The sequence below is a fragment of the Pipistrellus hanaki genome (assembly GCF_964339955.1).
Source record: "Pipistrellus hanaki genome assembly, chromosome: 5".
NCBI classification, from domain to species: Eukaryota; Metazoa; Chordata; class Mammalia; order Chiroptera; family Vespertilionidae; genus Pipistrellus; species Pipistrellus hanaki.
The window spans coordinates 18,956,374-19,025,554 of record NC_140507.1 but is presented as its reverse complement, the minus strand read 5'-3'; the positions used below and the strand labels follow the sequence as shown (position 1 = coordinate 19,025,554).

Below are 69,181 nucleotides of genomic sequence, written 5' to 3'. Positions count from 1 at the left end.
CATCCGAGGAGTTCGCTTCGGTCTGGGCGCCCAGAGAAAGGGGCCGTTGGGTGTGTGGTCGGAGGGAACGGCGGCCCACCCCACCCCTGCCAGAGGCCCCTTCTCCCGGCGGTGTGAAGAAGGACTGGGACCCGGATGGGCCACGCGTGGGGCCAGGAGCTAGGGAGCCATTCTAAAAGTTGGGTGCAGTACCCAGAGGTGCCAGGTCAGAGCAGCAGCATCACTGGACCTTCCCAAATGGCCCAGCCTGCGCCATACCTTGTAGCCCCAGTTTTCAGGGCAGTGCGCCCCTGGCCAGGGCAATCCCAGGTACATGGAGACCTGAAGCTGGGGCGTCGGGGTCTTTTCCGACAGGGTGATGGATCCCTTTCCCTTCGTCATTTCAACAGCTCTCAAGACCTGGTCTTGACAAATGTCTTGTCCCCACCGGGAGTCTCCAAGATTCCCCAGGGATGGAGCCTGACTCTCTTTACCCATAAGACCCTGGGGGACGGGAAGAGCATTGGTTAGGTTCCCAACTATTGAACGTTCCTGACTATTGAACAGGACAAGAAGCTGGGGCCCCAGAGAAAAATGAAGAGTTAGAATCACAAAATGGAGTTTCCCTTGGAGGACTCTGGCAGCATGCTGGCTTTGCAGGTGGGACCCTGCAGCTTCCCCTCCCTCCGCAGATGTCCCCGCAGCTCCTGGCAGTGGCTGGGCCTGGGCCAGGGGAGCCTCCAGGGCCTCGTCATAGCAGAGGGTGGGGTGGGGGGTGGGTGCCAAGAAAGCAACAGCTGCAGGGACGGGAGTCAAGAAAGCTGGTTTTGGTCCCAGTTCTCTCCTGGAAAACCCCGTAACTTCGGGGCAGGGGGCCCTTTTACAAATACCCTTACTATTTGAAGAACACATTGCATTTTATAAGGCTCTTTCACGTGTTATTTCATTCTATCCTTCGTCTCTTGGAGCCTCGGTTTCCCCACATCAAAATGAGGGGATTGAACAGGCAGATGGCTCCACGGTTTTCCCACCACATGCTAATATTTTCCGAGAGACGATGTTTCATAGCTTCTCACATGTCACATGACTCGTTTTAAGATTGATGGTGCTAAGATTCCGTTCTGGGATTCTAGAATCCTGGGCATCCAAAAACGCACTGGTGTCTGATTCTGAGACTACGTGACTTTTTTGTTCCACGGCTGCATATATCAGTGTTTCCCACATTTCAGGAGTCACTGAACCACCTTGGCTATGTCTGCCTGCCACCTGTATCATTATTCATTTAGTATTTCTCTTTAAATAGACTCTTTTTAACCTAAATAAATGTCTTTAGAATGGAAACTTTATATCACTCCCGCAAATGGAAAACCAGTCTCACCTGCCATAAATAGGAGCTAAAAGTAAAAATAAATACAATAAAAACAATGTTATTAAATTCTAACTAGATACTGTTGCCTGCCAAAGGCTCCAAGCCCAAGGCTTGCTTTAAAAAAAAAAAAATACACACACAACAAAACACACATCTTTTTTTAATACGCACACACAAGCAAGGCTTAGAATGGTATTAGAGACACGCTGGCAGCAAATTAAAATGATATGGTGTGAAGGCCTGAAACTATAACTGGGCTTTTCGTCTCTTTCTCATTAAGGGATTCTGTATTCGGTGCCATCCCTGGACATCACCCACGTTCCTCTCAGGAGCACTGGGGACTTCACTGGTCCCGGGGCCACCAGCGGGACTCAGCCAGGCAGAGATGCACTGGCTGCAGCGCAGGTCCGGTGACATCCAGGCCTGAGGATGCCACCTTGGCCTGTGGGGCAGAGCGCACATGCACAGCCCTGGGGGTGCTGCACCCCTGGAGTCAGAGAGGGTGGAGGCTGTGGGGAGAGCCTTGCGTGGCCCAGCACACCCCTGGAGGCTCAAGTCTGTGCCCTCTTTGGGGCTGGCTCCAGAGCCAAGGGGAAGGCCCTGGACTGTGGGCAGGAGGAACCAAGTCCTAATCCACCCACTGCCAGCCCGCTGAGGGGCCTGGAGCACATCCCTTCTCCGTGGAACCACTTCCTCACCGGAGAGCCGGGATGCATAGACTGGCTCAGGCGATCATGTCTGGTTGCTTTGCTGGCTTCACAACTCTGTCTTCAGCACACGTTCACACGCAAATAAATGCAAATAAATGGCTGCTGCTATTATTGGTATAGCAATAATAATTATTATTTGATCCTCACAGTTCTTTGAGAAAGGCCAGTAGCAATTCTCTCATTGACAGGGTCAACACATATACATGTTTTGGTACACAGAAGAACTTTGTAAATTTGATAAAAATTCTTTTTTTTTTTTTTTCCTTCTGCCAGGCCTCTGGTGCCTGAAGGCAGCATTGATCCCTGGCCTGGGCCAGGAGACAGCTTCTCCGTGATAGGGACTGACCTTGGCCCCACACCCAAGGCAGCTCCTGTGACTCCAGAGCAATCTATGGAAAGCTAGGGCAGCCTTCCTCCCTGTTCCCTCCTCCCAAGGGGCCCTCTGCTCCTCCCCTTGTTGGACCCAGCCCTTAGGACCAACTTCTAGAATCCACGTGATGGTCCTGGTTGGGCCCCTGATTCTCTAATTGCCTGGGGTAAGTCCCAGCCTGGCTGCTCTGGAGCTCAGTTTCCCCATGTGAAACAAAGCCCTGAACTGCATGACCCCAGTTCCCTGCAGTCCTGGCACTGGGAATGGCAGAGAGAGTAGTGCCCACCACAGGAAGGAAGTGATCCTGCCACTTGGATTTCCTGGGCTCAGGGAAGACCTGTCAGATCCGCAGTCAGGAGGGTGGAGCCATCGGTACTATGGGCTGCAAAGGTTTGTAGCCATCGCCTCATAGACTGTAGGCAACCAGGAGACAGGGCCATGCTCAGACTTACTGACCCTCACATCCTCAGCACAGTGCTTAACACATAAAAGGTGCTCAGCCGGGACCGGTTTGGCTCAGTGGATAGAGCGTCAGCCTGTGGACTGAAAGGTCCTGGGTTCTATTCCGGGCAAGGGCATGTACCTTGGTTGCGGGCACATCCCCAGTAGGGGGTGTGCAAGAGGCAGCTGGTCGATGTTTCTCTCTCATCGATATTTCTAACTCTCTATCCCTCTCTCTCCCTCTCTGTAAAAAATCAATAAAATATATATTTTTTAAATAAATAAATAAATAAATAAAAGGTGCTCAATAAATAATGGATAAATTAATCCATGTAAACTGAGGTTGGAGTTAAACAAAGGCAAGTTAGGGCTTCTTAACATTAAGTTCCAGAGAAATAAGTTCCCTCAAACCCCCCCCAGTCCTTCACTCCCTCATCCCTCTCAACTCCCTCTATCTTTCCCTACAGTCTCAAACTGCTACATCAGCCCAGTTTAGGGGTATATGTGTGTGTGAGTGTGTGTGTATGTGTGTGTGTGTGTGTGTGTGTGTGTGTGTGTGTGAGAGAGAGAGAGAGAGAGAGAGAGAAACAAGACTATCCACTTATTTTAACTAACTAGAGAAAACTTCAACTCTTCAGGCAACCTTACCCTGCCCAATACTCATTCATTTATCTCACAAATATTTCTTGAAAACATCTGTGTGGCTAAAATGAGAGAGGGTGTGGGTGTCAGCAGTGGAATCGGGCAGTCAGCAGGCTTGGTTCCCAGCCCCGGCTGGGACAGACGCTCTGTGTATGCCCTCAGGCAAGTCCCTCCTCTTCTTCGTGGCTGTGGCGTCCTCGTCTGTAAAATGGGGGCATTGGACTTGACAATATCTGGGGACTTTTCATTTCTTTTCTTTTTTTTTAATATATTTTTATTGATTTTTTACAGAGAGGAAGAGAGAGGGATAGAGAGTTAAAAACATCGATGAGAGAGTCATCGATCAGCTGCCTCTTGCACACCCCCTACTGGGGATATGCTGGCAACCAAGGTACATGCCCTTGACCGGAATCGAACCCAGTACCTTTTAGTCCGCAGGCCGATGCTCTATCCACTGAGCCAAACCAGTTTCGGTGACTTTTCATTTCTTATTGTCCATGATCAGTCTCACCCTGTGAGCTAGACATTCCTGGAGAGGGGCAGGTTTTTAAGGGGTCTGGGAAGCTGTGGGTGCATCAAGCATTAACTGTAAACTAGCACATAATTACAACCCCTCTCCTGTGAGTTGGAGCGAGGAGGCTATTGCACTTTGCAAAGGGGTCTTGTACTTCAGAATGCAGACCCTCTGGCGTGAACGGCATGGCATGGAGCGTCCAGGTTTGCAAAGAAGACAGGATCCTAGTAACTGAAATATGAGAGACAAATGTGGGTCTTGAAAGTTCAGAGGCAGGAGAAACCAGTGACCTTTTCGAGGTCACAGACCCCACTGACAATCTGAGAAAATGGCTGACTCTCCCCCGTAAAAATGCACACATGAACCAAACTTCACATACAATTTCTTGGTGACCACAGGCCCCTAGTTCGTCACACACACCCCAGGTTAAGAACTGTTGATTCAGCCTGGCCAGAATGGCCCAGTGGTTGAGCGTCGACCTATGAACCAGGAGGTCATGGTTTGATTCCCAGTCAGGGCACTTGCCAGAGTTGCAGGCTTGATCCCCAGTGTGGGGCTTTCAGGAGGCAGCCAATCAATGATTCTCTCTCAGCACTCGTGTTTCTATCTCTTTCTCCCTCTCCCTTCCTCTCTGAAATCAATTAAAAATATATATTTTTTTGAAAAAAGAACTGTTGATTTAGATAAACCCATAAACAAATCAGATGGGTCTGGAACAAACCCCTCACTTGACATCTTGAGCAAGAGGTTTTAGGAGAGGCCAGGGACACGTGGGGTCGATGGCCTAGGGACCCAGGGAGCCTCTCTCAGAGAGAAGGGGGATGGGGAAACTTGGGAGAAATAAAACATGAGCCATCTTCTGTGCTCCTTCTGCTAGACAAAGCAATTCTTTAAGCTATTTCGAAAGACCAAACTCATAAGCTTCAAGACATAAACAAGCAGAGCCTCTTCCATCATTGGGGAATTGTTTGTGAATATAATTATTGGATTAAATTGTCTGTACATAATAAACAGGCTGAGCCGAGAGTCCACAACCTCTGTGATTGGATGCAGAAAGAGCAGAGACCCAGAAGGGCCCCGGCTGGGATGAGGCCCATCCAGATGCTCCTGTGCAACGGCAAGACCACCCGTTAGATAACTGACTGTCTCCGGTCTCATGACCATGTCCTTGGCGGCGCTGGAACCCTGCTGGACATGCAAGATTTAAAAGGCGAAAATATGCTTCTGGTCCTAAGGTGGCAATAATTTTAAGTCACAGCCAAAGCTGCCAGCACTACAATTACACCCAGCAGTCTCATAGCAAAGGACAAAGGACCCGAAGGCCAAGTGCACTTTGATTGAGGCTGATTGTCAGCCAAGGGCAGAGACCCCCTGAGTGGCTGTGGGGGTGGACTTGTGGGGGAGGAAGTGTGTGCCATGGAAAACCAGCTTCTCACATTTTTTTTAAAGTTTATTATAAAGTTTTATTTTTTAACATATTGTATTGATTTTTTTTTTTTTTTTTTTTTTTTTTTTTTTTTTTTTTACAGAGAGGAAGGGAGAGGGATAGAGAGTTAGAAACATCTTTGAGAGAGAAACATCGATCAGCTGCCTCCTGCCCACCTCCTATTGGGGATGTGTCTGCAACCAAGGTACTTGCCCTTGACGGGAATCTAACCCGGGACCCTTCAGTCCGCAGGCCAATGCTCTATCCACTGAGCCAAACCGGTTAGGGCAGCTTCTGATATTTTAATGCACCGTATCTGAACCCCTGGGGCATCTTGTTATAACTCAGATCCTGACTCGATAGTTTTGGAGTGCAGCTGAGATTCTGGATTTCCAACGAGCTCCCAGGTGATACTGACAACACTGGTTCTCAGGCCACCCTCAGACAGGGAGCTCAGGGATGATGGCCATGACAGCAGAGCATGGGCAAGCCTGAGACCTTGGGAGTCAGACAGACCTGGGTTCGAATCCTAGCTTCCCTATCCCACTAGTTAAATAACTTGGTTATTTTGAGACCGCTTCTTATCTCAGCAGGATTATGGGTCCATTCAACAAATACGCATTTGCACCCTCTCTGAGTCAGACTGTTGGTAGGCCCTGGGGATGCAATGGTGAGTGGGAGCAGGCCCTGCTCCTGCTCTCATGGGCCTGACATCTTAGGGATGATGGAAGGGAAGTGTTCGCACAGTGCCTGGTACATGGTCAAGGCTCCACAAATGACACCTATTTTTATTAGAAGGAGTACCATCGCTTTCAAGTGCCCAGGAGAGAGAAGGCTTCCCTTAAATGCTGACTGCACGAACGGACGTGGGGTTCATTCTGTAATCCACGGACACAGATATGGAAAGCACACAGTCCCTCTCCTCAAGGGGCTCCGGATTCAGTGGGGAGATGCATATTTAGTCTGAGTGGCCCCTAGGAGCCGCCCAGCTCCCCCCAGCAGCACAAATTAGACAGGGGTTCACTCTCTTCACACACTTGGTGACTGCCCTCTGCTCCCTCCTCAAGCTGACCTGGGTCCTCTCTTGATTATCTCACCCTCAACGTTCTCTGACTCCTCCCATTAGTCTGCCCCCTCCCCACCCCCCACCTCCTGCACTATGACTTGAAAGGTGCTGCCCCACCCCCCACCCCCAACTGAAGCGATTCTCATCTCACTCCTGCCAGCCACAGGGCCTTAGGCCTCCCACTAGGAGCTGGGCACCGCCCCTGGCCTCCCTACCTTCCTGCCCATCAGGCCCCCACGGATCCATCAGTGCAGACACTGATATCTTGGGGCTCTGGGGGAAATCGTACAAATCTGCATACTATCCCCAGGCAAGGCCCTGGGAGCGAGGATAGGCCTAATCAAGAGGCTGGAGCTCCCGGTGTGATGACAGCTTGTCTCCAGGTGGGCTCGGCTTCAGGGCCTGGGTCTGGCCTCCCTGCGCTTCCTTCCTGGTCCAGACTTCGCTGCAGCGGGCTTCTGCGTCAAGGCCAGTGAGGAGAAGCGGGGCGCCTTCAAGGAACAGCCAGTGACTAGAGACCGGGAAGCGGCCTTAACCTTCAAATGCAGGTAAAGGGCCGAGGCTTATTAACAAGCTGTGCTGTGCAGTGCTGGGCCCTGGACACACGGAGGAGCGGGATGAGTCCTGGCCCTCACGGAGCTCACAGTCTGGCTCAGGGAGCCAACAAGTGGGCAGGGCACTTCAGTACAACCTGGTGGGTGCTGTCAGGGAGGACGCACGGAACCAGCGTGAGCGACAGGCAGGACCTTCCCAGGAAGAGGAGCTTCCACGGAGACTGGAAGAAAGGAAGGGCAGGTGGGGAAAGAGTGCTCCAAGGTGAAGAAACAGCACACGGGAAGGCTGATGGAGAGGGCGGGTCTGTATAGTCAATGTGACCAATGTGGGAAATGGCCTGGGGCAGGCTCCGGAAGGCTGACCATCCTGAGGAGCGTGGACACTCTCCTGAGGGTGACGGGCAGTCCCTGGGGAGAGCTCTGCGGTGTAATCCAGCCGGACAACTGCACAGACCGCTGGGGAGTGGCCGGTGACTGTCCCGAGGTCACACCACCAGGAAGTCGGGGGCGGGGATGGCAGGACTCAGTCCGGGCCGTCTGAGGCCAGAGCCTGCACTCTCACGCAGGTACATGCACAGATACAAACACACACACGTATGTTGACATTTTATAAAAAAAAAAAAAAAAAAGAAAAGAAAAGAAAGAAAGAAACTGCACTAGAGTGCAGGGCTCAGCCAGAGGCTGCACAGGCAAAACTCTATTTAAACCCATTTAACAAGGAGCCTCTTAATGATCTCATTAGCCCCGACAGGGCCCGTAGGAAACTTGAGGCGAGGCCGTGCTGTAAATGGGGCTCCTTTGAAGTGGCCACCACCTGAAGCAGCCACCTGAGAGGGCGGGAACAAAGCCGGCCTTGAGCCCCGCGCCCGCTTGGGCAGGCGCCACGGGCCTTGCAGCACGCAGGGCTCGGCCTCGCGCTGGCCCAGGGCGCCCGGCAGGTTTCCATTAGCTCGCTCCCAGCCGTCTTCTCCGCGGGCTGGTTCGGATGGGCGAGCTGGCTGGCCGCAGATGAGATCATCCATCGAGACGGCGGTGGCCAGGAGGAGCCCGTGGCCTTCTCTCGCCTCCCTCGCTCCCTCAGGCCTGAATTTCCAGGCTCCCCTCAGCCTCGGCCTGGCTCAGGACCGGAAATGCCCCGTGCATGGGGTCTCCCTTACCCCCAGGCTCAACCTCCACCCTCTCCGTCCCCCAGTTCTCTTCATCAGTCCTGTTGCTAGACTGACCCCCATTCCTTTCCAGGCACCAGCTTCTTTTGTTTCTATATAAAGTTTTTTTTAAATATATTTTATTGATTTTTTTTTTTTTACAGAGAGGAAGAGAAAGGGATAGAGAGTTAGAAACATAGATGAGAATGTGCCTGCAACCAAGGTACATGCCCTTGACCGGAATCAAACCCAGGACCTTTCAGTCCGCAGGCTGACGCTGTGTCCACTGGGCCAAACCGGTTTTGGCCAGGCACCAGCTTCGGATCTCGCTGTGAGCCCTGTACAGGCGGGTGCCTCTCTGCCGTGAGAACAGCTGTGGAGATTCCAACCAGACATCTCCCACCCACACGGAGGTGTGCTTCTCTGGCCAGCTGGGGGTGCTCCGGGCTCCCTCTCCCTCTGGCCGGGTCCCCGTGAAGTGGGAGAGCCGGCATCCAGAAGGGCCATGCCACACACCTTCCTAACTGCCCCCACGAAGGCTCGGGGCTGCCGAGCGTCTGAGAAGTAAGCACCCAGCCAGTTGCCCCTCCACGGGGTACAGGATGCAGCCAGGCAGAGGAACCGAGTCACCTTCCCAGAGCGGCACACCGAGGCCCTCCCAGCCGGCTGTGGCTGAGGCCCTGCCTATTAATAGTCAAGCAGCTGTTTGCCTCCCTGAATGAGACTCTTCATTGCAAGCGGCATTGACAAAACAGATCCCGCTCCTTCCTGCCTGAAACGTTTGGGGGTGGAGGGAGATGTTCCTTCCTTCCAGGGAAGTTGAGAAGGTCAGCGCCAGACAAGACATTGGGGGGGGGCCAAAGCCAAGTTCATGGTCACCATCCCCTCTGCCCTGTCCCTCACTCCTCCTCCCACGTTCCCAGCAATAGCCAACAGCCCACTGTTCCCCTGTGCTTCCTCAACATTCTCACCCCTCCTTTGTCCCAGCCCCAGTGCAGGAGCCTCAAAGTCAAGGCCCTGGGTGACTGCCCTCTGCTGATGTCCTGGCCTCATTTCCTGGCCTCTCCCGATTCAGTCCATGTGTATGTGACTCTACGTGTGCTCCCTTTGCTCCTGGACCTTGCACATCTTATTCCCTCTGCCTGGGGCTCCCTTTGCCTGCCCTCTTCCCATGTGGTAAGAAGCCAGTGAGATAATGCCTGTAAAATGCCTAGCCTAGCCCAGTGCCTGGCACATTGAGCAAATGTCAGCTGCAAAAATCGTTTAACTCAATGTTTCATTCACCCCAGCACCTTTCCTCCCCTCAATAAGCACCATCCATGATGGTTAACGCTCCACAGCACATGCTTTGAGAAAGGCTCATCTAGGCCAGTGGTCGGCAAACTGAGGCTCGCAAGCCGCAGTTTGCTGCTCTGTTGAGTAATGAGTTTGCCGACCACTGACCTAGACTCTTGATTCCAATAATTACAGGTTGTGGTTGTTCCTTGTGATTAAGCCCCTATTTCTTGTGATTAAGCCCCTATCCCAAACTCATTAGTCAACAGAGCGGCAAACTGAGGCTCGAAAGGCGAGCCACATGTGGCTCACGATCCGCAGTTTACCAACCACTGACCAAGGCTAACCCTCCTATCGAACAGGTGAGGAATGTGAGCCCAGAAGGAAGAGAGGAAAGAGCCAAGAGCCCAAGGGTTAGGCACTGTCACGTGGCCACATCTCTGTGTCTTGGCCTGAGCAGCTAAGTCCATGGCCACCTGCTGGCCCAGTAGCCCCAAAGGGCAGGTTACTCAGGGAAGGACCAGGCCTGAGAGGGCCAGCCAGCTTCACCTTAGAACAGCCTGGACATGAGTTTTGGTTCCCAAAGCCCTGAGGGTATCTAAGGCCAGGAGTTAAGGTTAGAGTAGGAGGTAAGGGTAGGAGGAAGGAAGGAGACTTCCATTCAAGCCTTAGAGCTGGTGCTCTCTGCATGCAGGAGGTTGGCTGGCTGTTCTTGTTCCTCTGGCTTCAAACCTTTAAAATTGTCTTCAAGCCTGGCTGGTGTGGCTCAATGGTTGAGCGTTGACCCATGCACTAAGAGGTCACCTGTTGGATTCCCAGTCAGGGCCAAAACATGAATTTTAGGCTTGATCCCCAGCAGTGGGTGTACAGGCCCCTCCAGCGAACATGGCACTCCAAGGCAGCCTGAGCACCGCAAGGGCCGCCCGCTCCGGCCTGCTGGCCGCGGCCCTGAGGACAGTCGCCATCTGACCCTGTACACCTGCCCCAATCTGGTGTTGGTGGGTAAATTCGCTGAGAATCATGAATGGATAACAACAGAAAATGGTATTGGAACCATGGGAATCAGCAATTTTGCACAGGAAGCTTTGGGAGATATTGTTTACTGTAGTCTGCCTGAAATTGGGACAAAAATGAAGCAAGATGAGTTTGGTGCTTTGGAAAGTGTGAAAGCTTGCTAGTGAACTCTATTCTCCTCTGTCAGGAGAAGTAAATGAAATTAATACAGCTCTTGTAGAAAATCCAGGACTTGTCAACAAATCTTATAAAGATGGTTGACTGATCAAGATGACACTGAGTAACCCTTCAGAACTAGATGAACTAATGCATGATGAAGCATATGAGAAATACATAAAATCTAGTGAGGAGTGAAAAATGGAAACCCCCTAAATAAAGTAGTATGAAAAAAATAATTGTCTCCAAGGAGGGGACTACTCATCCCTGCCGGTACACAAAGCACATTTACTTTCATGATCTCATTTGATCTCTTAGCTTCTCTCCTGTAAGCCAAGTAAGGCTCTCCCCAACTTGACTGCTGGTCAAACTGAGGTGCAATAAAGGCAGATGACTTGCCTAAGGTCACAGAGTGAGGGTGTCACTGATCCCAGGTCTCCTAGCTCCCTTCCCACTCAGCCTGGCTGTTGTTTGAGGCAGGTAGTAGTACAATGTTCTCTATCGTGTCAAGCCTCATCCCTTAAGCAAATACGTAGCTCTCGGCCCATAAGCATGAAAAGATGTTCATCCTCATTAGGACTCAGAAATGCAAATTAAGACCATTTTGAGATATCATTTTTTAATCTACTAGATTGGCAAAAAAAAAATAAGGAACCTGTACTACCAAGTGTTGACAAGGATGTGGATCAACTGGATGCTTACTGCTAGAGGGAATGTCTCTGGGGATAAGTGATTTGGAGAACAAGCTAGTGTTGTTTTATAAAGTTGATCATTCACTTTCCCTACAACCTAGCAATTCCACTCCTGGAAATACATACTCCAGGGCACATGTACACCTGTGCTTACCATGTTGACCACACTGACGGCTAAAATTTTGAAATAATTCCACAACAGTTGGCAAATAGCTACTACTCTGGGTTTCTCCCCACTATCCCTTTGCCACGTGACCTCCTGTGCTCTGGCTGCCCCCTCTGCTCCCCTGGGGACCTTCCCAACATTCCCCAGTATCCAGGGCCTTTCAGAATACCTCGAGCACCTGGCTCCAGCAATCATTCTGATTGCTCAGTGTTCTTACTTTTCCAGTTCGTTGTTATTATGTATACCCTAGAGAAACTCTTCTCTCGTGCCCTGGGAAGAAGTGTACAAGTATATTCATAGCATCAGTGTTCTCCTTGAAAACAACAACAACCACACCAACAACCACAATAACAAATAAACTATAAATAACTGGATGTGTGTGAAAGGGTGATGCCCATCCTCTTGGGTCAGAGAAGCTACTCAGGGCTCAGGGCAGATGGAGGAAGCGGGCCTGTCTTCTAGCAGGGCCCAGGCCCAGGCAGATGGTCATGCAGGATAGCAGGTCCTAAGCACTCACGCTGGGCTGGGTGCTGGATACCTTAGTATTGCATCTGATTTGCCAGCCGGAGAGGCAGTCATTACTCCTCATCCCATTTTCCAGGAAAGGAAACAGAAAGGTAGAGAAGTCAACAGCTCACCCAAGGTCACATACTGTGCCGCTGGGGTTTCAGCTCTCACCTGTCTGAGTCCAAAGACCAAACTCTTCTTCACCACCGTGAACTCATTACCATAGATGGGAGACTCCTGGGGTACGGGACTTTCTCCACTCAGGATCCCCAGCATCCAGCCCAGAGCCTGACGTAGGAAAGTCACCTGGACTCTTCTGTCTCTTCGGCTTTTAATTTCCTCATCAATAAAATAGGGATCAAAGTGCCTTCCTCACAGGATATTGTGAAGGCAACATGAGATAGTGACTGTGGAAGCTCTGTCCATAAGCGTGTTCTACCCTCTCATTTTGCAAGTAGGGCAACGAGGCCTTGGAGAGGTCTGGATACAAGCAATCGATCAAGCTGTTGTATCTGACCTCCGCCTCTGGACCAGGCATCACTCCCTGCTTATCTGCCGCCTGGTCCCTGAAGTCCTGGCCAGAAAGCCACCTCTGCCCTGCGGTCCCTTGCTTTCAGGTCTCCTGATTTTGAACCCAGATTTGTGAGGCATCTTCTCGGAGAAGCCCCTCCAAATCTTTAAACATACAAAGACATGACTCTCGTCACTCATCTCTTCATTCTCTCTAAATGCTGATTGAGCACCTGTTATGTGCAAGACCTTGAGCAAGCTTAGGACAAGCATCAGTGACCACATTTGGTCCCTGCTCTCTGGAGCTCACAGCTGGCCCTATAACCCCCAATCCTGAAACCATGTCCCCCCAGAGCAGCAGCTGCTGAAATGAAGCCCAGGGACCAGGCAAAGGGGTACGTCAAAGTGTCAAGCACTGGCTGCAGCCGTTGGTTGGATGTCCTGTCCCCACATGCCTCCTCTCTGACCTGTTGCCTGAGGAAGAATTTATTTTTGCTCCAGGAAGAGAGGTATAGCTGTGGGCAGTTCAGTGTGCTCGTTTGTTTGGTTGGTTTCCTTAATTTAATCTCTTTAACAAATAAAAATAAAGGTAGTATGTTTGCCCAAACAGTGACAGGCCCCACCTGAGATGTTATTATTATGCTTTCCAGAATTAGAATCACACCACCCCGGCCCATGGCCTGGGTGACCCCCACCCGTGGAGGAAGTGCCAGGTGGAGTTTGGAGCTTGACTTCCAGCCCAGCTCTGCCAATAGCCCACGTGGAAAAGCCGTGTCACCTCTCCAAGGCCTCGTTGCCCTACCTTGAGAAATGAGAGGGCGGAACACGCTTATGGACAGAGCTTCCACAGTCACTAGCTCACGTTGCCTTCACAATATCCTGCAAGGAAGGCACTTTGATCCCTATTTTATTGATGAGGAAATTAAAGCAGAAGAGACAGAAGAGTCCAGGTGACTGAGCCAGTAAGAGGCAGAGATGAGACCTAAATCCAGGTTCCCAGTCCTGACCCGGTACCCTTTTGTCCTTGCTGGGGTTTCTCATACTTGAATTACATACAGATGCCTTTAAAATATTCTCACCGATCCTGAGAATGCATCCAGGGATCTTAGGGGCCTGCAGACACAAAATATAAGAAGCTTCCCAGTTCGGTCTACATGACAATCTTGGTGATTTCAGGGGGCTGTGGAGTATTGATTATCCCAGGGCCAATGGGATCACAAACACACACTCCAACACGGGTGTGGTCACATGGTGTGCCGTGCTATCAGGCAGACATCCAGATGATCCCAAAACACAGCTTTACATTATCATTGAAATGAACATTAAAAAATTAAAGTCTTGCCCTGATCGGTTTGGCTCAGTGGATAGAGTGTCGGCCAGCAGACTGAAGGGTCCCAGATTCAATTCCAGTCAAAGGCATGTACCTTGGTTGCGGGCACATCCCCAGTAGGGAGTGTGCAGGAGGCAGCTCATCAATGTTTCTAACTCTCTATCCTTCTCCCTTCCTCTCTGTAAAAAACAAACACATTAATAAAAATATATATATATTTTTAATTAAAGTCTTAAAGAACATGTAGAACACCACCATTCCCCCGCCCTCCCCTATCTGAGATTATGTCAGGCTGCCTCCACTTTGCCTGAAAACATTCTTTGGGTTTCCCTGGTAACCATCTGCTGGTGGAAATGACAATTAAGTTGTTCAGCTGCCTGGTTCACTTAGTTCCCCCATACGGCTCTGTGCCAGGGTCAGGAAGGCCCGAATGTGCCCACCTGCAGTGACATGCCAACGGAGGAGGGACCCTCCTGCGGTCAGGGATGCTCTCGAAATACAGAGTGGGGAATTCCTAAGCCTGGATGAGCATCGCTCATTCACCCACCGCCCCATTTGCTAATCTGTCCATCCGTCAGCATTTGCTTCTGCCTGTTATATCTGAGGCCCTAAATTTGGGAAAGAGAAGATGGGGTTACAAAAATAATAAGCAAGGTTTACGGTAGCTGGCCTAATGTAAATATGATCACTGTTCTATACATACGTATAATTACTCTCCGATAACATGGCCTCCTCCTGGGAAGATGGGGGGCTCACTTTTCTCTGTGTCCTCTTTGTACCTCTGTGATTTGCATCTGGAATATATAATCACCTATTCCAGAAATAAGTTTCCATCGTAAACAGTATCCCTGCCTGCCATCCAGTGCTTGGGCCATGTGAGCAGCCTGACCCTTCTGTGGTCATGAATGTAGGGGGATTGGGGGGGGGGGGGTCAGTAAATGGTGCGAATCAGGAGGCAGCTTTTGGCCCTGCTGATCATGGGCTCTGTGGCCTTGTCCAAAAGGCTGCCCATCCCACCCCACCATGCCCCAACAGGGTGCTGTGACTGGGACAAATTGCTTGAGGATAAAAGGGTAGACCCCCTGCTGTGGCCTTAGGAGACCTGTCGGGGGAGCGGGGAGCCACAGATGAGTGAAAGTGACTGGGCACGTGCATCCTTTTCTTTCCCCAAATATTTTCCTTGGAGCCTTCCAGTGCTCTCCCCAGCCTGCTGCCATGGGTGAATGGTGCAGCTTTCAACGGCCAGGCTGTATGCCTTCCCTTCCCTGAAAGACCAGGAGGGCCATTGCACATGTGTCCCTGCCTCTGGAGTCCCCAGACAGTGACCTCAGCTTACTGCAGACCTGACTGCAGAGGAAGAGAAGGCCACTATTGGTCACACTAAAATGTCAAACCCTTGTTGTGCCTCAAAAGACTCCATGATGAATAAGGTGAAAAGACAGGCCACCAACTGGCAGAAGACAGTAGCGGCAGATCCAGGAACAGAATTTCCAGGAATGGATAAGAACCACGCCAAAACAAAACAAAAACAAGGAAATACAGCAGGAGAAGAAATCCAAATGACCAATCAAATGAAGACACGTTTCAGCCCCACTGATCAGAGACACACAAATTAAAAACTCAAATGAGAGACACTCGGTGGTCCCCATCAGAGTGGCATGAATCCCAAAGTCTGACAATTGCCGGCGAGACTCTGGATGGCCAGCCCCTCAGGTGCGGCCTGGCGATGGTGGCGATGGTGGGCAAGGTGAGCCATCCCGCACCACAGGGACCCCCTCCCTGGGCGCACACGGTGTCACGTGCCAGGATGTTCACAGCTGGGCCATTGGTGTGGTGGGAAACTGGAAGTAACTCAAATGCCCATCCATAGGAAGTGGATCCATACATTGTGGTACATCTAGTACGTAATGAAGTAATTAGGAGAGTGGCAACATACTGTATATGCAGAGCTCTGCCCACCAACACAGATAAATTTCAAAAAATTGTTGAACAAAAACAAGCAAATTGCTTGCATAGGAAGCTATGTACAATATTAGATCATTTACAAAAGCTTTAAAAATCTGCAAAACATTGCTTTAGTATGTGTTTTACATATGCGGCATAAATACGAAAACATGTACAGGAATGAATCACACCAACCTCAGGATTCTCTAGGCTGGAGGGAGGGGCTTGGGCCAACAAGCATCTATTTATTTGTTTCACAGTCCAGGTTCCGGGAGCATGGGAGTTGTATGTATTTGTCCCCATATTTTTCTTTTTTAAAAACAAATATTTCTCTTTATTGATTTCCAGAGAGAAAGGGAAAGGGAGAGAGAGACAGAAACATCAATGATGAGAGAGAATCATTGATTAGCTGCCTCCTGCATGCCCCCTAGTGAGGATTGAGCCCACACCCAGGCATGTGCCCTTGACCGGAATCAAACCAGGAACCCTTCAGTTTGCAGGCCGACGCTCTATCCACTGAGCCAAACCGACTAGGGCCGTCCCCATATTTGCCATGTGTTAAATATTTTAGAATTTAAAAACAGCAGGGAGCCAGGCAACTGCTCCAAAGTCAATTGTGTCCCAGGTCACTGATCACTGTTAGAAAATGCCATCTGGAGGTTTCCTCCTAGTCCTTCCTCCTGGTCCTCTTCCCCAAGGATCCTGCCTGAAAACACAGCTACTGGTGGCCTACACTCTGAACTGGCCCCTGCCCTCAGCAAGCTAATGTGCAGGCTGGCAACTGCCGGGAGGAGGCGGCGTCTCCCAGCTATGCCCTCCCTGGCCACCTACTCCCACCCCTCACCACCTTTTCTGGCTTCTTGGCACGTGGCTGGCTGCTCACTCAGCAGGTTCCCTTCTGTGGGAAATCCTTGACAGGCCCAGAGACCAAGGAGGTTCAAAGAAACCCCACCCATTTGTCTGTGGAGTTCTCTGCTAACCACAGACGAGGCTCAACAAGGGATGCTCAGTGGGGAGAAGTGAGCTGGGAGTCAAGACATATCTGATCATTTGCTGACTTACTCTGGGTCAGTGACACAACCTCTCTGAGCCTCAGTGTCTCCACAGATACACCAAGAGGATCTACGGTCTAATGCGATGGTTCCAAGCCCAGAAGCATCAGAGTCAAGGTTGAGGGGCTGGGGAGGCTTTTAAAAACATAAATCACCCGATCCCCTTAATTAGAATTGCCTGGAATTGCGGGCCCTGGAATTGTGTTTCTATTGAATCGCTAGGCGATTCCAATGCATGGCCAAGTTTGGGCACCATGTGCCGGTCATTCCAAGTTGGACATCCATGTGTGTGCGCACACTCAGTCCACACGGTCTTATTTTCTCTTCCCACCCCCAGTGCCTTCCTGAGTCCTTGTTAATCATCACCCTGAATAGTTTATGCCAAGTGGGGTGCTGGGTGAGAATGAGGGAGCAGATGAGCTTCCAGAATGCAGCCCCTTTCCGCCTCCCACTCCTTAGTAACCGCAGGGAAGCCGAGGAAGAGGGGAGGGGGCAAGCACTCCCCCCTCCACAGGTGGAGGAGGGCCAGGTGGTAGGGACAGGCCCATATGCTGAATGCCTGCCCCTTTGCCCCGAGGCCCAGGGCTCCCTTCCTCCCTGCTCTCCCCCCAGCAAGGGCAGGAGTCATCACAAATCACAGAGTCCTGGGAAATCAAAGGCAGACAAGGTTTCCTCCATCACAGCCATTCACCACCGTCTTACCACCCATACTGTTGCTTAATTGGCACTTTCTTTTATATTGATTCACTGTCTTTTTTTACTTGAAAGCCTGCTTTCGCCTCATTCTAAGCAATAATATTTGTGAAATAACAGGTTTCATGTGCTGGTTATTTTTTTGTTAATACACATTAAAGATATACACAAAATTATTTCCATTTTTAGGGTCCATCTATTTATCTCCTGATGTTACTTTGTGCGTCACCACACTTCCAGAAACACGGAGCTGGTCCAACCCTCTGATTGTACAGTGATGCCAAGGAGGCACAGGGAGGGGGGCCTGCCAAGGTGGGACCCCGTATTCCCACAGACAGACTCACTGGAGGGGTGCACAGTGCACACCTACGGGCCTGTGATGGGCTGCAGGCACCCTGGTGACCTTGACCTTTGGGAGACCTTTCTTTGGTTGTGTACTGCCCCCTCCTGGCAGGTCCTTCTGCAATATGGCTCTTCCTAGAAAGAGCGCAAGAGGAGGGGCCTCGTAATGGAACAGAGAGGACCCTGCCTGAGGTGAGAAGTCGGGACAATCAGGGAAGAAGACATCGTTGAGGAGATGGCATTTGAACTTGGCTTTGAAGGAGGAACAGACTTGGATGGGCCTGAATGCCTGTAAAGAAGCTTTGACTTGCCAAAACCAGTTTGGCTCAGTGGCTAGAGTGTTGGCCTGTGGACTGAAAGGTCCCAGGTTTGATTCCGGTCAAGGGCACGTACGTTGGTTGCAGGTACATCCCCTATAGGGGGTGTGCAAGAGGCAGCTGATTGATGTTTCTCTCTCGTCGATGTTTCTAACTCTATTCCTCTCACTTCCCCTCTGTAAAAAAATCAATAAAAAATATTTTCAAAAAAAAAAAAAGCTGTGACTTGATTCCATGGCCAGTGGTTCACCCTGGGAGGTTTGATAAGCAGGGCAGTGATGCGATGCCAAGTATAGTGTGGAGCAGTGGTAGCCAACCGGTGGTCTGCGGACCGCTGTTGGTCCGTGGGGTCTGAAATGTTGGCATGAAGAATAGACAGGAGAGAAGAGAGCAGTGGTAGAGGCAGCATGAAGGAGAAGGTCTAGGTCAGTGGTCAGCAAACTCATTAGTCAACAGAGCCAAATATCAACAGTACAATGATTGAAATTGCTTTTGAGAGCCGAAAACCGACTTCTGCACATGGGCCATAAAGTTTTAATTGCACTGTACGTGTCTGCCCGCACATGGTATTTTGTGGAAGAGCCACACTCAAGGGGCCAAAGAGCCGCATGTGGCTCGTGAGCCTCGGTTTGGTGACCACTGGTCCAGGTGAAGAGGGTCAGGGCCTGTCTCTGCGCCTATCCTACTGGGGACCTCGCCGCGTCCATTCCTGCCTCTGGACCTGCTTCCTTATCAGTAAGCAGAGAAAGCTGGGCTTGATGCTCTCCAAGGACCCTTCCAGCTCTGGGAGATAAAACCACATACATAAGAAATTATGCTGCAGGGACTGTGAATTGTTACAACCCTTTTGATAGTTAATCTGGCTTTTTAGCTATTAAAGTAAGTCCGGCATCCCCTTTGGCCTACATTTGATCCTATCCTGCCATAATGAAAGCTCGGGGCTATCAGGATTTATTTAGAGTAGCACCATTGAATCAGCCAGAAAGCTAGCAGTGAGTAATCTGTGTCATGCCGTCTCCCACCTCTGTCTGTCATTCATCTTGCCCGGGGACTGAGCACTCAGCAGCTGGAGCGTGTCCAAACCCTGCCGCTGACAGGATGCACGGCCCGCACCTCGGCCTCTGCGCTTTGGTTTCCTCATCCATAAGCCGGGCTAGGACCCAGGGACATGCCTCCCAGGATGCTCGGAGGGTTAAACTGGTTAGTGCTCACACACCTCACAGCACAGCGCTGGCTCCGGGTACCCGCTCTACAGATGTGAGCTGCCACTCACTGCTACTCAAGAGGCTATTTCAGATCCAAACGCCTGGAGAAATGGCTCTGATGTGTTATGAAGTGGAAAAAGCTAGTTGCAGACTTGTGCATTTAGTATGATTCCCCTTTTGTCACAAAAGAAAAAAAAAAGAGAAAGAAATGAAAAAGAAAAGAAGGATTAAAGCCTATGAAGGAGGTGTGTGTCTCTCTCTGCAGAGGAAGGATGTGAAGGAATCTGACACCAGTTCCAGTCCCCCTCCCCCTCCCGCCCCAGTTTGATTGTGGAGGGAAGGCCTGGGATATGGGTAGTGGGCTGGAATGGATGAGAGGAAAGATGAATTTTGTCTCTGTACACCTGTGAATTGTTTGACGTGTTGCTTTGGTAATAACTTGGCAACCTTTTATAAGCCTTCAAAACCTCCAGTGAGATTAAAGAAAGAGAAAGAGAGAAATTGTCATCCCATGAGAGAAAGGGAGGCCATGGGAAACTTACTGGCCCAGGGGACTTGGTCTAGGGAGAACCTGTTGTTAAAGTGGAGGAAGAGACTATCTCTGGGTCCTGGGGTCGAGGGCAACCTCCCCAGATGAGCCCCTCACTCGACAGTTCCAATATTGGAAGGAGCCCTTTCCAACCCCTTCAACCGAAAGAAATGATGAGGATCAAAGAGGCCAAGAGAATGGCCAAGGTCATGCAGCAGAGCCAGGCAGAAAGGGTAATTTCCTCTCTCCTGGCCCAGCACCCTCCCCGTATCGTGGTGCCTACCTCCCACCTCTGTGCAGGGAGGCACTCCTGCTGGGAAAAAAAGGGGATAATGCCCCACCTGCTTAGCTTCCCTTCCTGCTGACAGTCCTTGCGTCACTCATGTTCTGAGTGCCCTCGCTGTGCCCTGCTGGAGAAGTCAAGATGACTAAGGCATGCTGCTTGCTAAGGCGCTCCCAGTCGAGTGGTTTGGAAGCTTCTGGCTTCCACGACTAACAAAGACATATTTTTCTAACGGGTAGGCAAATGCTCAGAAGCTAATTTTTTTTTTTTTTAATGCACTGTTTTGTTTGCTGCTGTCTTAATTGTTGCCATGTTATATTCTACCAGTTTAATGTTTTAATTTTGTGCTTGGGCCCTGCGGCAATTCAGTGAAGGGTATGATTTGGAAAATCAAGGAAATAAAGAAATTGTCCACAAAAGAGCCAGCCTCCCAGGAGCCGAGGACAAGGCCTAAGTGCCTCAAATGAATTTTATTAGGAACAAAACAAAAACAAACAACCTGTTGCCAGACAGGAGGAATTAGACCATCCTGCTTGGTTTTGTTTTGTGTTTGTGTGTGTGTGTGTGTGAGTGTGTGTTTTAATTTAATACCAGTCCTCCATTTCTTCCAAGGTCAGCCAAGGACTCAGCCCCTGGTTCCTTCTCCATTGCCTTCCAGAATCCTCCACATTCCTGCTTCCAGGCCCATACTCAGGGTACGCCGGCCTCTGCCTCCTCTCCTCTCAGAAGACGGGCTATAGGCACCCCTGCAGTTGCCAATACTTATTGATTGGGATGCAGCCTCTAGAGGATTTACATCCTATTAAGGTGTGCATTCTCCTGGGGCGATAATGCCCCCAAGGGGGTGAAATTAGCTCTTGGAAGGGTGAAAATGTCTTTGACCTTCTCATTTAATGCACTGTTTTATATGCTCATCACCTGTTCACTGTCTCAGTGAGTAGCCCATCTAGCCATCCAGTCAGTAACCTGGGCATCACCATCAATTCAAGTTGCCAACCCTCTCCTGGCTCAGGCTCCTGATTACCAGCCTCACAGCAGCCCAGCCCAGGATGGCTTCCTGTCTCCCTGAAAATTAACCCTGTCTGTCTCCACCGCCCTCCCCGCCCAGATCCCAGGGCCCAGAGCCTGGGCATCTCTTTGGCCAACACTTAGACCCCTGTGCCCACCCTCCAAGCTGGCAAAGCCCTAGGCCTGGATAAATTCCACTAAGAGCTTTCCCCCTGCCTATATCCAGGTAGGTGAACTATGAAGGCAAATCGCTCAGCAGAACAGGACAGGACACACATAAGTGAATGACCACCGCCCTCAACTAGGTTGGCAACACTCTCCAGCAATTAGGGATTCTGTAGGCACATTTGCTCTTCAGTTCTCTGAACGCTCATTGTCCTCCTTCCTTCCAACTCCTCCCCACCTCTTCCTCGCTCACAGCAGACCTTGCCTCCCACTTGGCAGAAAAAATAGAAGTTCGAGATGAAATCTCCCTTAACATCCCACTGCAAACCTACATCTACATCTGCACCCGTCCTCTCTTTGTTCCTTCTTTGGGTTCTGGAGAAGCCATCCTCCTCCTCCTCTCCCAGACCAACCCCCCACCTACTTGCCTGGTCCCACCCCTCACATGTGCGTGTGAACATCCTTGCTGATCGTCTCCCCTGTTTCCTGCACCCCTCATTGATCTCTCTCCCTTTGATCTCCTATCAGCCTTTGAACACATTCAAGTTTCTTTCACCTCACGACACATAGGGACCCTCACTCACAGACGCTCTCTCCCCCCCCCTTCACACAAAAAACTCTCAAAGGACCCTCAGCCTCCCTCAGCCCTCCTTCACTCAGTGACCACTGCCATCTGACCTTCTCTAGCATTCCACGGAAGTAGCACTCTTCCTAAAGCCACCAAAATCCCCCCACCTGTCATTAAACCAGAACCGGTAGTTCTGGTCCTGTCCCACCTCTCAGAGCATTCCCCGTGGACTCTCCCCACCTTCCTGAAACTCTCCCTTGCCTTCCTTCCCTACAGCCACTCCCCTGGGTTTTCTCCTCCCTCCTCATCCTGTCCAGAGTCTGTCTTTATGCGGCCCTAAGCTGTGGCTGTGCCTTGGAGTTCCATCCTGGGCCACTCCTCCTCTCTTCCTGCTCTCTCTCTCCCTGGCAAACCTCCCCTCATCCACAGTCTCCATGGTCATCTCTCCACAGCCCACTTCCCATCTCCATGTGAGTCAAACCCAGGCTTCCAAGTGCTTACCCAACATCTGCATCTCGATCTCAACATGTCTAACGTGGAGCTTTCACTTTCATGTCCCCTCTATCTTTCCCCCCTCCTCACTCCTTCCCCATCCGATTCCTCTCTGGCTTCCCCTGTTCTCTGTGAAAGTCACTATCTGCCTGTTTGCACAGAGACCTCTGAGTCCATTCTAGTACTCCCTGTCTCTTACCTTCCTTTTCCACACATCTTTGTTATGATTATACTACCCAAAAACTCTGGAAGCTTCCACAGCTCCCCAACTCCACTGTCACCAGCACCACCTCCATTCCCTCTGGATGCCTGCCTGCACTCCTATCCCTAACTCGTCTTCCTGCAATTGCTCATAGATACATTACTCCATTCTCCACTGGGCATCCACACAGGTCACATTAACATTCCAGTGTCATCCTGTCACTCTCAGGCTATCTGTCAGTGGCTTCCAATCACTTGCAGGATGAAAATTAGATCCTTAATGTGGAGTCTATCCTCCACCCACCTTCTTTACTCCCCAGTCCCTCTGCTTTCCCTCAGGGCCCTGCTACAAAGGACTTTACTACCTCTGCTCTCAGCTGTATCTTCTGCCTGAGGCCCTTTGCACAGCTTCTTCCCGCAGGACTCTCTCCCCATCCTCCCCTACACATAGTTAAGCTTTCCTCACAAACACCTCTTCCTCAAAGAATCCATCCCTAACGCCCAAGGAAAAATAGATCCCTCCTTCCTATTGAAAGTTTTCACGGTAATGGCTAACAAACATACACACACACACAACACACACACACACAACACACACACACATACACACACGGCACTATGTTAGGAGCTCTTCTGAGCATGTCCACTTAGAACTCATTTACTCCTCATGAAGACCTTATGAGGTAGAAACTACTAGTATAATTATTTTACGGATGAAGAAATTGAGGCACAGAGAAGTTATGTAACTTATCAAGGTCGCATCATTAATGAGAGGCAAAGCCAGAATTTGAGCCGGGCAGTGTGACTCCAGGGAAGAAAATACTGTCCTTTTCCTTTCTGTATTTATTCTAACAACGAATTGGCTGTTTGTTTAGCGCGTGTCTCCCCATTAGGTTGTAAACTCTACTGGGATAGAGACCATTTCATTCTTAATAGTGGGTAAACATTTGCTAACTAGCTATATGTAGATGAGTCTCTTCCCTCTTCTCCCTTCACTGCACTCATTCAGTCACATGGTCCTGTCCCTCCCCTCCCCGTGTCTTCCGGGTGCATTCCTAGGAGGTTCAGTATGTGCTTATCTGCTGTGTGCCCTGATATTTGATGGGAAATGTTAAGTGTCTGTACACATTCAATGTTTTCGAGAGCAAAGACGAGGTGGTTCGTGCTGTCTTCAGATCCTTAACCGGTCCATGGAGTTATAAAACAGCTCATTAAAATAGTCCCCAGCCTAGCTCATCCTGTCCCTGCCAACTTCCTCTCAACTTCCTCTCAGCAACCCCACAGCCTCTAGTTTTATTTTTCTCTGCGAATCCATCCTCCACACTTGGGTCATAGCAATCTTTTAAAAGCACAAGTGCAGGCCACCCTCCTGAATAACACCAGTGAGAGACTACCCATTGTTTTTGAAGGGCAAACTCTGCTGGTGGGTGAGCGGGTGCTGTAGGTACTGTCTACTTCTTCATTCTTGTATTCCCTCTTCCTACCTCTACCCTGACCCTACAGCCCAGCAGCACGGGTTGGGTTCTATGTTTGGGTTTACCAACCTGTACCAGCCTATGGCTTTTCCTGTCTTTACTCAGCTGGTGCCTCTGCCTGGGATGCCAGGCCTTTCCTCTGCATCGAAAATTCCCCCCTCCATCTTTAAGCTTCTGTTCAGATGTCTCCTCGGGTGCCCCGCATCCCTGCTCCCACAGGCTCTGCCTGTCCCCGACAGTGCACATAAGGGATTGAATCATAGTTGCTTGGTTACCATGTCTCTTGTCCCTGTGAGTGAGTTTTGTGGGCAGCCGCCATGCCTTATTGGTCTTTTTTATCCACCCCCTCATTTCACTAGCCCATGCTACTCAAGATATGGTGCTCATTAACTATTTGCTCAGTGAATGAATGATAAGGACAAATAATTTGCCAATATCGGAAACATCCAAACCTGTAAAAAAGTTTATGAATTTATTTGAGTCTAACGGACGATTGTTGGCAAGCAAAATCTCAATGGGCTGAGAAAATGTGCCAGAGAATGGCAGTTTTGCATCTTATTTTATAAATTACAATAAAAGGAGGAGGTGTAAAGAGATTACATAAAATCCATTGGTGATAGGTTAGGGAGGCAGCAGAAAGCAAAGCAGGGGCAGGGGGAATCTATGAGATTGTATAAAGAGGAAAATGAATTGCCGAAACCGGTTTGGCCCAGTGGATAGAGCGTCGGTCGGCCTGCAGACTGAAGGGACCCAGGTTCGATTCCTGTTGGGGGCATGTACCTTGTTGCAGGTACATCTCCAGTAGGGGGTGTGCAAGAGGCAGCTGATCGATGTTTCTCTCTCATCGATGTTTCTGACTATCCTTCTCTGTAAAAAATCAACTATATATATATATATATATATATATATATTATTATTATTATTATTATTATTATTATTATTATTTTTAAGAGTAAAATGACTTGCCTGCTGGTGTTGCTCAGTGGTTGAGCATACACCGATTCTTGCCAGGACATATGCCCAGGTTGTGTGCTCCATTCCCAGCAAGAGGCATGCAGGAAGCAGTCAATCATTGTTGATGTTTCTCTCTCATAGATGTTTCTATCTCTTCCTCTCCTTTTTTTTCTCTCTAAAAATCAATAAAAACATATTTTTAAAAATGAATAAACACATACTTCTTTTCCTTTGGTGTGTATAAGATAGCTAACAGTTAACAAAAATCATGATAATAACAATGAGGGGATTTGTGGTCTCTGCTCTGGAACGGTGGTTGTACTTTGAGGGGTTCAGAAAAAAGAAAATTACTTTGATATTCCAAAGGTATGTTATATTATAGGTGCAGAAAAAGACAACAGACAGTGTAATTAAGGTAAAGATTGACCTTTGTCCAGGAAGGCCTAGGACGTGACTACCCACCATGAACTCGATTTTAGTTAGGAAGTTTTAATTTTAATTTCAGGCCACTTTCTGTCTCTGAGTTTGTAAGGCCCACCATGTAGATCTCTCCTGAGCATCTCAGGTATAATATTGGCCCCTTTTTCACCCACAGGCTTCTAGTTCATGGGTCTGAAAAAGTGTGATGTGAATAACTGAGTTTGTAACTGGAAATTCGAATCTAGAAAACATTCAGATTAGGATGTTCAGAGATGAATAAACCCAACCACATCACTCAGGGAGCTAAGGTGGAAGACGAACTCCTTCAAGGGTCAAGACTGAAGAAGGCCGAAACCGGTTTGGCTCAGTGGATAGAACTTCGGCCTGTGGACTGAAAGGTCCCAAGTTGATTCAGGTCAAGGGCATGTACCTTGGTTGCGGGCACATCCCCAGTAGGGGATGTGCAGGAGGCAGCTGATAGATGTATCTCTCTCATCGATGTTTCTAACTCTCTATCCCTCTCTCTTCCTCTCTGTAAAAAAATCAATAAAATATATATATTTTTAAAAAGACTGAAGAAGGATGTAAGAGTCATACTTAGCCTGCCTGGCCCAGGGGGCGGGTTCAAGTATAACCACGCCGCCTCCCAGCCAATGGGAGGATTCATATCCTTCCGAGCCTCCGCCCCTTCTCCTTGCTGGGAGGAGGCGGGCAACTCCGGAAGATAAGACTACAATTCCCGGCGTGCCGCGCGGCCCGGGCTCACAGGGAGCCGGAAGTGGGGCGCCAGAGGTCTTAGGGCACGAGGGAAGCGGCGGGCGGGGACTGAGGGGGGGCGTGCAGGTGAGCCAACCGGTGGCAGGTCGCGGGCATGGCCGAGGCCAGGAAGCGGCGGGAGCTGCTCCCCCTGATCTACCAGCATCTGCTGCAGGCGGGCTTTGTGCGCGCGGCGCGGGAAGTGAAGGAGCAGAGCTGCCAGGTGAGCGGGTGCGGACCGTGTGTGAGGGCCGCGTGTGAGATCTGGAAAGAGGCTCCCCACGTCCCTTCCCCTGGAGGCCCCCACAGCCAAGCCCCTCGGTGTTCGAGGACGCGACCAAGGGTACGAAGGATCCGCCGCCTCTGGCCTTCCTGCGGGTCCCAGCCCCTCTGGGCCTCAGTTTCCCCGATTGCATTCCGGGGGCGGGCCCGGACGTGTGATCCGCACGCAGGGCTCCATACTTCCCGCGTCCGGTACTCCCACCCTCTCTTCCTTCCCGGGAGCGGCCTTTTAAAGTTTCCCACGTGCCGGGCCACGTGGTTCGGTCCGGCCCCCTAGGGTGGAGAAGGTAACTGCACGTTTGAGAGGTGGATTGCCACCAGCCCTGAATGAGAGCGTCCAGAAAAGGGGCCTGTGACCCCCTTCTCTGAGCTGGAGCTCGGGCCTTAACACCTGCCCTTCTGTACTGAGTCAAACAGCTTTGGGATTCCAACTTCTGGTGTGTAGTCATTTCTTCATTCATTCAGCAACTATTAACCTTAGGCGCTCTGGGTGCTGGTGACAAAATGATGAGCACGGCCCCCAGCCCTCCTAGAGCTTAAAATCTAAATGTGGTAGGGAAGTCCGGGCTGGTTTGGCACAGTGGATAGAGTGTCGGCCTGCAGACAGAAGGATCCCAGGTTCGATTCTGGACAAGGGCCCATGCCCAGGTTTGGGGCTTAAAACCCAGTGTGGGGCATGCAAGAGGTTCTGTCTGTCTCCCTCTCCCTTCCTCTCTGAAATAAATAAATTATATATATATATATATATTTTAAAGGTGGTAGGGAAGGCAGATATAAATCATAAAAATGTACACTCAACACTATGTTAAATGCCAAGAATGAGTGCTAAGCAGGGATGCAGGACTGTTTACCTGAGGAAGTGGGGTTGATCTGAGATCTGACAGAAGGGAGGTGTATATTCCAGGCAGAGGTGCAAATGCCCTGTGGTGGGATGGAACTTATTGCTGACTGTTGGCCTTGGGAAAGTCCGTTGTGGCTGAATTGTGGGGTACAGGGGTGATAGATGTCCCTTGGGGGTGGGAAGGGGTGGTGCTGGTTGGAGCCCTGCTGTAGGCAGTTTGGTCTTAATCTGATAAGCAATGGTAAGCCCCTGGAGAATTTTAAGCTGATAAAGTGGATTAATCAATATCCTTTTGGCTCCAGTGGCTGCTTGCTCTCAGGATCTCCCGGAGAGACTAAAGGGTGATGGGCCCTAAGACATTATCTATGCTTTTTCCAACCCTCTCTAGACTTCAGTTGCTCTTCTTAACTCCATTTATATCACTTACCAGCTAAGGAGGGCAGAAGACAGTGCCTGTCTTCATTTGTCTAAGTAAAGGTAGGCTCTGCTCACAGAGGGTACATCCTAGCAGGAACAGACAGGTGACAAATAATTTAGAAGCTAACGATATAATGTGTCCGGTGATGGTATGTGCTAGCTATAAACATAGGACAGGAAAGGGGATAGGAATGCCCGGTTATAACTAGGGTGGTCCAGAGGTCCCATTGAGAGGTGACATTTGGCCAGAGGCCTGAAGGGAGGGAGGGAGCTGTGTAGTTAGCAGTAGAGAGCATTCCAGACAAAGAGAATAGCAGTCTTGATGGGTGCAGGGTGGCCTGACACATTGAGGGGCAGTGAGGAGGACGGTGTGCCTAGGGAGGAGTAGCATGAGACTGATCCTTGATGTCTGTGTTACTGGTTCCCTGTGCTGGGCACTGACTAGATCCATGGTCGGCAAACTGCGGCTCTTTGGCCCCTTGAGTGTGGCTCTTCCACAAAATACCACGGCCTGGGCGAGTCTATTTTGAAGAAGTGGTGTTAGAAGAAGTTTAAGTTTTAAAAAGTGGGCTCTCCAAAGAAATTTTAATCGTCGTACTGTTGGTATTTGGCTCTGTTGACTAATGAGTTTGCTGACCACTGGGCTAGATGATCCCATTCTGGCCTGATCGCTAGGTGGGTTCTGCTGTCATCCCCATGTCATAAGAAGGATCCTGAAGTGTGAAGAGGTGAAGAGATGAGCCCAGCTTTATTTACTTTAACAGGAGTTCTGTATGGCTCCAGATGTACCGTCTGGGTCACTCTGCCCAGAGCCCCGACGCCCTCTGCCGTCACCGCACATTGCTCACTCGGCCTTCCTGGGGCACTTGGCATCCCAGATGCCTGATACTGGCAGAGACAGTGGGCCCTCTGGCTTTGGCTCCAAAGGCCTGGATTTCACCCGGTTCCCTCTGCTTCTGTCAAGGGACTGGCACCATTTGGTTCCAGTCCTCTCCCGGTGGATAAGTGGGCTGCAGTCATGCCACCTGGATGCCTCGGTGTCTGGGCTGTGGTTCCTGCTGGCCTGGGGAGCTTGACCAGCCTGGCCTTTAAAAGCCTTTTCAAAGGTCAGGGGTGGGAAAAGCCTGTCTTGTGGCCTCTAAGCATGGAACTGCCAGGGAGGCTGGGGACTGGGTAAATGCTAGCCTGGAGCATTCCAGCCCAGCCTCTCAAAGGCACCTCTCACCAACATGTTGTCTTAAAAGGTTTTAACTGGAAATACTTGCCCTGCTTGTCTCTGTACGGTTTTGGATGGTAATAGCAGGGCAAGCAGACGTATTTCCCAGAGCAGAAAGACCCCCTGCTCAACCACCTGTCTGTGCGAGTCGTGAGGTTGTGGAGAACGAGCCCAGGAGGACCCTGGCTGTGCTGCGGGGTTAATTGGTGCTCTCTCTTTTCTTCTCTGCAGAAAAGTTTCCCAGCTCAGCCTGTAACCCTGCTGGACATCTATACGCACTGGCAACAGTAAGTCTGATGGTGTTGAATGTGTGGAGTAGGGACACCCCAAGCTATCAGCTTGGAATAAGCTAGGGTCCTAATCTGGTCTAAGGTCTGTCCCCAAAGCCCACTGTAGACACCATTATCGCCCCCAGGAAGGCAGGTCACACGATGCGTGTCTGGTAGTACCCTGTTTGCCCGAAAATAAGACAGTGTCTTATATTAATTTTTGCTCCCAAAGATGCGCTAGGTCTTATTTTCAGGGGATGTCTTATTTTTCCATGAAGAAGAATACGGTACGCATTTATTGTTAAATGAAAATTAAGGGAATTTATTACCTGTATACGGTACGGTAGTACGGTAGTTGTCAACACAAACCAGACAAACTGTGAATCCTACAGTATCAATAATTTACTCATTTATTCAATGACAATTATGTCATCATCTTCTGGAACATCATCATAACAATCCAATTCCTGAATTTCCTGGTGAATTTCTTGTGACTCCATTTCTTTCAGAATCAGTGGACCAATCTCTCATGTTTAGCCTAGGGGAGGGTCCTTATTTTCGGGGGGATGTCTTATATTTCACTCAGAAGGGAACCTGTAAGTAGGTCTTAATATGGAAGGATGTCTTATTTTCGGAGAAACACTGTAGAAGGGGATATTGAGAACTACAATCAATATTGAATAATAATAAGGACAGAAGCTTCTCAGTAATGTTGTTCATTCAATCAGCAAACATTTATTGAGCACTTATTAAATGCCAAGCCCTGTTCTAAGCATGGATGTGTTATGAGATGAGACAGACATGCCTCCTTCTTTCCTGGAGTTGACTTCCGAGTCAGGGAGGTAGGCATACATCAAAGAATGAAACGAATGAATGTGAAATGACAATGCTTATAAGGATTACGAAAAAGAGGTACCCGGTGCCAAAACCACATAAACCTCATGTGGGGTTCCAGGGGAAGTTTCCCTGCAGTGACCTTTGATTTGAAAGCCGCAGGGAGTGGGGGAGTGACCCAGGCAGTAGGTATGGAGAAGCAGGTGGGGTGGACCTAGCAGAAGGAACTGCTGATGCTGAGGCCTGTGGCCCTGAGCACAGTGCAGATAAGGCCGGGCGGTCGGCAGGGCTCACCCCATGCGAGGCCTGATCATCCATAGTGAGAAGGTGTGTCTTTATCCCGAGAGCAGTGGAGCCATGGAAGGGTGAAGCAGTGATGAGATCGCTCTGCAGCTTGGACGTCATCATCCAGGCAAGAGCTGATGGGGCTTGAGACAGGAGTAGCAGAAGGTAGGAAGTAGGTTCCAGGAATATTCAGGGATGAACCCAGGATCTGTGGATGGGTTGGGAAGGCAATCCAGTCCAATCCCAGGTGTCTGGCTTATGCATGGAGTTGCAAGGGAGCCTGATTTGGATGGGGAAACTTCAAGGGCACGTTGCCTGTGAAGCATATAAAAACGTAAGTACTTTTCAAGGACTGAAAAATAATCTAAGGGTGCATAAACAGAAGAATGGTCTGAGAATGAAGGAGGGGACAGTTGTATTCTCTCCATGCCCTGGCCTGACCACAGCAGACCAGGTGAGGGAAGGCCCGGAGCTATGTCCCATAGAGAACACTGAATTGCCAGGATGGAAAAGAGATGGCAAAGGGGCAGGTGAGGGGACCGTTGTTTGCACAGGACAAAGGCAGTGGCATGTTTTTCTGGGGCCCTGGGTGATTGAGGTGGGATCCCTATGTGCCTGCTTTAGGAAGAGGTTTCAGCTTCTGAACACAAGTGCTTGGTCATCAGAGCTGTCCAACAATTAGATAGGCTCCAGTAGGAGTAGTGAGCTCCCCGTTAGCAGAGGTTTGTAAGCAAAGGCAGGAAAGGCATGAGTGGGGTCCCAGCTTCCAAGGTCTTTAAAAGCCCAGCCAGGTCTACGGCCATACCACCCTGAACGCGCCCGATCTCGTCTAAAAGCCCAGGCAGGCATTAATTTTTTACTCTTCTCTGCTGCTAAAGCAAGCACATGGCACACCCCACACCCCAACTTCCTCTCTTTCACCCTCTCCATCTTGCTTGGGTGTCTTGGGTATCAGTCACAGCACTTCCTTCCCCAGAGACCCGCTCCAGTGAGCTGCACCACAGCCCTTTCCTGCCCCTGGCCCCTGTGGGTGAGGGGTACTGAGTGAGATGGAACCTCATACCCACCAGAGGAAGCCGAGCCTAGTGCTTCCTGGCAAATTCAAACCCAGCAACTAGCTGTTTGACCATGGACAAACTGTGTCCCCGAGCCTGTGTCGTCTTCTGTAAAATGATAGTAACAATAGTAAGTAAAGAGCTAAACCTGGCCATCTTCTCCCCCCACCTCCATCTCCCCCCCTCCCCCATTTATATAGCACCTACTGTGAGCCAGGACTGTTCTTGATATAACTGGGAACAAACTAGAGAACAGCCCCTTCCCTTGTAAAACACCCTTTTTAGGAAGAGAGAAGCAGAACAATTGACACATATGAAAAATGAAACCTGTTTTTAACAGGATAGTCTCAACAAGGAGACCTGAGCAGGGAACCAGGGACCTGAGCAGCACACCCCAAACTGTGGAGAGCAATGTCTCACAGCTGGAGAGTGTGGGCATAGACAGTGACTCCCTCGGGTGGGAGGGTGGAGTCGAAGAGGTGATCCTTGAAAGTTCCAGGGACTCAGCCATCTGAATGCTTATCCTGCCAATGTCCCAGCCCCAGACTTGCTCTTTGACTCTGGGCAAGTCACTTAGTCATTCATTTTTCGAGACGTGTGCTGCGTGTGAAAGGTACCTTAGTGAGCTGGAAAAGGTCCCTCCCCCTCCCCGGACCTTACTGTGCAGTGGGGTGTCAGGCAGGAAGTAAGTAAAATAACAGGAGCGAGAAAGTGCTCTTAAGAAAATGAAACAGGATGACAGGCTGAGAATATCTTTGGGGGAGGGCCTCTCTGAGGAGGCTGTGTTGGAGCTGAAGCCTGAAGACAAGGAGGACCTGGGCAGAGACTTCTAGGAAGAGAGCACTGCAGGGGCCGGAAGTTCTGGAAGAGGGAGGGGCCTGGGTGGCCTGCAGATGCTAGCACCTGTCACTCAACACCAGTTAACTACTGTTAGTATGTTATTTTTTTATTTTTTTATTTTATTGATTTTTTACAGAGAGGAAGGGAGAGAGATAGAGAGCCAGAAACATCAATGAGAGAGAAACATCAACCAGCTGCTTCCTGCACACCCCCCCACCGGGGATGTGCCCGCAACCAATGTACATGCCCTTGACCGGAATCAAACCTGGGACCTTTCAGTCCGCAGACCGACGCTCTACCACTGAGCCAAACCAGCTTCAGCTGTTAGTATGTTATTGACCATTCTGGATTATCTTGAAGACCACTAGACAGTTATAAAAAACACTTTATGACAACGGTGGGGAACATCTGGACCGAGAAATCATTTGGCCTGGCCCTGCCAAGGCATTAGGGCTAAGTTAATTAAATGTTTGACCAAATATAATAGGCTAATTTTTATGTCTTTTTTTTTTTTTTTTTAAGCGGGCTAATTTTTTAGTTGATAATTGTATATGGCCTGAGAATGAAGTTGTAAATATCCCAGTGGCCCTTGGCAGAAAATGGTTCCCCACCCCTGCTTTATGAAATGAGTGAAAACGCAGAATTTCATCTACACTATGTCTTCATCAAAACTCTATGCATATTTCCTTTGGAGGTGGGGCGGGATGTGGGAAGGTCTTTCTTTCCAAATCTCCTGGAGTTGTCCCTGTCACCAGTTGGTGTAGCCAGTCACCCTTGTCCTGCAGAACCTCCGAGGTTGGCCAGAAGCGGAAGGCCGAGGAAGATGCAGCACTGCAGGCAAAGGCGGCCCGGGTGTCAGACCCCATTAGCACCTCGGAGAGCTCAGAAGAGGAGGAGGAGGAGGCAGCAGCTAAAACCGCCAAAGCTGGTAAGGGCCCTGCATGCTGGGCACTGCTGGGGGGCTTCCATGATTGGTGCTTGTGGGGGCTTAACCCAGGGTCCGGCACCTTTTAGGTACAAGCTGTTCGGTATTGCATTGTTCCAGGGGGACCGCCTCCAGCTTCAGTGAGCTGTGGGAAGACCAGGACCTTTTAGGGGGAATTTCAGAAAGACCTACCCGTCTCAGTATTTATTTGAGACCTTCTTTGCACCAAACATTGTCCCCAGTGCCTTCTCTTTTTTTTAATTTTATTTTACTGATTTTTATAGAGAGGAAAGAATAGGGATAAAGAGTTAGAAACATCGATGAGAGCATCAATCAGCTGCCTCCTGTACACCCCTACTGGGGATGTGCCCACAACCAAGGTACATGCCCTTGACTGGAATCAATCCTGGGACCTTTAGTCCACAGGCCGGCGCTCTATCCACTGAGCCAAACTGGGCAGGGCCCCAGTGCCTTCTTGGTAGCATGTAGCAGGACTGTGAGCCAGTTCTTTGGGGCCTCTGTCTCATCACCAGGGAGTTGGGACTCCATCGAGGATGCAGACATTTTGCCTCTCTCTGGCTCCTGGTGGACATGGCTAATGTACCACAGAGTTCTTTCCCAAAATCTGGTCTCAGCCTCAGATCCGTACACAGCACCAGGCAGCTACATTGATTCCTGCATGAGCAGAAACCTATTTGCTGTTCCTAGTTGAGAAAAGGCTCACCTGGCTCATCCAGTGGTGTTTGTGTTTTGCAGCTCCAAGACTAGCATCCACTAACTCCTCAGTCGTGGGGGCGGTTTTGCCATCAAGCATGAAAGAAAAAGCCACGGTGAGTGGGACTGTGTCCCAAGCTGTTACCCGTAGAGTTGAAGTGACCTGTAAGGGACAGTCTCTGTGAGAGAAGGGTAGGTTTGTGGGTGATTGACCATCTGGATTCGAATCTCAGCCCAACTTACTAGCTGTGAGATCTTGCTGAGTCCCTTTACCATTCCTTTTCTTTTTTTTAATATATTTTATTGATTTTTTTACAGAGAGGAAGAGAGAGGGATAGAAAGTTAGAAACATCGATGAGAGAGAAACATCGATCAGCTGCCTCCTGCACACCCCCCAATGGAGATGTGCCTGCAACTAAGGTACATGCCCTTGACTGGAATCAAACCCAGGACCTTTCAGTCCGCAGGCCTACTCTCTGTCCACTGAGCCAAACCAGTTTTGGCACCATTCCTTTTCTGTAAAAATAATTGTAAAATAACTAGAGGCCCGATGCATGAAATTTGTGAACGGAGTGGGGGGTCGGGGGTCCCTCAGCCCGACCTACGCCCTCTCCAATCTGAGAGCCCTCAGGAGAGCCCTCTCCAATCCGGGAGCCCTGATGGCTTACATCCACTCTCCGTGGTTCTCTTCGATCTGTGGGACCTGGCCATTCCACACCTATTGCCCAGAGGCTTTTGCGTTGCCACAGGCCCAGAGCGTCCCAGCCCCGCCACTGCCTTCTTTGTCATGGAGTGACAGTCAATTTGCATATTTCCTCTTCATTAGATAGGATGATGATAACCTCAACAAACTGCAACCAACCATTTAGCAAGTAATAGCTGTATCCCCAGAAAGATCACCTGATTCTCTCCACATCTCCGTGAGGGAGCGTACCATTTTTAGTTTTACTTTAAAGGTGAAGAAACAGAGGTAGGGAGTGGTTTGTCCAAACTCACAAGGCTAGGAATGGTAGAGCTGGGTTCAGATGTGGTTCATGTCTTTAGTTCACCAGGCCATACCCAAGTGTGTCTGTCACCTGTTCTCTGTAGGCAGAGACCAAGAAAGGCAACAAGACTGTGAACTCCACTCCTCAACCTGCCCTTGGAACCACTGCCAAGCCTGGTGAGAAGCCCCCTAAGTGGGAGGGAGGCAGGCCTGGGTGCTGCTTCCAGCTCTGGGACATTCTAGAATTCAGAAGCGTCTCCATGACAACAAGGCCCAACCTCAGATCATTTTCCCCTCCCTTGACGAGGGAGAATCAACCACAGGGATGCATCAGGCTTTGCTGAGGGAGTTGAGTAGCCTGGGTGGTGGAGTATTTTCTGGCTTATTGACCTCAGGGTGCGTATAAGGTCCATCTCGGAGTCCTAGAGACTTAACTTAGAGGCCTGGGTTTTCGCATTTGTGCTGCCTGCCTCCGTGTACACAGGAGGGAGGTTTTTCTAAGCTGGCACAACTGTTAGGGCCTCAGTTACAGCACGAGAGTAGAATGTACCTCAGCTATGGGGCTCAGTAGACATTGGAGCTGAATGAGGCTCGGGCGCTCCTGGCTCCAATGAGCTGGTGTGGTGGAGTGCGGGTGGGGCTGGGAGGGGTGGTCCTCAGTGCCTTCCCTGTGCATCCCCCGCAGGATTGGCATCAGCAGGCCAGGGCGACAGCTCCAGCGAGGAGACCTCCAGCTCGAGCAGTGAGTCGGAAGTGGAGGTAATTACACCCCATCCTCAGGAGCTGCCCTTGCACACCTTGAACTCTTCCCTCCCAGGAGCCTGGCTTCACAGACAAGTGGGACCAGATCAGTTCAGCAAGTGTTTCAGGGTGACTGGGAGCTAGAAAGGTGGGGGGGTCTAGCGGGCCATGGCGGGGGAGGACCAGGTGCTGCTCATTGTACTCAGCCTGAGAAGTGTCTAGGGTTGTGGGGGAGAGGCACCATTTGCCTACGTGACAAAAGAGGCTTCCTGGGAGAGTTGGCACTGGAGCAGGGCCTCACCAAGCGGAACGCTGTCATAAGGAACTGGTGTCTGTCTGGGACCGGGAGGAGGAGGCCAGGTGAAACGGGCAGGGGGTGTGAAGGATTCAGGAATGGAGCTGATAGGCCAGGTCAGAGCATCAGTCGAGGTAGGGAGTGAGGAGAGAAGCAGGGGGTCCCGAGAGCCTCTGCTTTATCCTGAAGGTGGGGTCGCCAGAGAGTTTTCAGGAAGAAGGGAACAAATTACCCTTTCTCTTTCACTAGGTGAAAACCCCCCAGGTCAAAGCTGCCTCAGCCCCTGCCAAGGCTTCTCCCAGGAAAGCAGCGGTCCCAGCACCCCCTGGGAAGGCAGGACCTTCAGCTGCCCAGGCCAAGGCAGGGAAGCCAGAGGAGGACTCGGAGAGCAGCAGCGAGGAATCGGATAGTGAGGAGGAGGCACCAGCTGCCAAGACCCCGCCTCAGGTGAGGCCCGAGAAGAAGAGCCCGCAGTCTTTCTCCCCACCCCTCACCCCCCAAAAAAGGCTTTCTGAAGACTGGGTCTCCCTCTGCCAAAGAGCCCCAGCTATGCTCCGAGCCTGCCCCACCCCTTCTCAGAATGATGTGTGCGGCGTCCTTGACCTGTGTGGTCTCCCAGGTCTCCTCATATCCTCCTCTGGGCTGCCTCCCCTGATTCTGCTTCTCTCGCTCCAGGTGAAGGCCAAGGGGAAAGCCCCGCAGGTCAAAGCTGCCTCGGCCCCCTCCAAGGCGTCCCCCAGGAAAGGGGCTGTCCCAGCACCCTCCGGGAAGGCAGGGCCTGCAACCGCCCAGGCCAAGGCAGGGAGGCCAGAGGAAGACTCGGAGAGCAGCAGTGAGGAATCGGACAGTGAGGAGGAGGCGCCAGCTGCCAAGACTGCACTTCAGGTGAGGCCCGGAAACTAGAGCCTGTGCCCGTGCCTGTGCCAAAAGGCCTTCTGAAGACTTGTTCTCCCGCTCTGGCCGGTTTGGCTCAGTGGATAGAGCGTCAGCCTGCGGACTGAAGGGTCCTGGGTTCGATTCCAGTGAAAGGCACGTATCTTGGTTGTAGACTTAATCCCTGGCCATGGTCAGGGCTTTTGCAGGAGGCAACCTATCAATGTGTCTCTCTTACATCAATGCTTCTCTCTCTCTCTCTCTCTCTCTCTCTCTCTCTCTCTCTCTCTCTCCCCCTCCTCCCTTCCACTCTTTCTAAAAACCAATGGAAAACATCTTTGGGTGAGGACGAACAAAACAAAGATTTATTCTCCCATTCCCAGGCATGCTCTGAGCCCGCCCACCCCTTCTCACAGTGTGGTATGTGCGGCATCATTGCTGTCTGGTTTCCTGGGTCTCCTCACATCTACCTCTGGGCTGCCTCCCCTGATTCTGCTTCTCTCGCTCCAGGTGAAGACCTCGGGGAAAACCCCGCAGGTCAAAGCTGCCTCAGCCCCTGCCAAGGCGTCCCCCAGGAAAGGGGCTGTCCCAGCACCCCCCGGGAAGGCAGGGCCTGCAACTGCCCAGGCCAAGGCAGGGAGGCCAGAGGAGGACTCGGAGAGCAGCAGTGAGGAATCGGACAGTGAGGAGGAAGTGCCAGCAGTGGTACCTGTAACCTCAAACCTGGCTCAGGTGAGGCTAGAGGACACTACATGGCCTGTGCCCTGCCTGCAGAGCCGCCCATGGGCTTGTCCTTCCCCTGCACCTAGAGTACTGGGCCCCCATTTGCCCTCCTCACCTCTTACCTCCCACACATTCCCTCTGTGGGCCCTGCCCTAATCTGTCCTTTGTCACTCCCAGGCAAAGCCCTTGGGGAAAAACTCCCCGGGCAGAGCCACCTCAGCCACAGGACCCTCTGGGAAAGGCGCTGTCCCAGCACCCCCAGGGAAGACAGGGTCTACAGCCACTTTGGCTCAGGCCCGGAAGCAGGAGGACTCGGAAAGCAGCAGCGAGGAGTCAGACAGCGAAGAGGAGGCACCTGCACCCACGACTCCAGCCCAGGTGAGACCATAAAAATAGCCTGACCCTGAGCAGCCCCCACTAGTCAGCTCCACAGGGGGAGCTTCAGCCCAGGGTAGATGGAGGCTCGGAATCCAGGATCCTTCTCCAGCCTCTGACTTCTGTGTCCCCACAGGCAAAACCAGCTATGAAAACTCAGACCAAGGCCTCCCCGAGGAAGGGCACTCCCATTACCCCTGCACCTGCCAAGGTGCCCCCAGTGCAAGTGGGCACAGCGACTTCGCCAGCCTGCACACCCCCAGCTGTGGCCAGGGGCACCCAGAGGCCGGGGGAGGATTCTTCAAGCAGCGAGGAATCAGAGAGTGAGGAGGAGGCAGCTCCTGCCACAGCAGGGCCACAGGTGAGGCCAGTGTGCTTGACTGACTGAGGACCAGCCCCTTGTGGTCCTTTGGTTTCCTGTGACATAGTTCTCTTCCATGTCCTTCTAGGCTAAGTCTGTGGGGAAAAACCTCCCAGTGAAAGCTGCCTCAGGGCAAGGGACCGCTCTAGGACTCCCTGGGAAGGCAGGGCCCATGTTGGCCCAGGTCAAACCTAAGACACACGAAGACTCAGAGAGCAGTGAGGAAGACTCAGACAGTGACGAGGCTCCCGCAGCTCCAACACAGGTGAGGCCTAGGAGAAGCCAGCCCATCCCACCCACGTCAGCATCTGAGACAGGGCTGAGGGTGGGCTTGTCTGGGCTCTGCTGTTGTCCTCAGGTGTGCAAAAGTCTCAGGAGCAGCCTCAGCTCAGCCCCAAGCAAACATGGGGGGTTGAGCTGAATGAGCAGTAGGGTATCTTCTGGCCCTGACCTTTTGTTTAGGGACCTGGGTTCAAGTCCCTTAAAAGTGATATAATCCATCAGGGCCTCTGTTCACTCTCCTGTAAATTGAAAATCAACCTTTACAGGGTTGAGAATTTAACAAGATCTCACCTGCCACACCCAGCAAGGGGCCTGCACACAGCCAGCTCTCATCTCCCTGAGGGCTGCCAGGCTGTTGTGCAACAGAATCGAGTCATCTCCCAGCCTGGAAGAATGGGAGAGGTGAAGATAGCTCACTCCCTGCACTCACCCACCCACCGTTTATTATTTTTAATTGTTGCTTTTCTTTTAATAACCACTTAGAGATTAGTCATTTCTTTTTCCCTCTACCAGAACACACATTTCTATGGATTTTTTTGGTTCCCCTCTCACCATTACCTTATGGGACTTTTAAACTACACACGCCCTCCCCGAGTCTTGGCCCAACAGGTTCCCATCTACTTTTTCCAAGCTGCGGACACGTTCCAAAGCAAGTTTCAGTATGCTGATCCCTTAAATATTTGTCTTCCCATCTGAGCCTCCCACCTGTACCATGAGATAGGTGTTCATGTGTGTTGATTTCTGCAGAAGGAAATTGGAGTTTAAAGGCATAGTATGGTAATGTGCTCCAGCTCAGCCACCAGTGAGGGTCACGCTGGGCCTCTGCCCCAGAGTGACTACCTCAAAAGCCTTTTGTCTTTCTCACTTTCTTCTGCCACATCTTGGCCAAAACTTTTCCAGCCACAGTAATGATTATGGATTTGGGATCTTACTTTCTCTCAGGGTGAAAAATAGAGATGCTATTCCGTCTCTAGGGGATAGTTGTACAGCCCCATGCCCTTGTCAGAGATGGTGCATATCATTGCTTCAGAAAGTCTGAAGAGCTTCTGCTAAAATAGACGGGTCTGATAAGAGGAGTCTTGTTCACCTTTTCCATACCTCTGTGTGGAATTATGAGGATTAAGTGAGGTAATACATTGCTTCACCCTTAAAATGCTATGCATGCTAACTAGGTTTCACACTGCTCAGCTCTCATGGGGTCAGAAATGAATCAGATAGTCTAATCTGCTCAGAGACGCCAACCCAGCTCAAATTAAACCATCCATTTGGGAATCAAGGTCCAAAACAGAGTAGCAAAGACAGAGGATTGGTTCTAGGAAACTAAATTTGCCAGAGACTCAGAAAGATGATTCAGAATTTAAATGCCCTTGTGTGAGAATGGCTGAAAGAGCAGTAGGGTGTCTTCTGCCCCTGACCTTTTGTTGTATGTTGACATTTTTACACTTGCTTATCAGTTTTAATGACTTTTGTAGATTCTATAATCAGATCATGTGGTCTACAAAAAAGGGCAGTTTTACTTTTTTCATTTCTGATCTAGATGTCTTTTTATTTCTTTTTCTTGCCTTATTGCACTGACTAGCGCCTCCAGTGCCATGTTGGATAGTAGTAGTAAGAGCAGCTGTCCTTACCTTATTCCTACTCTTAGGAGTAAAACATTGTCTTTCACTGTTAGGTACAATGTTAGCTGTGGCTTTTCATAGATAGCCTTTATCAAGTTGAGAAGGTATTCTTCTAGTCCTAATTTATTCAGAATTCTTATGAGTTGGAGTTGGATTTTTGTCAAATTTTTGTTTTGTTTTACTCATATATTGCATTAGTTAATTTTCAGGTATTAAATCAAACTTTCATTCTTGAATCCCATTGTTGACTTCCTTTGCTAATCATTTATTAAAGATTTCTGTATCACCGGGACCGGTTTGGCTCAATGGATAGAGCGTCGGCTTGGGGACTGAAGGGTCCCGGGTTCGATTCCGGTCGGGGGCATGTGCCTTGGTTGCGGGCATATCCCCGGTGGGGGGTGTGCAGGAGGCAGCTGATCGATGACTCTCATCGATGTTTCTGACTCTCTGTCTCCCTTTCTCTCTGTACAAGAATCAATAAAATATATTTAAAAAAAAAAAAAAAAAAAAAAGATTTCTGTATCTATATTCATGAGGAACATTGGTCTGTAGTTTTCTTTTGATGTGCTTGCCTGGCTTTAGCATCAGGGTGATACTGGCCTCATAAAATGAGTTGGGTCATATTTCTGAGTTTGTTAGATTGGTACTATTTTTTTTCTAAATTTCCCTTTAAGGACTACATTAGTTTCATCCCATGGATTTTGAAGTGATATAGTTTTTATTTTTATTCTTTATGGGTTTAGAAGTAGGTTAATTTCCAAATATCTGGGATTATGCAGATTTCTTTCTGTTATTGATTTCCAATTAAATCCTGTTGTAGCTGGAGAACATGTTTTGTATGATTTTAATCCTTTTAAATTTATGTAAGGTCAGATTAGTCTTTGTGCCTTTGTTTTGTCTACATAAGAGTCATTATTCCAATATGGATGACTTGAGTGTTGTACTGAGCCCATTGACCTTAAGTCATATGTAGGCCATGCTTTAGGGATTGACTCTTAATTTCATTTGTTCTCATGTGGATGAGGAACCAGGGGTATGGAGGATTTCTTCAGGCACTGATCCAGTGACCACTCTGACAGAGGCAGGGCCTTAAGGTGCTGCCAGATTGCTTGTTCTATTTCATATTAGCAAAGCTTGCATTCATACACTACATCAAGCACGTCAATCTCAAGGGCTAGCATGGGCCTAATAAACACAGTTTAAGTTTTTGTGGGCCACAAAAAAGCAAAAGCTTCAATTTTCATAGAAACGTAGGTTTATTTTGATAGAGACATGACGAATACAAAGGGCTGAAATAAATGAGTGATCCTTGACATAAAGTAATAGCACATTTTAATAAAAATTAATATTTACCAGACACTGAATAACTGCACAGATTAATAAACATAATGCAAATAAACCTATTTTTCTTGTTCTCTGAAAGCGAAATATTTCCTGTTGCACACCCAAACAAGTCAGTACAAGATAAATAGCTTGACATTTGGCTGCTAAAAAACTCACTGCTAGCATTAGTGGAGAGAAATGGTGCGCCTGCGCATAAGGCACAAAGGGAAACAAATGCAACATAATTATAATAGTCATTATCGAACATTGTAGTTCGTTATTAATAATTATGTATAACAGAATATTGTAAAAATTAAGTTATGAAATTTTTATTAAAATGTATCTTACATGCCATTGTATTGGCTGGGCTACAAAAATATTCGTTGTGGGTCACATGTGGCCCGAGGGCCATGAGTTTGACATGCTTGCACTACACTGTCAAGGATTTCACTCTTTATTGCTTTCATCTCTGCTGGCGACACTAATAGGCATTTGGGGGAGTCCCTAGAATCAATTAACACTAGGTTAAGCTGAAGAAAAACACAAACTATGGTTTTCTGCCTTGTTATGCCCTCCTCAATAGCTGGCCCCCCTCTCATAGACCAAATTGGCTGCTTAAGTACCAGCTACTACCTCAGCCAGAAGGAAGAAGACACATGTTTCCGATATGTAAGAGAGTTGAGCGTGCGCTCAACTTATATTCCATCAGCTAGAACTTAATCATATGGCCACCTCGCTGAAAGGGAGCCTCGAAAGCACCTCGGCTCTAGGGAGTCTTGTGATTGGCTAACACTAAGAAAAGTGCTCTCAACAATGGGTTTCAATGCTTACTGCGTACCAGGAACTGTTACACTGCAACTCTCTCACTTTATCCTCATGGCAGCCCCATGGGTGGGCCTTATCATTACGCCTGTTTCACAGAGGCCCAGCAGGGTCAAGTGGTTTACCCAGGTTCACACAGCTATTAAATGGAGGCGCCAGAATCCAAACTCAGTCTCTGACTCCAGAATCGGCGTTCTTTGGTGACTGCTCTACTGCATCTCACCTTCTCCTTCATGGTTGCCCTTTTCCTTCCAGGTGAAGGCCTCAGTGAAAACCCCTCCGAGCAAAGCCCACCCCACTCCCGCCAGAGCGGCTTCAGCCAAAGGGGCAGCATCAGCTCCCGGGAAAGTGGTCACTGCAGCTGCTCAAGCCAAACACGGATCCCCGGCCAAGGCAAGTGGGACCAGCGCCCCAGGAGGTGCTGGGGGTGGAGCGGAGAGGAGGACCAAGCAGTGGCCCCCACCTGGACAAGGGCCCTGCATGGGCAGGAGCAGTGTCACTTACCATGACACTGTGGGTGGGGTTTAACCTAAAAAGAACTGTGCTGTTTACTTCTCTCCTCAATACCGTTACCTCCTTGCAATCCAGGCGAAGCTGCCAGTGAAAATCCCCCAGAGCAGTGCCATCTCCATGAGGGGCCAGGTGTCTGTGCCAGCTGTGGGGAAGGCAGCAGCCCAGGCCCCAGGGCCAGTTGAGGACGACTCAGAGAGCAGCAGTGAGGAAGAGACGGACATCGAGGGGGAAGCACCTCCTCCGGTGAGGCCCCGGGAGGGCAGAGAGCAGCCCTGTGCTTCCTCTCTGTCAGGAGTCCCCCACAGCACAACTCCGTATGCCCGTCCATCTCCTGTGTCCTTCTGCGTCCCCTGCCCTGACTATGTTTCTGTCACTCCAGGCAAAGCCCTCAGGGAAGACCACCCAGGTCAGAACTGCCTCGGCCCCTCCCAAGGGGTCCCCCAGGAAAGGGGCTGCCCCACCACCCCCTGGGAAGACAGGCCCCATGGTCACTCAGGCTAGGAAAAAAGAGGACTCTGAGAGCAGCAGCGAGGAGGAGTCGGACAGCGACGGGGAGGAACCAGCAGCTGTGACCCCAGCTCAGGTGAGACCTAATGAGGAAGCAGCCACCATGCCAAGCCCCATCACCCAGTCCTGGGCCTGAATTCGGGCTCTTCGGTGAACCCTGCTGTAACACTTCCCCAGACCAGCCTCCCTGATGCAAGGAGTCCTAAGCACTCCGGTACCTACCAAGGCCTCCACAGCTTGATGGGCACACCAGCCCCATGGAAGGCTAGGCCAGAAACTCCCATTCTTTGCCAAGTCACATGAGGCCAAGCATCCAAAACTGTCAGAATCATGGGAGGCTTGGGTGGTAGTGCAGGTGCCACCAGGCCCCGGGGAGCTGGAGGAAGTCACATTCCCTCCCGGGGCCTCACCAACGCGTGCAACTTCCTGGGGAGAGAGCTCGTCCAGGTTAGTGTGAAGCTGGGTGTGGGAGAGGGAATGAAGAACTGACTTACCTGGGTCACTTTCCATCTGTCTGCCTTCAGAAGGCAGCAGGGGTGCTGTGTCCTGCCAAAGTTCATGGCAACAAACTCTAGGACTTCCAGGCCTCAGGCGTGTAATGGAAATGATTGGTATTGAGGCTTTTATCAGGAGAGAGTGGTGGCCACCAGGACAAAGTAGAGAGCCCTTGCCCCGTCCGAGAGATCATCCCTGTCAGCTCCAGCCAGTTGTGACCTTGTGGAATGTGTCCTCCCTGTGGCAGGATCTTCCTTTTCTTAAGGAAAGCAGGAAGTCCCTGTGCCAGGCTTTTAGCTAGGGTGTTACAGCCAAGTGTGAACTGTGCTGGGGCCACTGGCTCACCCCTATAGCCTCATCCAGGCTGCTGTCACCTCTCGTGCACGCACCCAGCCAACAGCACTCTGTCCTCAGGTTTTAGCAGTGTCTTATTCATCCATCCCTTTCAGGTTCAGGTCAGCTCTGGCAGGAGGGTAAGCGGAGTGAAGGCCGGTGTTTCCAGTGCCTTTGGGCCATACTGGGCTAGCAGCCCTTGTGTCCATCCGTTCATCTCTGCCATCTTTCCCCCTCCCCGCCATGTGCAGATAGGGAGAGGCATGCTGCCTTCCCTGGTCGCTGCAGCTGGCCATGGCTTCCCTGTCCCTCAGTCCTGCTCCCCCTCAGCTAATGCCTGCTTCCCCCCACCATGTGCTTGTCCCATCAGAAGGAGAGTAGCTCCAAAGCTGCCAAAAGTAACACACTGGCCCCAGCAACCCCAAAGAAGAATGCCGAGGCGTCCTCAGAGAGCAGTGACGAGGAGCTGCCGTCGGGCAAGGTAGGCTGCACCTGCTCTCAGGCCACGGCAGGCTCCGAGCTGGGCTGGAGGCCTGTGGGGTTGAGGGCAGATCTTTCCCATTTAAACAGCACTTCACAGTTTCCAGAGCTCTGGCCTCTATTCTGACACATTTGTCTTCACGATAACCCCATGAGGTAGGCGCAGAGTGTCTGAACATCCAGGCCTCAGCCAGAGAGTCGAGGGGCAGAGCCGGCTCTCCTACCACCAGCCCAGTGATGCTGGGCGCGCTGGCTGTTCGGAGGCCTGGGGGGCTCAGCTGTGAACAGGCAGGGTGGCGTCCTCCCTCCTGCGTCTGCGCGCTGGTGCAGGTCCACAGCCCCCTGCCTGAGAGCAAACGCCTGTTCCTGCAGCAGGGCAGGTGGTACTGCCCATCTGATGTCAGGAACCAAGGCCCTACAAGTTGACTTCCTGAAATCCTCATGGCCCATAAGAAGCTGAGAAAAGACCCGTGCAGTGTGGCTCAGTAGTTGAGTGTCGACCTATGAACCAGGAGGTTTGATTCCCGGTTATGGCATACACCCTGGTGGTGAGCTCGTTCCCCAGAAGGCAGCCAATCAGTGATTCTCATCCTTGATGTTTTTACCTCTCTCCCTCTCCCTTCTCTGAAATCAATTTTAAGAAAGAAAGAAAGAAAGAAAGAAAGAAAGAAAGAAAGAAAGAAAGAAAGAAAGAAAGAAAGAAAGAAAATCTGAGGAAGGGCAAACACCAGTCCTCGGCTCCCCAAGTATCCCTGCTTCCTGTTGGGACTGGAAGTGTCTGCAGGGCTCATTGGAATCCCAGGGACTGGCCTGAGAGCCGCTCAGACACCTGAGGCCCATCTTCGTGTGCTCTGCTGCTGCGGTCATCCTCCCCAGATTGTCCTCCGAGGGTGGACACTTGTTTCCCCAACTCAGGCCCAAGCCTGCTGAGCTGGTGGCCAAGCTTCTGTGTGAAGCCCAGGCCTCTGGAAGATAACACCACCCCTCATCCTCCTCCAGCCCCAAGCTCCTGGGAGCCCATGCCAGGCCCCTCAGTGCTAGAGTTCTGCATCGCCAAGACCATAGGCTCTCTGCCCTCCTCCCCTTACATGTCAGACCACATGCTCATCAGTCCATCAGTAAGATCAGGTGCTGCCTGCACCCCAGTGATGGGCCCACTCAATACTCAATTACAGAATATAACTCTGAACCACAGTTAACATGGTCCCCTCCTGTGCACCATGCTCTGTCCTAAGCCACGGACTTCCATATTTTGTTTAATCCCCACAACCAGCCTGTGAGGAGGATAGGTCCTTCCATTATTCCCATTTTAAGCAGAAAAGAATGAGGCTCAGAGAAGGCAATTGAACCCCCCAGCGTGGCATGGCCGATAACAAGTGGACAGGCCTGGTGTTGGAACCAGGCGAATCCCACTCTGGCCCACTCCCGGCCCTGCCTCGACACTGCCCTCCAGGGGAGGAGGAGGGGGCTGGGGCTGCCCTCTGCTCTGTGGATCTAAGCAGCTGGGAGGGAGGGAGGGAAAGGGCCGCTTCGCCCTTCTGCGGGGGCAGACTAACACAATTAAAATGAACATCGTGCTTAAACTGAAACATTTAATTGGTACGTTGGTCCTGAAGATCCCGGAGTCCCTATTAAAAAAGAAGGAAGAATAGTCAGCAGTCTGTGCATTCCCGCAGGAGGATTGGGGCGGGTGGGGAGGCATAGCCTGGGGACACGGCTGCCTCCTCCAAACGGGGATTTTTGCTCCTAATCCCCAGCTCACTAATTATGATTATTATCGTTATTATGCTTTTACCGAGTACTTCTCTATGGACACGTTTTGCTCTGTTTTTATTATTAGCCCATCAATAGAGGAAAGGGATTGATGCCAGAATGGTGGGCAGAGCCCCAGGCTGGGAGGTGGAGAGAAGATTGTGGCTCCATTCCCCCTCACTGCTTCAGTATCCCCACCTATAGGGGTGCCCACCCCCACCCCCCCTCTAGCTTAGAGAGAGACTTCAGGGGGTGGTCTGTGGCTTAGCCCATTCTGCTGGCAGTAAACCAGGCATGGTGTGTGTCAGGGCTTGGCCTAGCTACCCAAATGAAAAGACATAGGCCCTGCCCGTTTCAGATTGAGCAGAGAGGGGGAAAAAAGACCTGAAATAAACCAAATTAGGGTGTTAAAGCGCAGGCTTAACTGATTGGTCTGTGAAGGAGCTCAGGTCCCTGAAGAACTACCTGTCCCGGCTCTTGACCCCTGGGAGGGAGTCCCTGGGGCTCGTGCACCGTGGAGGCTCCGGGCCACATTCCTAGCAAGTGCGGTTTCTCGGTCCCTGGGATAGGGCTGCCCAGGTTTGGTTAACCACCCAGACCGTTCTGAGAGGTTCTGGAGAAGAGCTTCCCTCCATCCCTGGCATCATGGGTACCTTCATGTACTGCTCGGCTCCCCCAGCCCCGCTCTGCCCAACCTAGGACGAGGGCATGGCTGTGAAGGGCCCAGCTCCCACACGAGGTGGTGAGCACTGCCCACAGGTTTGGTTCTGCAGCCGGTAGACGCTGCAGTAGGATGGGGAGTCCCTGTGTTCCCATTGGGTCCTTAACTCCCAGCATCTATGTGGAGGCACAGCCAAATGTTTAGGGTGCTTCATCTTCCCATGAGCCTTTTCCAACCACCCGAGAAAGGCCCCCATCGCCCCGTGTGCACTGTGCTTTGCAGTTTCCAAAGCTCATCAGAGCCCCTCTGGTGAGTGGATGTAGGCTGACTTGCCCACCAGCCCTTTCAACAGGTGGGAAACAGGCACAAAGCTCAGGGCTTGGCCACACGTGAGGTCATGGCAGAGGTAGGGTCACCCCCTGAACCCAGGAGGGGCGAGCAGGGGGTGACCGGTGGTGTGGGCAAGTGGAACAAGGAGGAGGCGGTGGCTTTTGCTGCTGAGCTGCTTTTAACATCCCAGACGCTATTTGCCTCGGTGGGTTCGTTGCCTCTCTGCATCCCCAACAATCTGTTCCTCTGTCTTCTCGCATATATATAGATTCCCTCCCTCAACTGTAAGCCTTCTCCCACTTTCCATCCTCGCCCTTCCATCACGTGGGCAGGCAGGCTCGGGAAGTGGCAGATCAGAGCAGCCGCGGGGGAGGCTGCTGGCAAGGGTAGGAAGGGCCCGAGCCCAGCAGAGCTCCCACCCTCGGGCGGTGCCTTTCTGCTTTCTTGTCACTTTTCCTCTCCCACAGCACCCTGGGGCTGAGGCCTGGAGCAGGCTGGGGAGGTGAGCAGGGTGGTCCCTGGAGGAGACCTGGGCCCCCGGCTGTGACCTCGGAAGGTCCCTCCTGGTCTCCCCACTGGCCAGAGAGAAAGCAGAACTCGGGCCAGACCTGGTCTCTGTGGAATGGGCAGCAGGCTCCCCTCTCCCTGGCTCAGGGCTCCGGGGCAGCGCCTGCGGTGGTTACAGTCTCCAGCGCTGCGGTCCCAGGCTAATCCACCGAGTACTAGGGTACAGCTGCTGCTGCTTTTTCTTTGAATGTCTTACCTGGAAAATGTAAAGCGCACCCACAGATAGACCAACATAAAGAACCCGCACATGCCCTCCCAGCCCGTTTCATCCAAATCCTCCACTTAGTTATCACTTTAAGGCACAACCACCATATAAAGTCACACCTGAAAAAGTGACCAGCCCGTCAGCATCCCCACTTCATCCACATGGTCTTTTTCATGTGTGCAGGTAAGGGCACACCTGCTGTGGTGCTCTCAGTGTTACTGTTGGTTTTCCCCTGTGCAGGGTATTTGTTGAAGCTGCTGGTCCCATCCCTGTGGCTGCATGCACATTGGGTGGGACCAGCAGACTGAGCCACTCCCCAGGTGTCCGCTCAGCAGGGATCCGCCTCTGAAGTCCGTGTGTGACTTTAGGCAGCTCTCTTCCCCTCTCAGGACTTGCAGAGCTAACCTTACTGACCTCAGGGGTTCGTTGTGAGGGTTGGAGGGGCTCCTGTGAGCTGTGAGGTGCTGTGCTGGGTCTTAGCAGGTGCGCGGGCGGGGGAAGCTGCGAGTGCCCGGGGGGACAGCCTCTGTCTGGCTGCCCTGAGCTCTCAGGACCCCCTTTGCCTTATCAAACCCTTCCCCACCCCACCTTTCCCTCCCCCTGGCCCAGCCTTTAATCACTGGGGGGATGTTTTTGTTTTTGTTTTTTAAGGTGATTAAAACCCCTCTGATTTTTGTCGACCCTAATCGTAGTCCAGCTGGTCAGGCTGCTACCCCTGTGCCCACCCAGGCTGCAAGTGCCCCGAAGAAGGCCAGGAGCTCCTCGTCCGAGAGCGAGGATGAGGATGTGATCCCCGCTACGCAGTGCTTGACTCCCGGTGAGCATGGCCCCCCACCAAGGGCCAAATCCCCCACTGCAACGGCCGGGCCGGGCTCAGCTGCCAGCGGCTGCCCGCAGGCGCCAGAGGAGAGAGGAGGCTGGCAGGGCACAGAGCACGTTGTTGGTCCGGAGGGCCTCCGGGCCAGCAAGGTCTGTGCGCACTGCCTGGGTCCACCTCCAAGAGGGCCTGGCTCAGGAGGGAGATTTGCCAGCTCAGAGGCTAGAACTCTGGCCAGAGGCCGTGGGCAGCAGGGACCAGGTTTCTCCAGAGTCTGCGGAAGAGCTTGGTCACAGCTGTCTGCCTGAACCTCGAGAGGGCTGTGAGGTGGTAGTGAGCCTCCCGTTCCTGGTGGCATGTAAACGGGGTTAGGTGATCCCTAAACAGACATTGCAGGGAAGATTCCATCTGTCAGTGGGAGACAGGACCACATCTGGGATTTCTTTGATGTTTGCAACCTTTTCTTGATAGCAGGAAAAATGGTTAATAAATGTTTTTATGACATTTTTTAATGACGATATTAATGCCTAATTTGGAGAGGCTAATTAAGAAATACAGACTAGCACCAAAGGAAAAAACATTACCTATAATCCTACTGCCTGGAATAATTACTGTTAACATTTTACAGCTGTTAATTTGACAAAAACCTAAGCTATAACTGTGTTTTTAGTTATATGCTGTACATATGCTCGGTAATCTTTAAGAGATAATATTGTGGCATACACATTTACAGCATGATTCCCTCTGGCTACAGAGCAGTCTTTCGGGTGGGCATGCCGTAGTTTATTTAGCCAGCGCCACGTTGGAGGAAGTGGGGGCTTCTGTTTGGGCCGTGGAGGCGTTTATATGCAGTACTTCAGTGAGCGTCATGTACCTGAGCCTTTGCAGCTGATCACGGTGGCTTTCATAGACTGTGCTAACTACATGGAGAGTCTCCTTTAGCAGCCATGCCGGCTGGGGGGACATCACGAGAACTGAAGTGTAGGGAGGGGCTGAGGAGAGCCAGGGTCACTGTCCCAGCAGCCATGTGACCTCCTGAGCCTTGGAGCATGGGCAGTGTGACAGTTCCTGCCTAGAGGTCTGGGGAAGGTATGACACAGGCTTCTGCTACAGAACCCTTGGGTACCACACCTGGTCCCCGGGAAGGGCTAATAAATTGGGTGTTGCCACAGCTGGGGAGGTCATGGGCTTCTGTGACCTAACGTGCACTCCACCCCCTTCCATTTCAGCCATTAAATCCAACGCAGTGACCATGCCCGCGGCCCACCCAAGGACAGCCCTCGGAGCCAGCAGCAGTGAGGTGTCCAGTCGGGTGACAAAAGGCAAGAAGCAGGAGGCACCTGCCACTCAGGTATGTGGCAGACAAGGGAGGCCTGTGCAGACCAGCAGGGTGGGGGCTCCCTGCCCTCCCCCCCGTACCCACACGTGCTGCTAGCACCCACCACCACCACCAAGAGTAGCTGCTCCTCACAGCCAGCGTTCTGACCTCTGGCTACACCCATCCGAGCTCCCAGACGCCTGTGGGTGTCAGGAGGAGTAATCTGGGAATGTGGCCCCGGGCAGAGCACTGATGCCTAGAGGCCCTGTCCGCTTTGTTGTTTTAGCTCCCAGGGTTGAGATGCCGGGAACAAAAGTTGCCCTCTTTTAGTGGGCGTGCTAGTGACTTAGTAACTTCCCAGCCTCCACCGTTTTCCGTGCGTTTTTGTTTGGTCCTTGCCTGGATCTAAGTGTGGGCAGTGGAGCTAATGCTCACTGTTCTGGCGATGGGGCAGGGCCAGAGCGCAGGTCTCCGGGCTCCCAGGCATGGCTCTGTGGGTTTTTCCGTTTCCTCATCTTCCTTTCTGAGAGGACAGGAGAAGGTGGGGGAGGCTGGAGCAGGAGTTGGGCACCCCAGCTCAGAGGGCTCATCACAGCTGGGTGTCGGGGCTGTGGTCACTGCATCCATTTGGCCATTTGACCAGCAGGTGGTGCTGAGTATCTGCCTGCCAGGCGGGGGGGGGGGGGGGGGGGGGGGCAGGGGGGATGCAGCAGAACAAGAAGTGCCTGCCCTGGGGAGTTCCCAAGTGAGTGGGGTGGCAGCCACTAACAAAGGAAACCAAAAATAGAGTTCTCAGGAACTGGTGGGTGCTTCGCAGGAAACAATAGTGCCGAGAATGATGGGATGAGCTGCTTTAGAAAGGACGGGCAGGGATGGCCTCCTGAGGAGGTGATGTGGAAGCAGGAGGAGCAGCCAGGCCAGCGAGCTGGGTCCGCTCCAGGCAGGAACCCAGCTGCAGGGACCCTCTGGGGAGGTGCCTGGAGGTCGGAGCTGAGGAAGTCCTGTGAAGTGAGGTCTGCATGGCTGCCGGAGGAGTCACCGCCGTTCTCTTCGTTCTCTCTCCCTAGTTGCTGGTGGGTGTGGGAAGCAGGAGTGGCACGAGGGAGATTGTTGGGGAGGCTGTTCCAGCCACCAGACTAGAGACTTGTCCCCAGTGGAGCTCAGATTGACTGGTAGGGGCTGAGAGTGTTCTTGGACCCTCTGAGAATGATGTGATTAGCTCAGAACCCAAAGCCTGGCACTATTTCCTGCCCGGGCAGTGGCATGGCCCCTTGGACCACCCTTCAGTCCCTACTCCAGTCCCATGGCTCCTTGTAGATACAGGCCCCCTCCCATCCTAGCAAGATGGGGTCTGCTCAGGGTATGGCAGAGATGGCACCTGAGAGCCCGGAGTCTCAGGGCTGCCTTTGGCTGTCCACAGGTGACAAAGAGGAGCCTGGCTAACCTCCCGCTGACCCAGGCGGCCCTGAAGGTCCTTGCCCAGAAAGCCAGTGAGGCCCAGCCTCCTGCTGCCAGAACCCTGTCTTCAAGTAAGGTGAGCTGGGGAACCCCCAGGGGTCCAGGCCCTACCCTGGAGCGGATAGTAATCAAAGACCACAGAGGGTAGAAGGGAGGCCCAGGCAGGGACTCAAGTCCTGGCATCATCACCCACCTACTCTGTGACCGGAGCACACACTCGCCTGCCTCCCGGACCAGGGCTGCCCAACTGAGAGCTGTGGGAGGATTGAATGAGGCCTGTGCACAACCAGCACGGTGCCTGGCCCTTAGCTGAGGTGCTCGGTAAGATCAGGTTTCATTTCCCCTAACTTTTCTCCTACTCTCTCCTTTCTCCAAATTAGATCGACGGTGCCCTACACTCACTCCCTGTGGCAAGTCCCAAGAGCTCCCCCGTGAAAGCAGGCGTGACCAACCAGGTCAGAAAGCCCAAGGCTCCTGCAGTCCAGCAGGCCACCGTCCCTCCCTTGGGACGCCCCAAAGCCAAGGCCTCTGGGACCTCAGGTGATAGCGACGGCAGCAGCAGCAGCTCTTCAGGGAGCGAGGAGGACGCGAAGAGGCCCCAGGCAGCCCTGCTGGCCCACAGGCTGGGTGAGGACTGGGGCGGGAGAGGCTGGGGGGCCTGGAGGAGGGGAGCAGTGGCTTTGTGGAGCGCGAGGCTCAGGCCGTGGCTCTGTATCCACTGGTTCTGCCACCTTTGCCTAGTCATCCCATGCTGTGCCTCAGTTTCCCTTTCTGTGGAGCCCCTTGAGAAAGTTGGTCCAAACTCTGTCAAAGATCCCCTGATGCTGCTATTTGACCATTTCCGACTTTCTGACCATACCTGACCCTTACCACAATCCCAAAGTCAGCAACTAGACTGGGAATGCTTAGCATTCAGGTGTCTCGCCTGGAATGCCTTGAACACGGATGGGAGGGTGAGGCGGACCTGGCCATCCCAGGCGCCCCCCTGAAAGGCTGCCCTGCCCAGCTGGCAGGGGGCGTACCTGAGGCTCCCAACAGGATACCTGTACTTCTCTACAGGCCCAGTGCCCGCGGGGAGTGAGACCTTGGTGGAGGAAACCCCAGCAGAGTCCAGCGAGGATGAGGTGGTAGAGCCTTCCCAGGTAACAGCAGGGGGGCTGGCAGCATCGGGGTCCTAGGCCAGGAGCCCCAGGCTGGGCCCTCCTCTTCCCAGGGACCCTGGGCAGGGCCCTGCCGTGGAACTAGGATGTTTCCCCCAAAGCCCATGGCAGCATCGGGGTCCTAGGCCAGGAGCCCCAGGCTGGGCCCTCCTCTTCCCAGGGACCCTGGGCAGGGCCCTGCCGTGGAACTAGGATGTTTCCCCCAAAGCCCATGTCAGCATGAAGGCTGAGGAGCTGACAGAAAGGGCCCACCTTGATGTTGGGTGATTCCCAGATAAAAACGTTCTTTAACCGATGGGATTATTTTAAGGTTATCATCTGCACATGGCAGACGCTAGTGATTTTCCATTTGCATCAGTAATAAGTTTCCTTTTTAAATGTGCCTGCTTGAGATATGTATTAATTAAAATAGCACAGGAAGTACACACAAAGGGCTACATCCCCACTACCAGCCCAGTAGGTCTGACCCAATCTTGGGGTCCCCTGGGCTGCTTCCTTCTCAGCAGGCCATGCTCCCGGGACTGGGATGGGGTCCCAGCCCCTTTCACACTGGGCTTCTTCAGTCTCTCCTCTCAGGTCATGTGCCCCCTGGGCTGACTCCAGCCAATTCCCAGGCTGCAAAGGCCACTCCCAAGCCAGACCCCAACCCCTCGGTTTCCTCTGCTTCGGCCACCAAAGATGCCCTGGATGGCAAGCGGAAAGTGGAGCCCCCACAAGCACTAGGCACCACGTCCCCTAAAACAGGTGAGTCCAGGGCAGCAGGAGGGACACAGCAGGACAGGGAGGGCCAGGCAGTGGCCTCCTTCTTTCCCTCCCTCAGAAGCGGTCTCACCAGCGTGGTCCTGTCTCTCCAGGCCTGGTGCTCATCGAAGGGTAGGGGTCATGCCCAGGGGCCTGACTCCTTTGGTCATCAACCCTGTGGCTGCTGGCGCACCTGGCAGGCCGCCTGTCGTAGAGGAGGTGTGCCGTGGCTTGTGGAGTATGGGGCTGGGCCCTCTGTGGCCGACCCAGTTGACTTTTCTTTCTAACAAATGGCTCATGGTGTGGGTTTGGGAGTCTGGGAGCCCAAATGAAAGGCAGGGGCCGCATTTGGGGACGTCTCTAGCACATGGCGAAGACCCCGGGCAGTGGGCTGACACTCTAAAGCACATGTGTCAAACACAAGGCCCGCGGGCCAAATCCAGCTCGCCAGGCCTTGTAATGTGGCCCGCACCGTGCTGTCATCACTGCACTCCGCTGTCAGTTTATGACATTGTCAGTTTATGACTGTTCAGTAAACCATTCAGCCCGCGATTTAGGCTGGATTTTAGATTTTGGCCCCTTCTCTGATTGAGTTCGACACCCCTACTCTAAAGCCTCAGAAGGGCCTCTGTCCTAACCAGGTGGGGTAGGGTCGATGCACCCAGTCGGTGTCAAGGTATGGCACACGTAGAAAGTAGTCACGTGCCACCCCCAACTCTGCCAGAGCTGAGGGACAGGGATCTCAGATGGGTGCACCTGGGACAGCTTAAAGGGTCCCCAGCCTCGGTGTTCTGGGTGTTGGTAAACAGAGAACCGGGAAGTGGGCTGCAGGGAAAGAGGCTGCCATGGCCAACTGAGCCCTCCTCAGTTTCCCCTCCACCAACTGGTGCCTTTGCTAAGCATTGGGCCTCTGTCTGTCCTGGACACTCACTGGTGCACTGCTCTACACCCAGAGCCGCTTCAGGCCCCGCCCTGGGGCCCACTGCACGCCCCATGGAGCAGCCCCGCCGCTGAATACCCCTGAGCCCAGCATGTAGGAGGCTGTGCCTATGAGGCTCAGAACCGGGTCCAGACCTGCCATCACCTGGAAGTTGGGGGTGGGGAGGGGGGAGAGAGGCAGGGGCAGGGCTGATGTCCCACAGACCGGGGAGCAGAGCAGCTGTTGCTCACTTCCTTCCTCAGCGATCTCTCTGGGAACGGGCCGACAGCCGACATTTTAGAGGGGCTGTGGAGGTTTGCATTTTCACACATGTCAGCACAGTTATCAAAGGAGAGCAGAGGCGTGGAAAATTCTAAACAAAGGCTGCTCTAGAAGTCACTGGCAGGCTGTTAACCTGCTGATCAACTGCCACGTGGTCACACCACACCCGTCACCCCCAAGCCCCGGGTCCTGGACAGGAGGGGGCGACCCACTGTGAACAGAGGGGCGTGAGATGAACGGGTTCACAGCCGTCAAATTTATGTGAATCTACAGTTCAGAATACAGGACCTCACTGTTCACCCGACCCCTCATTTTACAAACACGAAACAGACTGGGAGGAGCAGGGCCACACAGCCAGTCAGTGGGAGACAGACCCAGAGCTCAGTCTCCTGCCTCCGGGCTCTGGACTCAGTGTCTGACTTTCATTGTGTTGATAGATCTCAGGCCTTTCACTAAGATTCTGGCTTTCTGGTCTGTTCCCAGCCTGCATTTGAGATTTCAGAGTTAGGAGACAGAAAAGAGCTCTAAGGTTGAAGGTGGGAGGAAGATGTGAGCTACCTACCAGTGGGGGCAGAATGACCTCGGACCCTCTGGCTCTTGTACCGTGAGAGGTCCGTTTCCCGGTCCCGCAGGTCCCTGTCACACGTCCTCTCCCCACAGGCCGAAGAGGGGCCAGCACCACACCTCAGAAGCCCGGGAAGGGGGCCGGGAGCCCCGAAGCCTCGACGCTGGCCCTGCACAGCGACATCGCCCGGCGGCTCCTGAGTGAGCCCTGGCCCCTAAGCGAGGCCCAGGTCCAGGCCTCGGTGGTGAAGGTCCTGGCGGAGCTGCTGGAGCAGGAGAGGAAGAAGGCTGCGGGCTCCGACAAGGAGGGCAGCAAGAAGAGCCACAAGCGGAAGCTGTCGGGAGAGCAGGCCGCAGCCAGGGCCCCCAAGAGCAAGAAGAAGAAGAAGCTGGCGGCCGGGGGAGGCGGGGAGGGTGCTGTCTCCTCAGAAAAGGCCCCCAGTACTACCCAGGGGAAATCTAAGAGAGACACAGCAAGTGGTGGCAGCAAAGAGAAGGACAAGCCAGAAGGGGAGCCAGAGATGGTGATGGTTGAGGGCAGAGGCCAAGCCAACCCGAAGAACAAGGAGAAGAAAAAATCTGATAAGAGTAAGTGGCCATCCACAGCCTGGAGTGCGCTTCCCCCACCCTGTGCTGAGGGCTGACTGTCACCACACGGGCGGGACGGGCCCTCAGCCAGCACAGAAGGGGGAGGGTGAAGATGGTTTGTCCAGGGTCATGGGGGCAGCTATTGACAAAATGTCCCCAGAGCACCTGGGCCCACTGGCAGAGAGACCCAGTGCTCCTAGAGGGGCCTGCTCCCCACAGTGCTCAGTGCATCTTCAGCTTCAGGCTTCTCAGTCCACGCTTCTAGACCACAGCTCCCCGCAGAGGTACAGCTGCCCCTGTGAGCTCTGTGCAGGACTGCATGTGGAGGGACCTCATTTAACCCTGTGTAATAGGTGATACTGCATTCCCACTTTCCATAGAATATCTATATTAATAAAAGCGTGATATGCTAATTAGACTAGATAGACCAGACGTTCTTCCAGACAAAGCCACGGTGGCAGTGGCGGGGCTGAGGCAGAGGCTGTACGGGGTTTTTAGACCAGCAGGGGAGAGCAGTTAGGAGCAATCAGGCAGGCAGGCATGTGAGTGGTTAGAGGCCAGCAGTCCTGGATTGTGAGAGGGAAGTCCCAGATTGGAGAGGGTGCAGGCCGAGCTGAGGGACACAGACCCCACCCCCGAGCATTAATTTCGTGCACTGGACCTCTAGTCTATAATAATAAAAACTGATACACTAATTAGACCAGTCGTCCTTCTGGACGAAGCCGGGGCTGTGAGGGAAGCCTGAGTCCCAGGTGCCAGAGGGAAGCCAATGCCAGCAGCTGGGGGAAGGAAGGCCTACTATTGCACGAATTTCATGCATCGGGCTGCTAGTCTTAAGTAAATGTGTAAAAGTGAGATAAAGAAAAATAGTAATACTCCAGGTGTTCCATAGGTGGGGCAGAAATTATGAGGCCAGGGCAGGTGGTCACAGGCCTGAAGGCCTGTTTTCATGGCTCCCCAGGGTGTGGGGAGAGCTGGGGACCCAACATCGGGAGGAGGGACTCCTAGGATCCCTGGAGACCTGCCCTGCGTGTCTCCCAACATTGGTCCCAAGATTTAAATCTAACATCTGTTATTTAGGAAGTTTACTTTCTTCCCTTAGAAAAAAAAGTCAAGGAAAAAAAGGAAAAGAAGAAGAAAGACAAAAAGGCCTCAACCAAAGACCCTGACTCACCAACAAAGAAGAAAAAGAAGAAAAAGGTAAAGTGCGTTCCTGGGGGCTCCAGGCCAGAGGAGGGACCTAACCTCGGCCCCAGGGGGGATGTGATGAGCCCCATCCTGTGCATGGCAGGCGACGGGGTGGGAGCCAGACCAGGGCCCTGCCCCACTTCCATGGGCGGGGAGTATGCGGGGGTGAGTTGTGACTCTAGAGGAGGGACAGGTCTGTGTAAAAGTCGTGGAAGTGACCTCTGCCCTGTCTGAGGTAGAAGGTTGTCCTTGTGGCGGGTGAAGGAAGGAAGCCCCAGGCACAGGAGGCTGTTAGAGGTCCCAGGTGGGAGAGGAAGTGTCCCCCGAGATGTGCCCCAGCTGGCAGAGACCCCTCCACAGAAACACTCACACGTCTGCTTCATGGGTGGTGAAGGCTGGGGGTGTGGGGACTCGGCACCTGTACAGATGCCTCACTGGCCCCAGGCCTTGGCTGTGTTCAGAGAAGCTGAACATCTGTGCCGCACAGTGCTGGGCTCCTTCCTTGAGAGTGTGTGGGGCACCGTCCCTGTTCTCAGGAATCCCTGTGCACCCAGCATCTGTTCCGGGGGGTAGAAGGATCCTCAGGCGGCAGCCCTCATGCTCTCCTGGTGGGGGCAGCATGGGTGAGGAGACCGTCAAGTACATGAGTCTCTCACCTTCTTTTCTCACAGAAGAAGACAGAGCAGCAGACTGTCTGAAGAGCACAAGACATCAGGTACATTTCCTGGCCCAGGGACCCTTGCTAAGCATCTGATCCCTGGAGAGAGGAGGGGGGCTGCAAGGGGAACTCCAGCATTGCCGTTGTCCCCAGGAGCCAGGCAGGGCCTGGGAAGTGGGCCCCACAGGCAGGGGGTGGAGAAAGGTGGTCACTCACGGTCAGTGGCCGGCACCCGGTGCTCCCTGGGTGCAGACACTGCACATGGCCTAGGAGATGGGCCCTGGGGTGGCGCCTCTTTGTGGATGAGGGTAAGGCTTGAGCTCCTCTCCCTCCCTGCAGGCCAGATCCTTTCCCTTGTAATCAGTAACTTGAGGGCATTTGCTCACGGGAAAGAAGGTGGTTTCCCCGAGAGGAGCCATTCGATGGGCCTGTGCTTCCGGCGGTGGGGAAGGGGTAACGTGCCCCCGCTGAGCAGGCCCAGCAGGCCCACATCTGCTGTGCGTGCCTGCCCGGCGGATAGCAGGCATAAGGGAAGTTAGACTTCCCGGGGCGTGGCCAGTGCTAGTGTCCGCCGTAGTTAATGCCTGCCCCCCTGCATCTAGATGCCAGGGTTTGAGCTGATTTGATTCTCCTTGAAGTAGAAAAAAGTCAGGAAATTTCTGTCTCATGTGTGTCCTTCCCCCTGGGTTGGAATGAATTTTTAATTTCCCCTTCCTCCCCAGAAGATGGCCAACCGCAGTGTCGGTGCTGGCTCAGCCCACAAGCCCTGCAGAGGTTGGTCCGAGGAGGAGGAGGGAGTGTGCCCAGTTCCGAGCCCTCCACTCGCTGACCCGTGCCTGACTTCCATCCTGACACAGGACACTTCGTATAGATGTGTACAGTATATATATATATGTGTGTGTGTGTATATATATATATAAATATATTTTTAAGTGACATGCCCCTCCCTCCTCGGACCCAACATGCCCAGAGACCTCAGGACCTTCCACCCTTCCCCCTGCAGACCCAGCGAGGCCCAGCCTGCCGCTCCTTCCACGCCCTGGTCCCTGGCTAACACTGAGGGTTTGTCCTCCTTTTGTCACTTTTTTCCTGTTTTGTGTTTTTGTAAGAACTCGGAAAATAAAAGACTTGAAGGAAAGGTGCAAGTTCCAGTGCACCTGGGGCAAACAATTTGCAATTGACTTATTCTTGGGAGTCTGGCTGACACTTGGAGGGTTTGTTGACTACATGTCGAGGTTCTGAGATGCTGTGCTGAGACAGTTTGCCTCAGTGAAGTACCTGGTACTAAACTGGTGGGGGAAGGCTTCCTGGAGGAGGTGGCATAGCTAAGAGAGAGCGCAAGCATGGCCATGGTTGGTTGCCAGGTGCTGGGGTAGGCCAGACAAATACCCAGAAGGCAAGAGATGGAAGGGGGCTTTCTACGCCAACTTTTGAAGTTCAGTTAGGACTGGAATTGTGGGCAGGCCCTTTTGAGGTACCTGGTGGAGAATGGCTGGGGTGGGCACAGTAGGAACAGAAAACCAGCTAGGACCGAGTTGCCCTTGTATCCAGGTAACAAAGGTTCTGCAATAAGGAAGACAAGGAGTAGATGAACTCGAAAGACATGTCAGGTGACGTCTCCAGGACTTGATGGCCAGCAGTGCAAAGGCCCACTTCCCGGGGCCCAGGGCAGTGAGCAGCTGGTCAGGAGATTTTCCTCCCTGGTGTTTAGCCTCCTGCCAGAGACAGCGAGGGGCCGGGCAGAAACAGTCAGCCCTGAGCTGGGAGGTCTTGGAGACAGGTTAGCATCCAGCTATACCCTTATCTGGGTGGCCCTTGGACAGGCCCTCAAAGCTTCTCACTCCCCGCAAGTGTGTTGGTCTAGGAATCCTGGTGGGCTTCGTTGAAATGGAGACTTTACCCAGAACATTTTGATTTTGGCCTCCTCTCGAAAGTCAAGAAATTTGGCAACAGGAGCTTCTGCGGCTGCGGGGGTCCTTGTGTGGTTGCATTTGATTTCTTGGTGTAGCAATGATAAGGGGTGTGAGGAGATGGAAGCTGAACCAAGAGGAGCTGGGCTTAAAGAACTTTGGGCAAGAGCCTTCTTTCTTTTGAAGGAGAGTGTGCCTCTGGTTAAACATGGAAACCAAGTGTGTCTGGGCCCTGCCTGGCCCCCCAGGCATCTGTGTGTGGGCTCCCAGGTTGCTTCCGCCCACCCAGACCATTGGAGTCAAGATCTTCAGCCAGTGAACCAGGTCCCAATAGAACAGCCAGGAACCGAAAGTGTTCTACTTACTACCTTTTATTCGGAGCCATGTTGCTAAGGGCTGATGGCAAGCTTGCTGCGCGGAGGAACTGAGCTTTGGCAGGGGGGAGGGGGGAGGCTGTGGTGGAGGGGCTGGTTCTGGGGAGAGGGAAAGGGTGGCTTGTGCCTCAGTTACCTAGGCTGGAAAGCCAAGGCTAAAGCCAAAGGGGAGAAGTGCCGTCCCCTCTCCTGCACCTTCTCTCCTTGTCCATGGGTCTAGGTCTTGGAGCTCCATGCTGGGGGCTGCTGTGGTGTCAGAATTGGGGGTCAGCCTAGCTCATGGTCCAGCTCCTTGGGCCTTGTGTGTCTGCTGGTGGGTGTGGGCTTGGGCAGCAGGGCCCTCCTGTATTGTTAATCTGTGCTGTCTGGTGTGATTTCTGTCCAAGGATGATGGAGAACCAGGTGGCAGGGTCTCACATAATGAGGTGCAGGGTGGGAGACGGCGGGAGCAGGGCATGTAAGGGGAGGACTATGTGGCTAGGTTTGGGGGACAGGAGAGAGCGAGGAAGCTGTGGCCATACAAGGCTGACTGGGTGCTGGTATCTTCGATTGCTGTCCTCACATGGTGGCTAGAGAGACAAGCAGCAGGTTAGGCTTGGAGTCACCGTTGTCCCTGCCCCTTCCCAGCATCCTGGGGTCTCAGAGCAATGAAGGACTCTGAACCCTCCCATGCCCCCTGCTCAGGTACAAGCACTGACTGTGATATAGACAACCACAGCACTGTTCCTCATCTCTGATGTAGACGTCTCAGGGAGGGTTCTGGAGAATGGGCCACGGTCATGCTGTGCTGGACATCCACCCATGAGGGAGTTGGCCCAACTGGGGACTGGGTCCCCACTGGAGGGGCCCTTACCTTGGGCCAGATCCTGCTTGGTCACGCCCAGCCCAGATGACAGATCCTCCATGTCCAGTGGTTCTGCAAAGGAGCAGCAAGGACATTTGTTACGTGAAGTTCAGCTACTGCACCCACTGGTGAGGGGCCTGGGGTTATTTCTTCCCATCCTGGGCACAGGCCGGTCCTGGAGAGCAGGTGCTGCCTGGGAGGATGCGTGCTGGATGGCGGCAGTGAGGTGTAGTTGGGGAGTTGAGAGAAAGGCCAGGAAGGGGGTGATGAGATGAAATGGGTGGGTCTGTAGGACTTCCGGATGCACAGAGGATAGTGCACAATGAAAAGCTCGGACGAATGAGTAAGATGAGTGTATGTAAGGAGAGAAATGATAGATGGACAAACAGATGAGGAGTGCACAGGGATGTAGGTGGACAAAGCGGTGGGTGCATGCATGGCTGAGTGGCTGCCCCCCGGGGGCTTACACCTTGAGTGTCCTGGCCACATGTGTGCCAGGAGGGGCCTGTTGGCCCTCCGCCTTCCTAGTCCTTCCTGCTCCTTTGACACTCGTTGGCACAGTGGCCACTGCTTACCACTGCAGCTATGGCGCCCACGGCTTCTGGTGTGGGGGATCTCGGTGCCATTGGGGAAGACGCACCAGCAGTAGCCGATGCTCCCAAAGCACTGGAGCGGCATATAGTTGCCGTTCTCGTCGCACTGGGGCTTGAACATGCCCGGGTGGATGGCGGGGACGCGGCTGGCCTCTTCCAGGCATTTGGTCGGTACTGAAGCGACAGGCACGGTGAAGACAGTGAGTGAGCAGACTCTGAGCCAGGGTCTCAGTAGAACAGATCCACATACCACTGCTGTGGGCCTAATGCCTTCTGCCCAAGTGGCTGTACTCTCTCTACCCATTGCACAGATGGGAAAACTGAGGACTGGACCAACAAGGTCCAAAATCAAAGAGGAAGTGAATTTTAAAGTTTGATGATTTCTTCCAACACTCCATGCCTATTAAAGCTTGTAATTTCACCCATGATCCTGATTTCTAAGGAAAAGCAATGGACGCCTTGGTAAGTCTGAGCTTCTGTTACTGGGGGTTTGTTTGTGGATGTTGTAGAAAGGATTCAAACATAAGCTAGGAGTTGGTCGAGATAGCATCTAGTGCCTTCTATGAATGTGATGAAAAAATCTGAGGCCCACAGGGGTGGACCCTGATTTTCTACTTCCTAAACTGAAGCCCAGAGGGAAGAAATGCCCAATGCTGCAGGACAGATTATGACCAGGATTAAACATGACATTCTTCAAGGCTTTAGAGCTGAAAATCCTGGTGTACATTGTCCATAGGTGGAAAAAAGTTTCTCTTGTCGGGCATCCGCTGTCTTTGTGACCTCTGAGGGGTGGGAAGGTCATTGCAGTGACTCCTGGGATGTTTCAGGTGGTTTCTGCTCCAGGCCCACTTGCCCAGAGCCATCCTCCACAAGCAAGACCTCTGTACTCTGGGCCCTCAGATCAGGATGGGGGCCAGGGGGGCAGCCAAGCCCAGAGGAGCAGGCAGGAGAGACAGGAGTGATAGTTGAGAGGCTGGGAGAGTCCAGTCGCATCAGGGAGTGCACTAGGCTCTAACTTTAGCTCTGGGAGAGCTCTGAGAGAGGTCTCAAGGACCCTAGCACCCAAGGCTCCCAACTCCCTGTACCTTTTGGTGGACCTGCAGTGGGCTTCTCCTCCAGCGAGTTCTTGCTCATTTCAAACAAGAGCCACTGATGCATCCAGCTCTCAAAGACCTAAAGGGGACAGAGACAGAGGGTCAGGATCAGTAGCCCTCCTACCCTGCCTGGCTTTGCCCCTCAGGGCAGAGACACGTAGGGCCAGGCAGGGCCCCTGCACCCCATGGTCCAGCTGCATCCTAGTTCCCCCTTAGAGAACCAGGGGACTTGGTCAGGTTGGTTACCCAACTCCAAGTGCTTTTCCGTGTTGGTGGCTTTCTAAGTGCTGATAAGCCTCCTTCAGTTTCCTGAGAATGGCCTCCCCAGCCCCCCTCCACCTCACCTCTTCCCAGCCCTGCCCTAGGAGAGGGCGCCCGTGCAGGGAAGCCTGCTGACCTTCCAGTCCAGGCCCTCCATGGTGTTCCTGAGGTGCTTCAGGTTCTCTGGGAAACTCCCTTTCATCTGTGGGTATACCTTCAGGGGGTCGGCCCTCTGCAAGGTAGCAGGCAGGAAGTAAGGTTAAATATGCAACCCATGTTCCCCTGGTCTTCTATTCTGAGCGGTGGGCCCAAGCTGCAGCGAGCTTGGACTCTGGACCGCAGCCATGATGGAGCTGGGGTGGGGGGGAGGGAGGGGGAGGAGACAGTAAAGGCAGTCTATCTGCACGGGTACAAGACCCCAAGGCTGGAAGGTGGGAGACCCAGACTCCAGGACCAGTTACACCAGAAACCATTCTACTCCTGCAGATGCCTACTCACCTTTCAGGTCTACCTCTTCCAGGAAGACTTTGTGAGCCCCACCCTCAGCTAGGTTGGGTCCTCTGTACCTTTCCTCACAAAGCCGCCTGCATGTCCCTCGTCACCTGGTCACTTGCCTGCTTCCCATGCTAACCTGGGATCCCCATGAGACGGGGACCTGGGTCTGATTGCTCCCCCTTGTGGGCCCAGAGCCTTGCACAGTGCTTGGCACAGAGTAGACATGCAGTAAAAACTTGAGAGGGAAAAAGTGGGTGCCTCGGTCTCTCCATCTCAAACACTCAAAAAAGGTGGGGTAGTGGCGGGACTGGAATACACACAAAGTTAAGGGCCACTCTTGCATTCCTTCACTAACTGGGTGAGCCCATATTGAATGTCTGCTTTGAGCCAGGCAAGGTGCGGGCCTTGCAGGGTGGCCCTGCCAGGGGCTTGTGTGGGCAGGCAGGGCTACCAACCGGGACCCACTCACCTGGAGCAGGTGCATCACATGGTCCATTGTGGTGTTGCCTTCCTTGGTGGCGTTCTGCATGGGCTGTGGGAGGAGTGAGGGGTATCAGCAACTGGCCCGCAGAGGACAGGCCCTGGCACGGAGGCAGCGGCTGGGGCCTGGGTAAAAGCCTAGAGTCCCAGATGCTCTGCAGGCCGTCTCTGCCACCTCCAGATGCGAGAGCTTGTGCAAGTCACTTCACCTGTCTGCCTCAGCGTCCTTGTTGGTCAAACCTGCATACGCTTTCCCACCCAGGGCTTTGTGGACAGCAGGTCATTTTGTGAATAGCAACATTATCCATACATAAGGCCTTTGAGAATAGGAAGGGACTGTGAGATGCGATGGAGCATGAGCAGCACCTTGTAAACTAGAGAGCAGGCCCTCGTGTCAGGAATGGCCTCCAGCCCTGGGATTCCTCCTCTTCCAGAGGTGGCCCTGTCCTCCCCCAGCTGGGCTTTTCCTGGGTCAGCTCTTCTCCCATCCCTTGGCCCCTTGCCCTCCATCCAGGCTAGATAGCATTGTCCCCTTGCACTGCCCTGCAGTGGTCCTTACCCCCTGGAACAAGTCTTCCATGGGCATCGCCCGCATCAGCATGGGGGTGGCCACCCGCATCTTGCTCACAGGCTTGGCAGCTGTGGGGTCAGGAGGTACAGCATGAGTGTGGCCCTGGTGCCCAGGGAAGAGGGTACTCAGGTCGGGGGCCCAAGATCTCAGACCCAGATGAGGAGGGGCTCGGCCAAGTGCAGGAATGGGGCTCTGAGGTGAGGAACGGTGGGGGTGGGGGTGGGGTGGGGGTCAGGACGGAGGTGAGGCACGCACACTTGGGAAGCTTCATGCGCATGTTCTCCAGCTGCAGGTTCTGCGAGGTGACCGTCAGCTTGTCCAGCCGGCCCTGCTGCTGGTACAGGAAGTAGGCAGTGGCGGCCTGACCAGCCAGGAGCAGAGCCACCAGGACAGAGAAGCCAGTGTACAGGGCTCCGCGGTTGCACTTGCTGTTGGGGGGAGGGAGGATACGTCACAGGAGAGTCCATGGAGGTGGCTTCCCTGAGGACTGGCTGGGGATGGGGGAATATGTCCCCCCGTTTCCATCAGCCCACCCACCTCCAGCCACCCCTAACACACACACACACACACACACACACACACACACACACGAACAAGTGCCTATGGACATGCAGCTTAAAGACATTCCGCAGCCCCTACTCCCAACCATCGCTGGCCCTCCAAATTGAAACGCTGGAGCTGCCCCTGGGTCCCGGCTGAGTGGGGAAGAGCCAAGGACAAGTGCCTTGTCCTCTCTCAGCTCAATCCCCTAGGGTCCCTCTGCAGGGGGCAATGAGTTACCATTCTACCCGCCCAGCCCCTGCATTAAAATCAGAAAAGGGAAGGAAGTGAGAGCAGACAGCAGAGCTTGCAGGCCCACCTGAAAAAGAGAAGTGAGGCCTTGCCATTTTAAGAGTAGGTTGGGGGCATTGGACAGTGTCGGGCTGGAGCTGGGCCAGGCACCACCCCCACTGGCCCAGACTCTGTGTCTGAGCAAGTCTTTGCTGTTCTCTGGGCCTGTCACGTGGGTACCTCTCACTTCAGCTTTCTGGGCTTCGGTAGTTTTTGGAGAGCTGAGTGGGGGCATAGAAGTTTTTCAAATGGTAATGTCCACTCAGAAGGGATTTCTGCAGGAGTATGGTGCCTAAGCTGGGTGACCTGGAGGAATTTCTCATGTTCTCGGGACTGGCTAGCCGCACAGGGAGGTGGCCAGACCTCAGGGAACCCTAGCAGCTATTGCCTTGGATGCAGTTTGGGGGCACATGCATACGTTACAGTATGGGGGCGTAGAGGGTGTAAGGATCCTGCCCCGGGACCACGAGCGTTCCCGGCCTGTTGTTCCAACCTCACCCCATTGGACTCTGTCAGGATGAGACTGGACCCTATTTACTCCAGCAACCAGCAAGGAGATTTAGGAGGCTCCACAGACACAGCTCATTCTCACTGGCTTCCTGCTGGCCAGCCCTCTGCACTTTCTGGGCGAGGGCCAAGCCCAAGGGATTGTTATCTTAGAAGGAGAAAATAAAAATCCTGTGTGGGAAAGGAGGAGACCAGACAGGAGGGAAACAAATCCCATTCTTGGCCTTTCCAAGCCTCTAAAGACGGTGGAAAGCCCACCCAGGCCTGGGGCTTGCCTGGGATCACGGTCTCCAGCTCATTATCTACCTGCCCACTCCCCTCGCCCACCCCAGCCCAGTCCCAGCTCTGCCTCTGACCATGTGAACTCAGGAAAAGCCCTTCCCTTCCCTGAACCTGTTTCCTATGAGGCCCAAGAACCTAGAGAGTTATATATATTGAAGATGAGACCACATAATCTTAAGTAAGTTGCGGTACGGACTTCTACTCAAAGGGTGGTATATTAAATAAGATCCTGAGGATAAAGCTCTCGCCTCCATTGCTAGCACATAGCACTCCACTGGTAACACTGACTGGCTATTCTCAAGGGAGTTAATAGCTAACTTTAATATCTGGCTTCCTTCCTCTTTATACATCTTGAATGCCTGTCCCCTGGGTTCTGGACCAGGGCCAACTCATCACCCCTCTTCACTTCCTCCTTTCCACTGCCTCATTCAATAACAAAGTAATTGGTTCAAGTTCTGAGAGCCAATCAGAACTAGCAGGAACGATTATTCAGATGTTGCCAGGCAGAAGTGTTCACCAAAGGGTCTGAAACTGGCTCAAGTCTGGACCTGAGCCCACGGGGTTTTTTAGAAGCAGTAACTGAACTACAAGGAAAAACAGGATTTGAGAAGGGGGAGGAGGGGCACCCTGGAGCCCATACTAGGTCTGCAGCTCACTGGGTGGTCTGAGCCAGACATGTCCTACCGCCCTGCTCTGCAAATTGTACTTACAGATGGTAGTCAGCTCAAATTTTGAAACCAGACTGGTCCTGGGTTCAAATTCTGACTCCAGTATTCACTAGCTAAGATAACTTAGGTAAGTCACTTACCAAGATGAGCTTTAATTTTCTCATGTAAAAATGAGAATAAGAGTATATGACTCAGGGTTTCTGTGAGAATTAGGATTGAGTTTAGCATTTATTATGTGTCCATAATTACTAGCAATGGCTGAGAACTGGTAACAAATACACAGTGATTGGGAACTATTATCATAACCATTGTCATCACTATTACTGAGACCCAGAAAGAAGCAGTGATTTATCCAAGTCACATGTGACAGTACAGAACCTGGGACAGAATCCAGCCATCACGGGAGAGCTGGCTGGCCCTCCCAGCCTCCCCAGGATTTTTCACAGACCACTGCGATCATGGTCTGTATGTGGTTCCCTGTGCCCCAGAATGCAGATCCTCGTGACTTCTCTGAGTGTCTCTCTCAAACCCCTCTCTGCCTGGCAACAGCTGACATCAGATCTAGCTGTAAGTCCCAGTAATTCACAAATTAATTTTTGGACATCGGGGAGAGCAGGGGACATTCGGTAATTGCACTCTAGCCACCCCCCTTTGTTCAGACAAACACATGGGTGAGACCATCTTGGAGCGTGGGGGTGCCCTTGATGCAAGGGAGAGGGGCACAGGCAGAACACGATCCACATCAACCCTCAGCACCTTCTAGAAATTCAGCCAGAGCTCCCCTTGCCCTTTTTTGGCCTCCTCTAACATCTCAATCCCTCCTGTGATGGCCGATGTCTCCATCTACTCTTGATACGAACACACATGCCCATCCCTGGTTAGTAGGAGGGAACTCCTCTATGATGAGCTGTTCTACCAATCTTTTAGAAACTTTGTCCCCCCATCTACGATCTATAACACTTTCAAAATCTGGTCCAAGATTTCTAACCTAGAGTTCATGGCCCAGCTCCAGGGCGTTCCATCAAGCCTCTGACAATGTGTGAAACTCTAGGGAGAAAGTCCAGAGCTCTTTTCTGGTTTTCAGAAGAGACATACATGACATAAAGTTAAAAGCTAGGCACTACAGGAGCTCCCTCGTTTCACAGAAGGGAGAACCAAAGTCCAGGGCAGACCAGAGACTTGCTCAAAACCACCCAGGTATTGTTAGAGTTAGAGCCTAACTATGCCTCCCAGGACTCCGGGCTAGGGCTCCTTCCCGGTGCAGCTCTCCTACGGCTCACACATACCTCTCCTGGGCTCCAGGACGCTGGCCCAGCATGGGCAGCTGCTCATGGTTGGAGATGAGGTCGCGCTGGTCTTCCATGGTTGTGCCTCTGGTCTAACCCAAGCCGCTTGCTGCTCCTGCTGCTGCTGCTGCTGCTGCTCCTCGCTGCCTGTGTGTCTGAGACCCTGAACCCCCGGCTCACCTCTTAAAGTTGGGGCTGAGGAGAAATCTGATTGGTCCACAGGAGGCCACCTGGTAGAGTGGAAGTGAAAGCCACAAAACTGGAAATACCCTGACTTGGGCAAAGCTGCCTTTGATGGAGCAGGATAGAGAGGGGGAGCTTCCAAGGCAGGTAGAAAGGCCGGCGTGCTGTTATTGGCTGTCCAGTGCTCTCATCACTTGTTTCTGGGCAGACCTTCAGATTCAGAAGGCTCTTTGAATGTTTCCAGAAATCTCTCACTCTCTAGATAAGAAATCATTTTGAAGCAGAAAATACCTTTGTTTGTCTCTCCTCCTCACCCTTTGCTATGTGGATGCAGAAAGAAGCTGCTCGCCCTCCGTACGCTTAGACAAGTCCCTCTCCATCTCTCTGGCCTCAGTTATGTTATCTCAAAACAGGGAAGGAAAGTTGGATTTAGTGTTCCTTCTGCTCTCTTCTAACTCAAGTCTATGAACCTGAGTCTATGGTTTAAGTCTCTGGTACTAATACTTGCCACTCCGTACTAAGCCCACCTTTGTGCCAGGCCCTGTGCTAATTGGTTTACATGCTTTGTTCCCATTTAAATTTTATAGTGACCCTTTGAGGACTGTTTATCATCTCCATTGCAAATAGAGACATGGAGGTTTTGAAAGGCTATGTGCTTGCCCAGGATTATGCCTTTAGGAATTGGTGAAGCCCTTGTTTTTAACCACTCTTCCCTTCTCCTCCTAAGGCTCACATTGTGTGGTTCAAATTCAGGAGAGGGGGAAAGGAGTAGGAACTGGGAAAGGGTACCCAAGGGAGATTTAACTGTGTTGGCAAGGTTTTATTTCTTATCTGTGGCTTGTATACAATGTTTGTTTGTTTGTAAATATATTTTATTGATTTTTTACAGAGAGGAAGGGAGAGGGATAGAGAGTTAGAA

General features: G+C 52.2%; 2 protein-coding genes across 10 annotated transcripts; one reads left to right on the top strand and one right to left on the bottom strand.

The window, feature by feature from the left end:
* The first annotated feature begins 26,305 nt into the window (after positions 1-26,305).
* Positions 26,306-60,008, top strand: TCOF1 (treacle ribosome biogenesis factor 1). Of its 8 annotated transcripts, none has more exons than XM_084886311.1 (26): positions 26,306-26,493; positions 29,258-29,313; positions 33,095-33,237; positions 33,991-34,064; positions 35,038-35,110; positions 35,619-35,692; positions 36,219-36,416; positions 36,645-36,854; positions 37,353-37,574; positions 37,743-37,943; positions 38,077-38,301; positions 38,390-38,566; positions 42,603-42,740; positions 42,936-43,103; positions 43,240-43,443; positions 44,566-44,676; positions 48,920-49,007; positions 50,237-50,358; positions 51,746-51,859; positions 52,164-52,410; positions 52,843-52,925; positions 53,507-53,687; positions 55,546-56,037; positions 57,140-57,237; positions 57,897-57,940; positions 58,606-60,008. In XM_084886311.1, exons 1-25 carry the CDS (start codon positions 26,386-26,388, stop codon positions 57,921-57,923), a joined length of 3,834 nt encoding a protein of 1,277 aa, XP_084742437.1. In that variant the 5' UTR covers positions 26,306-26,385; the 3' UTR covers positions 57,924-57,940; positions 58,606-60,008. The 8 variants fall into 8 exon arrangements, 7 of the variants coding, with proteins under 7 accessions (XP_084742437.1, XP_084742436.1, XP_084742435.1 ...); XM_084886310.1 differs by having other exon boundaries at positions 48,842-49,007; positions 52,843-52,907; XM_084886309.1 differs by having other exon boundaries at positions 48,842-49,007; positions 58,609-60,008.
* A 138-nt stretch (positions 60,009-60,146) lies between these two features.
* Positions 60,147-68,375, bottom strand: CD74 (CD74 molecule). Of its 2 annotated transcripts, XM_084886320.1 has the most exons (9): positions 68,080-68,375; positions 64,761-64,933; positions 64,494-64,573; positions 63,924-63,986; positions 63,096-63,191; positions 62,690-62,777; positions 61,587-61,778; positions 61,021-61,083; positions 60,147-60,736 (listed from the first exon to the last, which is right to left on the bottom strand). In XM_084886320.1, the coding sequence occupies exons 1-9, from the start codon at positions 68,154-68,156 to the stop codon at positions 60,726-60,728; spliced, it is 843 nt and encodes a 280-aa protein (XP_084742446.1). In that variant the 5' UTR covers positions 68,157-68,375; the 3' UTR covers positions 60,147-60,725. The 2 variants fall into 2 exon arrangements, with proteins under 2 accessions (XP_084742446.1, XP_084742447.1); XM_084886321.1 differs by lacking the exon at positions 61,587-61,778 and having other exon boundaries at positions 68,080-68,373.
* Positions 68,376-69,181: the final 806 nt, after the last annotated feature.

Bases quoted from the DNA above. Each gene is read 5' to 3' on its own strand.
- CD74 (XM_084886320.1), bottom strand. From the start codon at position 68,156: ATGGAAGACCAGCGCGACCTCATCTCCAACCATGAGCAGCTGCCCATG. The intron at 63,987-64,493 runs GTAAGGACCACT...CTCCTCCCACAG, and splicing joins TGGAAGACTTGTTCCAGGGG to CCCATGCAGAACGCCACCAA. The intron at 62,778-63,095 runs GTCAGCAGGCTT...TGTCCCCTTTAG, and splicing joins TGGAGGGCCTGGACTGGAAG to GTCTTTGAGAGCTGGATGCA.
- TCOF1 (XM_084886309.1), top strand. From the start codon at position 26,386: ATGGCCGAGGCCAGGAAGCGGCGGGAGCTGCTCCCCCTGATCTACCAG. The intron at 36,417-36,644 runs GTGAGGCCCGAG...CTCTCGCTCCAG, and splicing joins CTGCCAAGACCCCGCCTCAG to GTGAAGGCCAAGGGGAAAGC. The intron at 57,238-57,896 runs GTAAAGTGCGTT...CTTTTCTCACAG, and splicing joins AGAAGAAAAAGAAGAAAAAG to AAGAAGACAGAGCAGCAGAC.